This window comes from Lonchura striata, chromosome 3 (assembly GCF_050655825.1).
Source record: "Lonchura striata isolate lonStrDom1 chromosome 3, ASM5065582v1, whole genome shotgun sequence".
NCBI lineage: Eukaryota > Metazoa > Chordata > Aves > Passeriformes > Estrildidae > Lonchura > Lonchura striata.
Window position 1 is genome coordinate 47,005,592 of NC_140705.1, and position 72,089 is coordinate 47,077,680.

At 40.3% G+C, this 72,089-nt stretch overlaps 1 long non-coding RNA gene across 1 annotated transcript; it reads right to left on the reverse strand.

The window, feature by feature from the left end:
• Positions 1-18,225: 18,225 nt before the first annotated feature.
• On the reverse strand, positions 18,226-49,177 carry LOC146767884 (uncharacterized). Its single transcript, XR_014953718.1, has 3 exons — positions 49,131-49,177; positions 25,199-25,339; positions 18,226-23,352 (listed from the first exon to the last, which is right to left on the reverse strand). It is a non-coding gene; the product is annotated as an uncharacterized LOC146767884 (long non-coding RNA).
• Positions 49,178-72,089: the final 22,912 nt, after the last annotated feature.

The following is a 72,089-nucleotide window of genomic DNA, read 5'->3' on the forward strand; positions in this document are numbered from 1 at the left end:
AATACCCCACTCTTCCAGATCTTCCCACTTCACCCATTTCTCCCTCTTACTATGAGTCCAAAAATTCCCCCAGGACAGGCTCTTCTTGCAGATCCCTTCTCCCCTCCAAAGAGCATCCAGCATTGAGCTTGAAGGTCTCTGTGCAAGCTGGCAGCCACTCAGTCCCAGCAGCCACCAGCACCCCCTGCCCTTTTATTTGCAGGCTGCTGTTGCTCAGCCAGCCTGCCCACCTGCCTTCCTACTCCTGCAGTAGCAGGCAAGCTCCAGCTCCTGTGTCTGGCTGGGTCCCTGCCACCCCAGGCACATTCAATAACAATCTGTCCAAAGAAGGCTCTGACAGCAGAAACAAGAGAGCATGTCAGATGAGGGGAAAAAAAAAAAAAAAGAAAAGAAAATGAAAAGGTATTGTAATCCTATATCCTCAGCTTGCCACTCTTTATCCGGTACCAAATAAGCTTATTACAACCGGAGTATGTATCTTGTGCTCTCCTGGCAACACTGAATTAAATCCAGACAACTCAAGGGGACCATTCAGGAGGGAATTTAAAGAAGAGGATTGCATTAGCTGAGTGGAGAACTGAGTAAGGTATAAACAAGTATTTCATCAAAGACAAGGTCGGGGTGAGGGCAAATTCTGGCAAGAGTCCAGCCATAGTAATAAACCTGAGGGAGATGCTGGTGGAAGAAAAAGTTCAGGGTCAGCGATGACAATGAGATTTCTCGCCTGGGGAGAAAAGTAAAGGTCTGGAGACATGAGAAAACAGTAGCCTAATTAACAGCTCTCCTTGTGGAAAAATTGGTACCAAAATAACATAGCTTAATTATTATCACCATCATTACAGGAACCCATATATCTTTAACTTCCTATCTAGTTAGTGACACGGCTAGGTCGCAACATTTCCCTGGGATTGTCTCCTGTGGTCCAGCAATTCACATTGTGGAGCCTGGAGACTTTCTATATAGAAAAGGCAGTGGTGGGGGCAGGCCCTTGATTTTTGCCTTGGGGATGCTGTCTGGACATCACTAAGCCAAGTCATGAAATGCTGAGGTGAACAAGGGGAGCAGGTTTGTTTGTTTAAGGTCATGTCTGAAATGCTTTAAAGTAATGCATTTTAAGCTTATTTTGAGGTCTCTGCATGCTGTGACAGAGATTCATAATGTCTCTGTACTTTCTAAGTCCTTTTAGGGAGCAAAATGCAGTGAATAACACCTAGAGCTTAAAGAGCTCTCCATTTGGGAGTTAATTCAAACAAGGTCCCATTTGACTGTCTTTACCTAACAGTTAAATGGGCATTTGAAACTCAAAAGGGAAATGTGTCATGATTGCTGGATTCCAGTTAGGTTACCCACTCACTGTAAAATGTGGAAACCTGACCCAAAGAATTCTATAGTAGAGATTGGGCTACAGAAGAGTAAGCTTGAAAAGTAGAGAAATGCTGACACAACACAAAGTGAAGTGAAAAATAGTTCCCCTCATCTTTCTCCAGTCATTCTAATTTTTCACCATTTTGGCTGAATGGATAAGGATTGCCACTGTACCTTTAATTCCCATGTTCTGGAGACCAAGGAGAATGAAAACTGGAAAGCTTTGGGCAATAGCTCTTCTGGTGGAACTGAGACCTGAATTCAGCCACATAAAGCAGCCTGGTGATGTCTTATACAAACCATTAAGAATGCCCTGGGTAGTCTATAAATTACAGCTGTGAAAGTGGAACAAAATCCTTTTAATGTGCTTTCCGCAAGAACATAATTTTGTGTACATCTGTGTGTTTGCCTGAGCTCATATGTTATCACTTAACCTCTGAATATATCAGGTATATGGACAATAAAATCCACAAAAGTTAAAGCCTAATTTAGTATAGATTGGTCTGGTTTTCTTGAATTTCCTGTACTTTTTAAAGTATTAGCTTTGTTATCTGGTGTGCCTGCAATTGCGAATGTTCCTGAGTGGCTTACAGTGCTGGTAATTAAATGTGTTACATAATTTGATTATAAAAATTCTTTTCCAATTAAGAACTACTTTGGGAAAGGCATTATTTATGTTATGTATGAGACAGCTAAGTGTGCAGATCAGTGGCAATCGGGTGCACAGCACGGTATCAAGGTGATCAGCTGAGACAGGCCAGACCCCAGGCAGGGATGCTGGGCAAGGAGTGACAGAGAGAGATTGTGTATTGTCATCAATTAAACTCCCCTTCCTTTAACAAATGTGAAAAAAGGAAAGCTTTGACAAGATACAAATGGTATGTTTGATTTTGCAACTTTTTGCATGGTCTTATAAATAGAGTACCTTAAAGATCAAACATTTTACCTTTTAAACCATTGGTAACAAGTGAATATCCAGAAAACTATTGTGGCTACTACTGGAGAAGGTTATAGGAAACTGAAAAGAGAGTAGGATGGATATCAACTAAGTTGGTTTTTTTTTTATAATGAAGACATTTTATACTATTTCTGAAAAAAAAATTACTGCTGTACACTGTACTACCTGATGATTTAAGCAGACAAAATAAAGGGAGCTATATATGATGGTATAATTGCTTTAACTGTGCATATTCAAGTAGGGCAATTAGTTGTTGATTTAAATACTTTAAAAAGTTAAATGTTTACCAAAGATATTTCTCCTCATTCAAGGAGTTCCTATAGTCACTGGAATTTTTGGAGGAGAAAAACAAAATAAGAAATCTCCCTTTTTTTTTTTTGCTTTGCTTTCAAACTTTTTACTACATTACAATTTTCAATATTGCTGAGGATTCATATGAGGTCAAATTCAGAATAGAAGCAAACTTTTATATAAGGTGCTTGACACCAAAACTTCATTTAGCTGTCATGGAAGAAACATATAAGCTTCTTAGACTCACAGAAAGGAAGGACTGAAAATTTCATACACACGCAGAGGACAAATCTGACACTGGCGCATAGCCAGTGTATATAAAGATGATTTAAAGATTTATATTCTGAGAAGGCAAAGAGGAGATGTAAAAGTCTGTCTTCTTGACACATCTCAAATGCAAACCTACCTATGACTTATATAACTTGATTGTAAAACTAGGGAATTCATTTGCACTTAAAAAAAAAGATCACTTTACAGAATACTACATTACATGTTGAAGTAAGGGATTGCGGTCTCAATCATTTCCCAAAATTTTGGCTCACTAGTGCCTATCTCCAAATTGAATGTCTTACCAAAGTTTGGGAAACAGGCATGTAACAAATAACTCAGGAATTACTTGGTCAGGTGTGTAATGAATGGCAGATGTCACCACCATCATATATCCAAGAAGGGGTTTATTTCACTCTTGTAAATGAACTTTATATCCAGAACAAAATCAAGGACACTAAAACCCAGCACAAGCTCTAATAATTCTTTGTTTTTCAAGTTTTATTTTTTTAATCCACTGATTTCAACCACTGTTATTTCAACACAATTGGTTTTTAATAGATTATTTTAGGGTTTTTTTAAATTAGCTTATAACATTTTCAGAAACTTTTTTTTTCCTTGGAGTGGACTAAAAATCAGTTGTGTGGATAAATGGGAGAATTCAGAGAAAAGTTTCCATGCATTTTGTTCCTATCTAAATAAGGTTGAAATCCTACAGTGAATTGAGAAAGTGCTGCCATGATATTAAAAAAAAAAAAAATTACCTCTTAAAGAGTGATCAAATTTTAAACTACATAGATAAGTATGTAAGTACCACATTAGTTTGATTTCTTACAATTTAAAGTTATATAAAATTTCCCAGAGAAAGTTGACCTGTTATTAAAGTTTCCAGTATCCACATTTGCCACTCAAGAGCTTTAAGGATGCATTAGAGCTCATCCCTTAATTAGAGCATTCATGTCTATCATTGCTGCACTCTGTGAACAGCTTCAGAACAGACCAGCCACAAAGTCTAGAACCATTATAAAATAATTTAAACTGTTTAAAAATTGTCAGCATCTTTTCTTCCCACCGCAAGTCTGTGCCAGGAAGTGGGATCAGAATTGTTCCACTCAGGGTTTGCCCTGCACCTTCAGGAGGTATGACCTTTTCTATATAAAAGCTGTGTGAGAAATATACTGCACATCAAAAATTACCAAAGGAAACAATCTGTATAATACAAACATGTGCCTTAATATTTCAGTGTTATGTCAATACATAAAAAGAGACCCTTAAAATTAGATCTTAAAATTCTAGTCTGAAATAGTTTAAAGGTACCTCATAAAATTAACAGTCCTACCAAGTGTTTATGACATCAATCCCAGATTTAATAACACCACGGTTAAAGGAAGCTCTATACTTAAGATATTATTTACAGAAAGAAAAGACCAGTTGTATTTTTATGGGAAAGGTGTTTTTCTTGATTCGGGCAGCAATCTATTATCTTCCCACAACTTTTGGGTTGTGTCAGACACTGAAAGGGGCCTGACACTAAACTTTGTAAAGCTCTGAAATAATTTGCATTTGTTTTGTAACTGCATTTCTATGCAAATGTACAGCACTCAACTTAACACCAGCACTTTTAAATCCACTAAGTAGAGACACTTTCTGAGATTTTGTCAGAGAGCAAGGATTAGAAGATTTAAGTTTGACTGAAATGCTGGTGGAGTATAACTCATCTGAAGAAGTTTCAGGAGTTTAAAAAGTTACCGTTTAAATTTTTTTCTGGAATTTTCCATCTAGTTAAACTAAAAAAATTAAAAAACCTCCTCTCTTTTCTATACCCTGTGAGCTGCAGAAATGTTTTCCTTCTTTTTTTCCTGACTTATTTTCAGGTAATTACCTATTTTACATTAGAACAACTTTCCATTTTTCTGTACACACCTATACCCCTCTCACTTAGATTCATTTCCCAAATTTGCTTGCTTCACAACACTGTTCAAATTCATTGTTTATTCATAACTTTTATAGCTTTCAGAAAGTCCCTGGCCACTGATGGCTTGCTTAGCACAGGTCCAACCCAACACCATTTTGTGCTGTTGGGAACACGTGAGTATGGGAGAGGAGTCCAGGACAGCCAGGGTAGGTGTAGGAGGAAGAACACACACATTAATACACACTGAGTGGTCTGTGTAAGTATGGGGAGTAGGCACCATTGCTTGCTCTCCCTTTTTTCCTAGAAATATTTGAAATTAATCCAAATTGCCAAAAAAATACAGGAGGTGCAGGTCTTCCTTAGCCTGGAACAGTACTGACTCCTAGTTATGAAAACAATAAGGGACAGCAGTCATCATAGTCATAGGTGACACAGGACACAGAATGACACTTTGCAATTCTTGCAATAAGCATTTATTTGAGCTGTAGATTTTGAAACCTAAGTGATAAAGGATCCTTAAAATTACTGGGAAAATATCTGAAAATTACTGAGATTTAATAATTTTCACTACCAAAATGCGAGTTTAATTTTTAGGTTTGATAAATGTCATTTTGTACTGTAGCTTTAAATGTTCTCACCAGAGAACGGTGACATCACCTTTGTAGTTGCCCAAATACCAGTACCAAATACATTGTGACTTTTTTCCCAGCACCAAAATGCTCAGTGTAGATCCCTTTTCCAAATGTAATTTCTCAAAATCTAATTCAGTAAAAAACAGTGGAAGCAATGTACCACTTAATTAACTCAATGAATAGAATAGAATAGATTAAACATGAAGTACTAGAAAGTCCAGCTGTTCCTCAAAGGGAAGACAAATTTGAGAAACTACGATAACAGAAACCACTCTTCTGTGTCTGAAATATTTTTCTATGTTGTTGGCAGCTAACAGCTCTTGTAAGTGGTGTGAGTTGCCAGCAAAGATATTGTTGGAGTTATTTAAATTTTCTCTCAGAATTATTAGCTTTGTAGGCTTCCTGAGAGCTGCTGAGCCACAGTACAGGTTTTGCAAGTACAGTGGTATGTCTACAGAGTTATGATCAGATAGAGCGCAGTAACTGAGGATGGGTTTATCAAGCGCCTTTGGCAGTGTCATAAACAACTAAGACTGTGCACCTTAAGCATTGCAGGTCTCTATTTAATTTTGCCTTTTGTGGGAAGATGCATTGTGCTTGTAGTCTTTTGATTAAGACACACCTATGAACTGCAAAAGTGGCATTATCCCAGGATTCACTCCTCAGAGAAGAGAGGATGCAAGGCTGGTTTGTTTCCTTCCTCCAGAATTGATATCATAGTTCAAAAAAATTTTAGGAAAAGACAAAAGGTATTAGATCTTTTTGGCACTTGCACTGCCCTTTCATTTAGCCATTAGGTACATTTATTTTAAGTTGAGCACTGTTTAAGATGAAAAAGGACATTGCATTGCAGCACTGCATTGTGCTAGAAACCAGGGTACTGTAGCTAGAAACCCATAAGAAAAGGAAAAACATTCCAGATGAATTTTAGTTTGGAATTTATAACATGGATTTATTTCTCTCTCACTTGACAATTAAAAATTGCCTCATTTAGAGACGTAAAAGTTAATGTGTCAAAACGAACCTTTTTTTTTCTTTCCTCAGCTAATCCTTTTCCTCACATCCACCAGTCTGGATGTCCTCACAAGCAAAAGTGGCAGGACAAAGGATATGGCACAAACCTAAGTTTAGGGCCTTGGGAAGCCAAGAAGGAGGAAGAGATGTGAAAAATCATTCCATTTAACTACAGTCTGTAGTTGTGTCTGCTTTAAACCACAGCCTCATACACACAGGTTCTTCTCCCTGCTTGGGGTGTTACTCTGTTCAGCACCATATGCTTGCTCTGCACATTCACTTCTTGTCCTCAGGAATTTTTGGCAGCTATGAACTGCGGTTTATATTGGGTAATTACTGGAGTTGAGTTATTTAAATGTCCACAAGGAGATGAAAGTGGAGGTGGGGATTTACTCACCTAATCCAGCCCTGTGTTCTGACAGGGAGAGGAGTTTGACTCACATGTGTTACAGTCGAAACCAGTCTCCACATTTTTGTGATGACTGGAGCAGGATTTCCAGTGCAAGCACTCCATCCCCCGCAGGGGAACATCCAGCTGGCACAAGGGTTTGGTTATGAGAGGTGCTTCAAAACAGTTTGAGATCCAATTATGAAATGATGAAAACACTTAGGGGACATACAGGATGTTTGATTTAGAGAAATTATCTCCTCACAAGTAAAATGACCTGTGCTTGTTAGGAGAGTGAATAATATCATCTGTGGACTTTAATTAAATTGCTATTTCTCCATGCACTTGCATTATATTATGCAGAAGGAACATGTATTGATGGATTTCCTCACACTCCAAGGGCAGAGAATGTTCCTGGAGAGCAGGTGGCTGGCCCTCAGCTGTCCCTGGGAACCCACCCCATCAGAAAGCCCCTCCAGCAGCTCCTGTCGAAGAAATCCCTCATAGCAGCGGCTGCATCAGTGAATTGCAAGATGAACTTTGGATGACCGAAAAGCAAAACATGTTGGTCTTTTAATCCAGCTGCTAGAGTTGGACTGCTGCCTCTTGCCCAACCATACAACTTTCAGCCTCATCCCTGTTCAGCTCAGTTCCTAGTCTGAATGTATTTAAAGCATGTAAATTATTTGCTCTACGTAGCACCACTGTAAGCATGCTACTGTTAACCAGGCCTTAGCTGTGCTTTCTCCTGGCTTTGAACTTTAATGACTCATTCTGATATATATGATTTGATGAGTGCTACCTACATTTAATTATGGAAAAGATTTTTCTGATTCTCTGGTTGTAATTTTAGTTTTGGCAGTTGATAATCTTCCCAGGCTAGTCTGAATGCTTTTGGAAGTGAAAGACAAAAGAAAGTACATTCATACCTTAAACTGCTTTCTGGAAAGTGTTAGAAGAAAAACTCACATCCCAAAGTAGCTTTCCCATCAAAATTCAGACAGTAAGCATGCTGTAAGCAGTGGTACCCTTCTATGGATGGCCAAATGTCTCAGCCTTGGATAGAAGTTTTTTGAAAAAGCAGAGAGGCATGGTTTGTCTCTTTTTCACTGCAGGAGAGGAAGTGAAAATCCCAAGGGACAATAAACTGCCCTGTTTGGAAGCAATTGCAAGAAAGTGTCCTTCCTCACCACCACCTCAGACAGCAAATCTAAATCAGCCCAGAAACATTTCAAAGTGTGATATAGCTACTGCTCTCACTCTTGTTTTCTCAAGGCTTATGAACAAAATCCCTGTAGAGCCTGATTCATACTAACCTTATTTGCCATCTCTATCAGAATTCATGTCATGAGTTAGAACCACAGTCCTGATCTTTATCTGAAAGGTTATGTATTTTTTGTTCGAAATCTAATGTTAGGAGCTAAATCTGTGCTTTAAATTTGTTTCTCATCAGGTTTTCTGACATTTGTGTTTTTAGCCTGGAGAAAAGAAGACTCAGGGGAGACTTTATCACTCTCCAGAGCTACCTGAAAGGAGATTGTATCAAGGTGGGGGGCAGCCTCTTCTTCCAGGCAACTCATGAGAGGAGGAATGGCCTTAAGCTATGCCAGGAGAAGATCAAGTTGGATGTCAGGAAGAAATCTTTCAATTAAAGGAGGGTTAAGCATTGGAAATAACTGGATATGGCACTTAGTGGTATGGTTTGTTTGGCATAGTGGTGTTTGGTCAAAGGTAGTTCTCAATGATCTTGGAGGTCTTTTCCAACTATAAAGATTCTATGATTTTATGTGGTGAAAACTACAGTCCTACATCATTCAACAGCGTTGCAAATTTCCATCAATATGTTCTGTATTCATTCAGGCATGTTCTCTGCAGACAACATTTAGATATGATTGCTGAATTAATCATTTACAGATCTCCAAAGTAGGCTTTGAAGAAAGAGTTGCTTGTATCTCAAAGGTCAACATGAGACAAGGTTACAAATCCCAGGTAAAAGCTCTAAACACTGTTAATACCCCACCCAGTGTACCTAAAGCAGACTATTCTCCCAAATAATCAGGTATTGATGTAAATTAACTTTTGTTTTACTGGGTGAAGTAATTCTTAAAAAAGCAATTAGAAAATTTTGTCAGTTTAGTAGAAAAATGAGTATCTAAATACTAGGCTGTTGCATCCAAGGCCACCAGTCCACCAGAGGAAGCTAAGAGCCAGGCAAAATGATGTGCTGGAAGATGGCTCCTTAAAAACAGAAATAGAAAATCAGAACCAGGCCATTTACTGTGGAGGATGATCCATACCTTTCTGTTGTCAGAGATGAAAAGTCAGAAGGATTAGATAATGAAGAAAGACACTGTTTCTGAGTGAAATAAAACTAATCACAGCCTAGGAACACAGCAGCTCTGTGTCATGGTTATTCATCTTGGAGAATACCTGATCAGCAAATGTATTATTCAAATGAATGAGTTGCAATGAATTTTGCAAATACAGGAAATAGATTTTGCATCTGTGAGTACTGATTGATTAAGGTCTTTCAAACTAATATGGCCCATTTACTGGAGTATCACTGGGCAAAATAAGAATCTCTCAGAAACCACCAGGAAAGAGCTCTGGGTGAAGAACAAGGGGTCTGCAGCACTGCACACATCTGCAGGACCATGCAGATTGTGTGCCACCTCTTCTCTAACCCAGACGTTTGATCTTAGTTGGGTTCAGCAGAAGCCCCAAGGGTTTCAGGCTTTCCAAAATGCTTGCTCTTCTTTCTTAAAGCCATGCAGCAGTCTATATTCATCTTCGGGAAAAATACCACTGACAGAAAACAGTCCCAGTGACACTGTGTGGTCTTTTGTCACCTCCATCTGACAATGACAACTGGTATATGGCACATGCAACATAATTATAATCTGTCATTGATGTCCAGAGAGAGAAAGTGCACAGGAAGGAAGCTTGTGCTGTCCCTCAGGGGAATTTTGGCTAAAAAAGGTGACTAAATGGAAAATCCACGTAACACCTTCTGCAGCATGTTTCCTTTGTCTGTTAGTACTTGGGGAGCTGCACAACCAGCTTTCAGCAGCTACTCTTTCCGCACAGACATTTCCCAAAAAGCCTTGAAGTGTTCAACACCATATACATGGAGTTTTTAACAACATTTCAGAATTCTACTGAGTCTACAGTCATCTGTTACAATGTTTACAATGTCATCTGTTACACCCTGCTAGAAATCAGCATTGTTTGACTACGGCAAGCTGCACACATTACAAATAATTTTTCACCATCTTTGGAAATTAGTAACTTTGATAAGGTCCTTAGAAAATATTCAAATATGACCTATTTTTGGCTCATGTAACATTCTGCTCACATCTTGATTTTATCTTTATACAGCTTATGTACTGGTAACTGTAGGCCTTGAAACTATTCATTGAAGCCCATTCATTCAAGCCCGTATGAAAAGATAGCCATTATTCATCTTTTCTACTAAGCTCTGCAGCTCTTCATAACCCTTCTCATGAGCTGATTATATTTCAGCAAAGTAGCATTCTCCCTTTCTTGAAAAAAATTTCCTGTAAGAACCAGAAAACTCCATTAGATGACCTACATATTACATGTTAGAGCTACATGTAGGTGGAAGCCACCATTCAAATAAATGCAAGCCATATATTTTCACCTGCAAATGATAAGTGAATTATTATCTTGAATGAAAAGATTGATACAGATTATAGCTGGCTACCTTTCATCCTGTTTCCAGAAGGATAGTTTTAATACTCACAAGATTTTTCATTTTACTTTAAATATTCAATTATTTGTGCTGGAATTGCTATACACTGTCATTCAGGGAGTACCAAAGTGCAACAGTGCACATATTTAACTTGCTGAATCATAGCTAACCACTGTAGCTTGAAGGAAGAATAACCAACTCTTAGTTGGTTATAACCAATAACCAATCTACTGAAGATAGCAAATAATTGCAAATATGCTACATATTTATATGTATGCTACATATATGCTACATATATATATATGTACATACATATGTGTGTATATATATATGTATATATATATATACATATATATGAGGGAATCATCATGCAAAACAAAAGCAAACACAAAGAGAGGAAATATAGTAACTTCAACTCCTTAGAAATAATTACTTTTGTCTACACTTACTGTCATAGACTCCCTTGATAATCAGTTTAAGAAACCCATACACAAATGCCTATTATTATATTGCCTAGAACCCTGTTCTAGGATGAGATCACGCACTGAGAGAAATAGGTTATATCCCTGTCTTTTGGACCTTTGATTTAGCTGAGATGAATCCTACCTTTAGTTAGCACACTGTATATGAAGAGAAGGGAGACCCTTCTCACACAAAATGAAACACACAAAATCCTTCTGAATGCAGCACTTTTTTTCACTGTGGAGAGCTCAAACACTGGAACAGCCTGCCAAAGAGACATTGTGAAGTCTCTGTTCTTGGGCATATGCAAAACTTGGGCAACCTATTCTAGGGGATATTTCTTCAGCAGGGCGGGTGGACTAAGTGGTCTAAAAAGATCCCTCCTACCATCAAAAATTCTGTGTATTTCCGTACAACACATTGCAAAATTTTATTAAATAGTAGTTGCCTTTCACTTTTAAATCAGTTTTGTATTACAAGATTGACATATAGCATAATTAAGAATATGTGAGGGTAAGATTTCTGCAAGATGTATGAAGGGAAGCTCCACAAGCAATTAGTCCCAACAAGTAAATACCTTGATAAATAACATTTACTAAGACAATATGGAAAGAGGACAAAGCTGTTTCAAGACCCACAGGAAGTCAGGAAGTGGGATTGAAAGTAGATTAGAAGCAGTAGCTAACTCCTCTCACATTTGGAAATAAAGTTCTCAAAGTCTAACACAGTGGTAGAGTACAATGATTCTGCTGTCAATTTGATACATTCATCTTTCTCTTCCTTTTTCTAAAGAAGAAATAAATTATGTAACAGACAAACTGATAAAACTACAATTTCTGACATTCTTGACATTCTTGTAACATTAAGAAAGACAAAGTCTGATGAGAATGAATGCAGAACTATTTCCCTTCATTCTGCTGGCACTTTAAGCCATTTATTTTAGTAATTCTTTTTGAACTATATCTTCATATCTGAAAAGTTTTTTGTACGAAACATGACAATTTTCTTAAATTACTCTATCCAGCATGTTTTTTCTGACTACATTCCCTAATTTACTTCTTCTACCAAAAGTCAGGCCTGAGTCATGGAAGAAATATTGGAATACAATAACTCATTCTTTCAGGTATAATAACTTTGCTAACTACTGTAGGCAATCCAATCACTAATTTCAGGTACACTGCGCCTTAGCCTGTCCACTTCGACATCATCCCAAACTTTAAAATACACTCTTTTACAAGTGGACTGAATAACTGGAACCTGTGATGCCAGCATGTATTTTGTCTATAGATTATACTCATGCATAGTTTAGCTGTTCCCCTGCAAATATCTAATAGTGGATCTGGCCTAATACTGGCAAGAATACTCATAGGGCAATAATCTTATTTATCCGAGGCAGATTCCCACAGTCAAAGTGAGCAGGGTAAAATCAGCACAGAATCAATGAAGGAAAACAAACAAACAAACAACAATCTCCCTAACATAGCAACTAATGACAAAAGAGGAAAAGAGGTGGAACGAGTCAACCAGCTAAATGAGCATAGCAAATAACGCTGAAAAAAAGTAGTATCAAAGCCTCTGTTGTTGCCCACACCACAGACTGATTGTCTCAGAAACATGGGCTGTTTGGGGCCAATAGAGTTCACTGGGGGATTTCTTGAAGACTCTTTTTTCCCTCTTGTTCTGTATTTTAAACCTAAATAAAACTTAAGCAGTGATCAACATCAAACAGACCTGAAGTCCTCCTCTTTTAAGACAAGTTGTTAAACAAGAAATAGCAGGAGAGTAAGTTTGTGAGTATGGTCGTTCATATATAATCATGATGTGGCTTACAATTCCCTTCTTCTCAACTTGCAGTGCTGCAATGTACTTTAACAAGCACAAAATCTTTATTCAAGCTTTGCCCAAATTTCCATTATGAGGCTCATAAAGACAGTGTCCCTCTGAAAATAGATGTGGCTTCAGATTGATACTAAGCCTGACTCTTCTAATGATTCAAACATGAGAATTTTTCTATTTTTAATGTGCAAATCCTTTTAGAAGCCCAAGTACAACCACAATAAAAATGCCTGCTTTGTCTGCTAACTAATTGGAGATAGGAAAGTTACTGAACACAACATAGGAAAACTAGGTGTTAAGCATTATTATTTGTGTTTGTTGAGATTTACATCATCATGGAGACACTTTCCATCATATTAAGACCCATTCTTATGCTTGGTTATGTATTAAAGAATGATGGGCCCAAGTGTATTAGTGTTAAATGCTGCTCCAAACTCCTTTCTCAGAGGTTATTTGGCCATTTATTCTCAGCTTTTCACTTTTTCTAGTGATGTATTTCATCTAGCCACCTAAGTGAAGCTGGGCAATTATTTCTGAACATTTTGTAACAGTAATGCATCCTTCTTTGTTCATTATTTTTCATATTCCTGAAAAAATTAAGTATTTCATTTCAAGTGGAATAGAAGAGCCCATGCAACGCAAAGTGACATTTTTGGGTGTTTTGCTTCGTCAAATAATTTTTTTCAATTCCCTTTGATCTATTCTACTTTTATTGTTATTTATAAATTCTACTGCTAAACCAATAAAATCATGTTGGCCTAGTTTCAGCTACAAAGATTTTGTTGTCTCCTTCTAACAAAGAAGGGGTTTCCAAAGCAATGGAGCACTATCACTATTATCAGAATCTCAGAGACTATAAACTTTTAACCTTATAGTTGGCATTACTCTAAAGCTGATATGATTTTATAGTCAGCATGGTCTTATGAGGGCAGAGTTTTAGAATAACCACTTCAAAAGTAGATAGCAACATTTCTGAACATAGTTCGTAAGGCAGACTACACACTCTCCAACTATTTGAGTAGGAAAAACAGATGCTTTGTGGGTAAATGAGAACAGTTTAATTTGATACAAAAGAGAGAGGTTTTGGAGAATTCTAGTCCTATTGCAAATGGGTGAAGTTATGCTGAAGAAGCATAAAAGGCTTGAAATTACCTTTAATCTTTATGGGGTAATCCAAATCTGGTTTTAATTTATGAATTTTATATTTCTTTATTTTAAAAATTAGATATTCAAGCCTACTTATAATGGAACAAGTCTCTGCAGCTGATGGCTTATACCACCACAGCCAAGGTGTAATAAAGCCCGTATTTTGTCCAGCCATCCAAATTTACCCAGACACTGCTTAATCATAGCAGGGGATATACAATGTATTTTGCTACCCAACATCTACTTAATTGTTGCATGCTTGGGAAAAATCCCTGCAGAATCAAGGCAGGATAGAGGTATACTGACAGGCAAAAGCCTGAGGTGCAGAGAGTATTTGAGGCCCCTTTCTCTAATCTAATGGACAACAGATGTGCCTAAGTGAGGAGAGGATTAATCTTCAAACATCTCATACCTCCTTGCTATATGACACAATGGGAGTTGTTCATACAAGAAGAGTGCCCGCCCCAAGCTGAGTTTTCCAGGAATGGCATAGGATTCTTCTTCTGAGTGCAGATGAGGGTATTGTAACTGCTTTTGAAGTGATGAATGGTGCATCTAACCAGCTGGAGAAGGCCACCTGCATGCCATACCCTGGGAGATGTGGAAGTACTTGGGGAGTAGTTAATAAATCCTTGAATTGACAGGGGCAGATTTTGCAGCCTTTTGGCAAATGGTGGCTTCATAAACTAGATTTACATTTACCCTCAAACCAAGACAACAGCAACTCCAGCCTATGCATGCATGTTTGTGTGCATGTGTGCACGCTTAGATGTTGCATTTTATAAACCCTCTTGTTGACTCATTCCAGAAGTGAGGCAAGAGTTTCTTCATTGTACAGCTTTTGCCGTGTGCCAGCAGGACAGGATGAATTGAAGACAGTATTCCAAGCAGCATAATACATTCTTGCTCTTGTAGCTAGCTTTCAGTACAAAGCAGGAGAAAAACAAAGAGCTAAAGAAAGGAAAATTCAGAAAGATCTACAGTCCAGGGAACCTGAAAGGGATTAACTTGGTCTCCCAGGCATGATTCGTTATGCTGATCCGAGAATAAGACAACATGGGGCTATGGTAGCTGTCGACCTGCTAAGCCCCTTGGAAGGCTGAATTGTCAAATATCACATCCCTTCCTGAATGCTCCATCTGTGTTTGCTAGTGTCCACATTGACAGCTGCCTGCCATCTTGGCAACAAAGTCAATGCAACTTGAGAATCTGCCATGGATGTCTAGCACGCATATACACAAAAGCCCACAGCCTTTAGGCTTAACAAACCCTGCTTGCTAGCCACTCCAGTAAATAAAGCAGTCCACGTATCTCAGTATATAAACCAATTCCAAAATCATTAGGAGTGCTTGAGTCCATTAACATAGCGGTGGCTGAACGTGTATTTACTCAGACACAGTAGTGCTAAGAACTGAAGGTTTCTGTATGCATTAACTCCCAGACAGTGGATTCTGATCTGGAAGGTATGTGTTTCTCTAAAAAAAGGCAAGATGCGTTAATCTATCTCACTTGTGATCTACATACAGCTGCTATTCGGCAGGGTCAATAATTAGCTTTCATTTTAGTAACTTTATCAAAACACAGAGGATGTCTTGCTATGAATGCATATCACTGAATATATACAATGAGAGTATTTTAATAAAAAAAAAAAGAGGTAAAAAATAATTCAGTGAACTTGGAAAGAATAAAGAATTGAGAATTCCACCCACTGTTACTCATCCATTTGAATAGGAGATGAGCTGCCAGTGAGGAGTACAACAGCTAGTAACACTGCTATATTTATATAGGTCCTTCAGAAAAACAGAAAAATATTAACATAATTTATAACATGCTGCTTAATTGAATCAAACTACAAAAGACTATTTGTGATTAGTCCAGCCACTCCTTAATCAGAAGTAAGGATACCATCAGAGGTTTCATATGGAAGTTATATACTGGTAACAGGGTATTTATATATATCTTCCTTTGAGATACTTTAGCTTATCATGGGTATGAATCTGTAGATTCATACATTAGGCCTGAATTTTTTGATGGGATTTTAAAGAGGTGGAAATACCTCTTGAAATGACAAGAAATAGTTTAATTTTGCCTTCAGGTTCATGCATTGAAACCAACTAAAGCCTCAGGTTAAAGAAATTTAGGTCACGTGCAAAGCAGTTCTGCTGCCACAGTTACTAGTTATTCCTGCTTGCATAACAGATATTTTCAAGAAAGCAAAGTAATCCATTTCTTAAAGAATATTTGTTCAAGAGATTCAATCAAAAGAATTTTCAAAAATAAAAGTTGAACTCTAACAAGCAGATTGTCCCTAGAGGATGAATTACAAACCAGAAAAGATGACCAGGCAAATGCCTACAGCATTACTCACTGGCCCTGGCACCCTTAACTACTCTGGGGATGAAGCATTGACCTTGCTCTGTCCTGTGTGACTGAATGGCAAACAGGAAACTTCTTCTGGAGCAACTGAGGACCATGGAAGCAGGGGAGAGAAAGTCCATAAGCAAAATGTTTGCAACCATGCCCAGCTTCGGGGCTACAGAGGTTCAGAGAAGTTGCTAACTTCCCCCAACTCTGGACTATATGAAAAGAATGGTAAAAACAAAAGTGAGTGGAGAGCAAAGAAACAAAAACATTGTGTACAAATTGACCAAGTTCATTCACGTTACAAATACTGGCTTCAAGCCCTGATGGTTACTGAGTGAGACTCACCAACGAGTAGAGTTCACCCTCTGGCATCTTCAGAGTCCCTTCCCCAGTGCTGGAGTAGCTTTTTTTGGCACATTTGGGAAAAAAAAGTGTAGTCTGTTGGTTTGGGAAGGGTCATAGCTCAGGCTGGGAGAGTCAGTGCTGAAGTATCAGGAACACCAGTTTCTGATAGCTTTTTGTACCACTTCGTATGCCAGGAGAGTGAACTTGGCCCACTACAAATGCTGTGGGGTAGGCTAGGATAATGTAACTTCAGTAGTGCAGTTTTATGGGCCATCTATTAACAAATGATTCTGTTCCAGTGGTTTCCTAACAATTCAGCAGGAGTTCACTAACTTTGTCATTGGAGCATAAAGCTGTATTTATTTGTTTGTTTGTTTGGGGAGTTGCATAATCCACCCCACACAGCTCCTCTACTCATGAAAAACTTTCAGACCATTTACATAGTTAATTGACAAAGTGGTGGCTTAGATAGTGTCTCATCCTTGAGCATTGTTATTTAATATGTTTCCAATTCCTACAATTACCTCCCTTAGGCACAAGGCTGAGCAAATAGGCTGGCATTTCACAGTACCTTGAAGGTCAACTAATTCAGGGTCTGTCCAGTCACCTGGGAATGTGGGTGCTGAAGCCAAGGATCCTGCACCAGTATAGCCTTGCTTTCTCCCCCCAGACACTCTTTATGTCTCCATAAAAAGCCAGCTCTCAGGAGCTAGGCATAGAGAGGTTAATCCTTATTACTAGTGACACTGGAAAATGCTTATGACAGATGCACAGTGGGTCTCTTTTGGAAGACTGCATAACTGAGAGCATGGGAAGGATATTTTGCACAGAACTGCCAGGAGGCTTAGAAACTGTATTAGAAAAAGTCTGGTTCTTTCACTGCATAGCTCATTTAATGAAGCTCTTTGCCTTAGGGTAAGGGAATGTACAGTATTTGAGCAGATAATCTATGTGACGTAACAAATTAACCTCTGAAAAGAACCTCAATAGTTATGCAAAGCTTTCTTTATATCTTGCTTTCTTTTGAATAACTAAGCCCCATATCCTAAAAAAAAAAAAAAAACAAGTTCTTGCTAAAAGATAGATGGCTCGTGCTCTGCTATTACACTTGGTAGCAAAAAATAGCAATGGGAAGAAAAATCTTTCCATCTTAGGGGGACACCATTGTGTAAGCAGCATGAACAAATGGCAAAAGTGCCTCTTCAACCATCCTGATTTCAAAAGGAAATTTTTTGTGGAACAAATTCTGCTTTTAGCATAGATTAACATTATTGGTAGGGAGGGTATAAAACCACACAGTAGCACAGAATTCTAATTAGCAAGAGTCACTAAGTTGCAGGTTTGTGCTGAGATCTAACTAAAGCACTTGCAAAGATTTTTCTCTGTCCGACTGGGGTTGGACTGATGCCCTGAAGATTAAACAGGGCTGCATAATTCCCTAGTGTCTGCTTGAGCTGATGGTGGGCACTGTATCTTTCCTCAGCAGCTGCTCACAAGGAGCCTGGACAGGTTCCCTTTGAGGCTCCTTGTTCCCAAATAGTGTCCTCTTTTTCACCTGCTGCGTTTCATTGCATGGCAGGGAACAACACAGAATCCTGCTTGAAACAGAGCCACTGTGGTCATGCCATAACTTCTCTAACAAAAGCACTATAAAAAAAATTTGCCTTCGTTCTAAGTGAATTCCTGCCTTTCAAAGAGCCAAAATAATTTAAATGTCAAAACAGGGTGCTCAAATTTCATAAATAACCAGAGCTCAGGATTTCTAACAAAAGTGAATGCAAAATGAATTGGAGCTGGTTCATTACACATGAAGGCTTGCATGGAATCAGTCACATTCTTTGTTTGCTAGCTGTTAGGACTACACTAAGACTTTCTTACATCCTAGGTGAGTGGTTCCATGGGGACAGTTTTCTGAGCAGTAAGAAAAGTCTCACGACTGCTTTTGGTTCAGGGAAGCCGTGCCAAAAACAGGCAAGAAGGAAAAACAATGCTGATAACTGAGTGAAAATTTATTGTAAAGTACAGAACTGTTCTCACTCAGTCCCTTTCTGTATTATTCAGTTTCCAAAAAGAAAATTTTTAAGCTTACTGAGGAGCTCTCATTTTGGTGTAAGTGAGATTAAAGTATTCTATTAATTTCTAGAGCCCCAAGAGTCTTCAGAAATTTCTTTTTGTTTGATGTATCAAAAAACTTGAACATGTAATGGGTTTGTTTACATTCTGAAAGTATCTCTGGGATGGTTTCCTGATGAGGGTACAGAATAAAATGGTAATTTAGTACTAAGATAAATCAAATCATGCAAAAGAGTAAAATAAAGGCAAACTGCTTGCACATTGCATCTTTCCCACCATGCTATACTTGTTTGCTGCAAAATAGCAACTTCAGAACAATGTATCTTTTAGGGAACCATGCAGAACACAGTGTTTATACCGGGAATCAAAACCTCACAAACTGCAACATGCTTTAGATTTATGCTTCAGAGTATTATCTAATCCTCATTAATTCCAAAGCTAAGTAGTGGTCTGAGTTGCAGAAGGTCTAAAACATACAACAAAAATATGAAATCACTTAAAGCTAAGTCAGAAAGATAGACTTTCCAGTAATTAACCACTTAGCTTCCAGTTTTAGACATGTATCTGTCTTTAGCACGTGAGTGACCCTACAGAATGCGAGTCTTTGGAGTGCAGGTTATAAAAAGTCACACAGCAGTAGTAAATAACAGCTGTGGGGGATCTGAGGAGTGGGAGAGAACTTGGACTTTAACCTTGTCACTCCTTCAAGAATGATTGTTCTGTCCTGACCTTGACGTAGTGGGATTTTCTGAAGGGAGAAATTCCAAGTTTGTGGAGAAAAAGGAAACATTCTCTGCCAGATTATTTTGTTAATAGCAGCTGTCCGAAACTGCTCGGATACTTGGAATGTCCCAGTAAGTCCCAATAGAGAAGGTACAAAGGACAAAGGGCAGGTAAGATTGTGCCCATCTTCAAGCATTTGCTTATTTGGTCTCTCTGATCTCTAATTCGACTTGGGCCCAAAACTCCAAAAGTAAACATGCCTCTAACTGAGCTGGAGTCTATATTTGGCCAGGGGAAAATGCTGCCTCTCAGTCTTACCTCGAGCATGAACATACACATGCAAGTGCAATTGCAGAGTAGAACAAATCTCATTGGAGGGAGAACTACTTAATTTGTGCTGGAGCCTAAACAATCACTGAGAAAACACACTAAGGTCTTTTCAGCTTAGCTGGAATTAGCTTAGAGGGCAAGTAATGAATCTAACTGTTACTCTAGTTTCCATGTCAGCAAAATAACAGATGTACAGTATAGCAGAGTTGGGGAAATGGGTTTTGTTTGTAGAGCAGGTGCTACATTAACTATCGCATGGAAGTTTCTCAAATACATTTGGAGCCAGTTGGAAAGGAGCCAAGAGTACAGCTTCCATTTCATCCCCTGGACATCCAGCTGTGCAGCTGCATAAGCCCCCAGAAGCAGCTGAGGCAGTGAAAACAGTGACACCTTGTCACTTCTTCAACCATTTCTAATGCCCCACCACAAATATGAAATAAATAAAACACACAGAAACCACCCTCCCTCAGTTATGTATACCATGAGCCAGCTGTCAGATATGGCTGTCAGAGCGTGCTAGGCAGATGGGACACAGCAAGTTTTCCCTCATCTCCAGCAATTACTGCACCCAGCACATCAGGGAATGGACATAGGTCTGCACATGCGCTAAAGGGACTTTTAGGAAACATCAGTGGGTCTGTATAGACATCACAATGATAAGCTCTGTTGTAAAGAAATGATTTGACATGCTAGGCAACTGCAGAGAAACCAGTGTCTTTTTAATAGCAGTGCATAGAAAATGTAGCCAGCAATTAGGCTGAAGCTGTCATCAACAGGCAGAGAGAGGCTTAGCACTATTACAAGAGCTGAGGTGGCTATTAAGTGCAATCTGTCTTCACTGAACAATTCTTCCACGGCCAAAAGACTTGGAAACTTCTGCTGATACTTTGCACAAACCCTTCACCTGAACAGGGCTAGAGCTGTGGGCAAGGGTGAGGTCCTACAGATGGGAAGGTATCTTAACACAGATTTAAATATAAAATGACTGCAAAACAACATCCAAAGAGAGTTCCCAGAAATGTGAAAAGTTCAGGGTGGTTTTTAAGCTACAGAAGAAGCAAAGGTAAGACAGCAGCATTATCCAAGCATGAAGAAGTTAACTGATTATAAGCAGAAGCTGAAAAAAACACTAGGTGAGTGCTTTTAAGCAAATGCAAAGTAAAATAAACTCAAACATCTGTTTCCATGTAATAGGCATTCAGAAATCAAATGAAAGCAAGACAACCTGTGCAACACTGATAATAATGATAGCAGTGTACACAAATGATAAAATAATGTGCAGTTGCCCAGAGCGCTGTAAGTGATGAAAGTCAATAAATTCAATGCATTGAGAACTATAAGGAACACCTATATATTAGAGCTCTATATTGACATTGAAATATATACATCAGAGTTATGCCAGTGACTGAGCAGAATGGGAGATAACAGAGGTAGTCTTCAGATCTTATGACAGGATGTGATACAGAAATAAAATATTTGGATTCTGTAACCAAATGCTTACTGAAGTAACTAGCTGGTGAAGTCATAAAAAAAGAAAATACCCATATTTTAGTGGTGAATTGTACCCAGGCTCAGTTCTGTACAACAATTCACTCTGTTCCGACTCAGCATTTGTGCTAGAAAAAAAAAAACAAACTAAACAACCCCCCCAAAATAACCCAAAAAACCCCAAATAAACCACAAAAACTCCACTGACTTCCAACCCTGTGATTGCAGTAGGTTACTTCTGGGAAGAAAAAAAAAAAGGTTCACTAAAAATTAGGAAGCTTGTTAAATTAAAAGAAACAGTTAAAAAGATAAAAATGCTTACACAGTTGCCTTGGAGACAGTTTATGAAATAAAAATGAGATGTTCAGAAGAAATGCATACCACAATCAAAATACTTTAAAAACCTTAAGAAAAGTTAGCATAGTTAAGGAGGAGAGTACAAGAAACTATGGAAGGCATCATGACATATTCAAAAATAGAAGTCTGTGAAAGAAATAGAAAACTGAGAAGAATAAAAAGGCTGTAAATGTAAATGTGTAACACAGTGTCAAAAATTATTCTGAGAAAGAGCTTGTTCATCACATAGAAGCTGTATATTTTCTGAAAACACCAACCAGGTAACAACAGAATCATCAGCACTCAGATTTGAAGTACAAGGGCACTCTATGGAATTGGATAATAAAAATTAAATTATTGATTTGCATCGGTATTTGCCACTGAACTCTTTGCAAGGGTTCTGCTAGAGGGAAGTTTGGGGAGGTGTTTAAAATATCAACAGCTTTAGGAAAAAAAAATTTAAGAAAAAGTAATCACAGATAACATTGTCACAGCTGTCCTAAAACAATCCCAGCTGTGAATACCCTAGCTATTAACTGCAGTGAGCTTTGTCACTCAACTGGGTCCTAAAGCTTAAGAGGTTTGTTTTAAGAGATTTAGGAGTTTTGTTTCAGGATTGAATGAGATTTTAGAGAAGAAAACCTGACAAATTAGACTGATTTCCATACCAGCTAAATTGGTCATTTACAATAAGAATAGCATTTGTAGATAATTACATAATACAGTAAAAGTAATCAATCCAGCCTTTGGAAAATGAAGTTATACAGAGCAGTTTTGAGAAGTGACAAGTGGTATTGTCAGGGCAGAGCAGTGTGAGGAAGCCCATGGGGCAGGGGTCTATCCCACTACTTCAGCCAGGAGCATGGAAAATGGAGAGGCTGGGGCAGCACCAGAGCTGGGGAACCAGGCACTGCCTGGGGGGACATGGACCAGCTGGGGCCAGGCCTGGACACAGCCTTGTTTGTGGCCAGGATGGGCACGGTCCATAGCAGGGCTGTGGGTCCTGGACATCCAGCCCACTTTGGCATCAGTGGAGCAGGGGCTGAGTTCCCAACAGCTGACAAGGGGCCCTGGGTCTGCATGGAATGGACAGCCCCAGGAGCCAGGCAGGACAACAAGTCCCAGGGGTGCTCTCAGGGCCTGGGCAACTCTGCTAAAGTTTCCCTAAAGAATCCCCTTTACAGCTTCCTATATCACAGGATTAAAAAAAAAAAATCATGAGATGAAGATAACTCACTGACAAAGGGAAGAAGGGATAATAACAGGTGGGGTCTGCCAGGGATGCAGGCTGCACACAGGGACTGCACTGGAATCTGTGTTCACATATGTTCATGTAGTTCATAAACTACGTGGAAATGGCGAGAGCAGATGTGGAAAAGCTCATTAATGATAATGTTATCCATGGCATTAAAAATAAAACTGCATTTTTGTAACTGTACCTCACCGCTGCACAGCTGTGATACAGAGCTGCTGCGTGACAAGGCAGAGAGACAGCAAAGGAAATTCAGCGTTTGCAGATGCACAGTGACCGGCAGGGGACAAAAGCACACTGCCTGCCCACAGCACCCATGTCCTTGCTCACTGTCCCTGCTGGGGAAGGAGATCCAGAAGACCCCACTGAAAACTCTTCACAACATCACTCAGGTGGTGGGCAGAAGTCAGAATGGCAACTCTGGCAGACTGTTCAATGTAGGTCACGTAGGAAAACTGTCAGTGTGAAAACAGGACACAGAAGTGGCATGTGGCTTGTCTGAGGAAAAGTTACACAGGCTGGAAATCCTCAGCTTTGCCAAAAGATGATTGAGGGCAGAACTGTCAGAGCTCCATGCAGGTAAATAGCTTAGTGAAAATAAATTCAGCATGATCACTCACAATTTTTCATAACATATGAACCACAAGAAACACAGGGAAATTGGATAGCAAGTTTGAACAAGCAAAAGCCTTTTATTTTTACATATGAGAAGCTTACATAACAGAACCTGTTGCTATGGCGTGTTTAGATGCCAGTAAACTAAGACAAGCATTGAATGTTATTAAGTAAATTAATGGAAAAGCAATTTTACTTGAAGATTCAATGCTATTTACTATTCAGGAAGCCCAAAACATGGATCAGAGGAAGACAGGAGAATGTCATGAGGCATGGGATGCAATAAATAATCTATATATAATTATATATTGCTAAATTATTTCTCTGAGTTTACCTTAAAGACAATCATGAGGGTATGGAACCAAATAGAACGTTAGCATGATTTGCAATAATATTTGTATTTCCTAAGTTGATACAGTACTGTAGTCAGTGACTCTACCTATTGTACCTTCTCATTCACTACTGATGAAATGATCTTTCTTCCTCCTCAGACCCTGATGTATTTCATCTCACAGAAAGAGGATCCATCCCTATCCTGGAGGCACTCCCAGCATATTTTTTAATTAAACCGCTGCTAGTATCACTTTGCATACCTGGAATTTAATAAATGCCTAACAGTGAAAAGGAAAAAGCAATCCTCCTTACTGTGAAATTGCACATTCCTGAATCCAATAAGGTGAGAGGTGTCAATTCATAGCTCCTGAGGCTGCAGCTTCAAAAACACTTCCTTTTTTTTAAAATAGATTAATTTCTGCTGGGGTCAGTTCCTTGACCCAGATCATGGCCCAGCCACATATTCATTAGCATTGCTGCAACTATGCTTGCAGAAATGCACAGCCAAGTCTGGAAGTAGAGAAAGGGTCATCTTTTAAGCAGTAACCTCTACGTAACGGTGGTTGAAACAGTTTTAATAGAAAAGCAGGAAATATAAGCAAAGTGCTAAGAGGTAGAGAACCTGCACCTTTCTAATCATGTCATCATACAACAGTATTGAAAAGGCAGACATAAAGGCAAGGCTTCCTGCTGCAGGAACAAAGAGGGAAACAGCTGCTTTTTGAAAGGCAGAGTGTCATCTTCCTGCACAACACAATGCTACAAGATAACAGGCTGTGTCATATGTATTCTCCAAAGAACATAGCCAGATGAACTCAGACAAGAACAGCTCATCTGGTTAGACTTTATTGTCCCAGCTAGCCATAAGGCATGCTTCTCCTAATGCACATTAGCTGAAAGCACACTTGACATTTTATCACTCAAATTATTCAGACAAGCACCTTTTAACCCAGTGCTTGAAAAGTTTAAATGAACAGTAATGGAAAACTGTTAGCTAATGAAAAAGGTTACTTTGTCCCACATAGTGTTAATTAAGCATTCCTAAAGATCCAGTTCCAGCTCTTCTTATGCCCCACTGACATTTAATGCTTTGGGATACACTGAAGGAAATTCTCTTATTTCAAAGCCCTGCTGAAGTAAGGAGCCAAATGACCTTACTTCCACCTACTCTTCCAATCTGCCAAGCTGAGCTGTAAAATAATAAATATAATGTAAAAAGATGCAAGCATCTTTGATTTCAAGTAGACAAATCAATGAAATAGCTGCAAGGCAAAGCAGGTGCATAGCAGCTGTACTACCAGTTCTGAAGTCACAAAAATACTGTAATTACAGCCACTCGACACACTGACTTACCTGTCTGCCAAAGTGCTTGGCATCCATCACTGAGCAATATGCAAGTGGTGCTTGTGTGGCAGAGTGGACTTTGCCTTTCACGTGGAGCTTTGCTTCTGATAGTGTGCTGACACTGTATCACAGTGCCCTGCCAGGAGTATTCTGGAAATATATGACAGGAGTAAAGACAGGCTTTCAGTGGCCAGCAATAATCCTTTCAACATCAGTATATGGAAGTGCCTGCATTTACAGTGTACAGTCTAAGTGGGGCTATCAAAGTTGCAATAACTTCTGTCATCATGTTGGCTCTGTTTTTCGTTCTTCCTCACGGCCTTAGAGCAGGCACACGCACTCTTCTGTACCTTATCAATAAAGAATGCATGCTTACATTCCTCACACTGAGGTAGGCAGTGGGATTTACATTTATATCTGTTTCTATGCCAATCAAAGATGAAATTTTCCCCATTTCTCTTCACAACCCAGAGTAGGATTGTCTTCAGATAATAAAGAAGTTGGCAAACAGCCCCCCAGCTTTGCATAACCATCTCACAGAAAGCAGCACTTTGCTGAATCTTTCTCTCAGTCCAGACCTTGAGACAGCATGGATCTCAAAGAAAAAGTCTTAAGATGATGCAGCTGTGATCAACCTGTTCTGGTGAAAGGTGCCCCTGCCCACAGCAGGGGGCTTGGAACCAGATGATCTTTAGGGTACTTTCCAACCCAGGCCATTCCATTATTTTATTCTATGATTCTATAAACTCTTCAATTTACAAGGCACAGCATTCCCTGAACTCTCACTACACCAGAATAATGGAAGAAAGGGTAAGTGAATGCTTTTCCACCACCTAATTTATACACCTTGGTAGTTAAGTAGATAACTGGCCCAAACCAAGGGGTTTGAGTGCCTCATTTTTGTTATGTTGGCTGACCAAGAAGGACTAAACCACCTTGCTTTGAAGGAAGTAGATTGGTCACTGCAGATCACCCTACAGAGCGAGAAGGCAGGCCAGCCCTTGGGCACTGAAGGTCCAACTTGATTCAACCTAGCACTCTTCTGAGGAAAATGTCAGTTTTGTTTACGCAGTGGCTGAAATGCATAAGCCCCATGCCTATTGCCATAGCAGGACATCTTTCCAACTCCTGCACTCCAATATTCCCTCCACACTGATCAACAATCCACGTTTGGACATCTATTAGTACAGGCTGTCATACATTAAAATTCACATGCACGTCTGTCTGTGATGGTGAAGAGCTGCACGCCTCACTTGAGGAAACTTCAGGCACAATGCAGCAGCTCACTGAAGATTTGGTCTGATGAAATCTGGAGGATGCATTTGCCCTCCTATCAAAAGCATCGGGAGATAACATGATCAAAGGAAGAATGCTCTTTAAGCTATTTATCTTTGCAAAGAATGACCTGATGATGTTTAATGGGATGATTAGGCATAGCTATGGTTTAACTCACATTTAAAAGATTATTTGCGTGATTAACTGGTTGCCAGAACGAAAGTATCTAATGACAATGGAAAAGTAATTTCATCAGTACATTCAAAAAGATGGTTTGCACTCAGTCTTGATATCCAGATCTTTATTTGGGTCATCTCTTAGCAGTGTTTCAGAAGTAGAATAGTGTGTTAGTTCAAAATTGGATTTTAAAAATTATGTTGAAAGGGGTCTCCTTCAAGGTAGGCTAATAGCAGTCAAAATATTCAAATCTAGGTAATAGAGATGCTAGTGTTGTTCACATTGCTTTAAATATGTTTTTTTGGGATAGAGAGAGAAAGGAAGGATGTAGACAGCAAAAATATACTTCTGCTGAAATTAAATACAGTATATGGAGCCTTGAAATTTTAAGCCATAGTTTCAATGTTTGAATCCAGATCACTGAAATTATGAACTGCTACGGTTTATCTTATTAGAGGTCAGAGGACCCAAAGGACTAACCAACATGTGCTGGTTACTATGTAAAAGAGCACCTCCTGGTACAAAATATATGATGAGGCTTTTAAGCACATGTACAGTTAGAGGCTGGGATTGAGTTACTGATACAGGACAAGGTAGAAGCTTTTCAGGAACATGTAAATAATTCTGATTAACCAGGCACTGCACTCCTAAAATTATCTCCTTTTCTCCACACTGCTTACAACTGAAGTATTGAGGTATCTTTGATCAAGGGGAAGAAAACTGAAAGGGCCAACTTCCATCTCAGATCAAATTCACAGACTCTGCAATTATTCAACATTTACACAACATAAATGACCAGACCCATCATACAGGAAAAGCCTAGCTATGTAGCTCTAACAGAGCCACTTTATTGAGTTTCAGGAAATAGAGAACTTAAGGTGTGCAAGTCCACATCTCCCTTTAATAGTTCTCTGTCCCAGCATGCATGGCAATTGAGACAGCCACAATACACAGAACATCCTCATACAAACTCAGAAGGCTTCAATGTAAACAGAGTAACACCATACCACAGCAGAAGACTTCAGGTGTCTGCCTATGCAGAATCACATCACTTCAGAAGGCTACAAGCAGCTCCTTTTCTTGGTCTTTAGGCCAACCTTTTATAGCCCTAATGTTGATGCATTGCACCTGTGTGCCCTCCGTTCCCTTTGGTGATTGGTCAGTGCACCTCAGCACTCCCTGTCTCATTGCCTTCAATGCTGCTCACCTGCTTTTCACAGCTGTACCCATTGGGGATGAGGCTCGGCCACAGCCCCATCTCCAATTACCACAAACTGTGTGCCTACAGTTCTCAAGTTTCATTTAGCTGAAAAAGATGAATTCTCTGACATATTGGAAGGAAAGCAGGGAAATTGTCCTCTCCCAGAAAAAACACCTCCTTTGTCCCTCTGTGCAAGTTTCACACAAGACAAGGAAAATCAAGCCAGAATTTGGCTTCTGTTTTCCCATTTGAACTAAGGAACCCAAATAAATGAGTTCATAATGAATAATCTGCCAGCAGGCACTGCAAACATATTATTTACGCAGAAGCACACACCAGAATACCTACATAATCAAAAGTACACCTGCAGTTTTAATTATGTGAAAATCATGTTAACAAAGAGCAATGAAAGCATTGTGTTTCCACCTTTTTATTTTAAACCTTGTGTTTCATTTCAGTCTTTCAGAGCATTTCAGACCTAGAAGTCAGTTCTAAATCTGGCTCTAGAGGTTGGTTGGACTGATTCCAGGTTCTAGGCTGATTGAGAAAGCAAAAATTTTTTTTCCTAGCTGATGACCCCTCACACTAGGAAGAGGCAAAATGTCTGCAAGTGTTTCTGACTTTAGAATTCCCTGAGAGTTTTTGCTGATCTTTATTTCAGATGTTTAGCCCAAATATAATGTTAAGTGTCAAAAGTGATACCACCTCAAAGGATAAAGATTTTTCAAAAGTCATCTTGCTATCCAACAAAGCTAGAAGAACAGGAACAGAGTGACTATCAGTACCATTACAGAACTGCATTAAAACTGCAAATGGTTTTATGTTTAAAACTGTATTTTCTAATTGTGTTTAGCTTACAGTTTTCTTAGCCCTGATACAATTTTTGTGCTTTTTGGTGTTTAGATATAGGTTATTGAAGCTTATTCAACAGCCTCCCTAGAAAATTTATCTTCACTAGTAATTAAATTCTAATAACATGCTTTCCTACCTTCCTCTCCCTTCTTTCCAATGCTCCTTCTTCCTTCAAAGGAAGAAGAAAAATATATAAAATTTGGAGATTTTCTTTCTTTCTCTCCTTTAATCTTGTGGAAACCTTGTCTCTGGAGTCAGTGTTCTTGGCCCCTGTGCTTGGCAGAGGACACGGGTCACTATCAAAGCAGGGAAAGTGAGTGTTCTCTTACCTGCACATTTCTGTCTAAACATAGGCTGTCACAGTCAGCCTTAGATTTTGTGTCACTTCACAGAGGCACAATCTGGTGATCCCAGAGCTTCATATGGTTTATGCTTCCATGAGGCAACTCTCAAAACAGGCATACTATGGGTCTTGTCTTCCTATGGCTCTGTCATTTTGGACAAACCTACTGATTGGCCACAGAGATTTTCAGGATCACTCGTATTGGGAAGGGAATAGAATTTGGGTAGCTGAAGGTAATTTTAACATCTTCTTAATATCAACCACTTCATCAAGTTGGGGTCTATACATGATATCATCTGTGCTCATTGTTTTAGTTTACCTTTTTGCTTTGCGTGAGAGTCAAGTTCAAAAGCTGTCGACAAAGGAAGCCTTCTACCCTTCTAAAATCATATGAAACTGTTTATATGTCCTCTTCCTCAGATACAACCATGGTATCCTTGTTTGGGCAAAATTTCAGCAAGTAAAGGAGCAAAAGACCAGGACTGAGCTTCCTGCTAAGATGGTGATTTCCTCTATGAATGGTTATTGTTGTATGGCTAAAACTCTTTCAACTAGAGCTCCTGATAAACTTGTGGTGGCATTTTAAAGTTGCATAGCTGAGCTGTTCACTCCCTGAGCTGCCCACCCCACCCTGGCATTGTCAAGGACAGCATCATCTAAGCAGCTTACAAGACACCTCCTGTTTTCAGCTGGTCATATAAGGTAAACCAGCTCTGATTTCCATTTATCTTACTGTGTTGCAGAAATCACTGGGGCAATTCAAATGCTCCTTTACAAGAGATTGTGGACAATATCATCTATGAGACAGGCAAGGCACATAGCTAGAGGCTGTCTTCTGACATCTGATTTTAATTTACTGCAGTGATTTGGGCAGAGTTCTTATTTCCATGTACTTGCATTTGGGAGTACATGGAAATAAGATGGATGGATTTCCAAAAACACTAAGTGGTTCTGGAGCATAACTACTGTAAAAAATTAATCAGACTCGTAAGCCTAAGTCACTTTGGGACAGCTAAGAATTTCTCTGATCACAGTTAGAACACTTTTAATATCCTCCTCTCTTTGCCTTCTAGCATAAAGACAGTGTTTAATTTATGCTACATTTATGATGAAAATACACCCAATATTTCAAGCTCTCAAGATAGGATTTACATCTAATGGGAAACAACACAATGAAATCACTATTAAAGCAATATGTTTGACTTTTCTGGAGGGGAAAGGCAGGCTATCCCAAAAAAGTGACACAAATGTATTCAGCCTCCTCCTCATGATGAAAACTATCAGCTGGCTTTCAAAGAGAGGCAAACCCAGCCCTCATATAGCCTTAGTGAAATCAGTGACAATATTACCAGGATTGAGTATGGTTCTGTGTATCTTAATCCAAAGACTTTTAAAGATTATAACCATAGACCTACACTTTAGTCTGTGACAAATAAGGTTAGTATATTAAAAAACAAACAACAAACAAACAACACCTCAAAAAAACCCCAAACCAAAAAAAAAAACCACCAAAAAACTACATCACCCCCCCACCACTACCACAAAGAAGCTACCTGAAAACTCACCCTGTACTGACTGAAAATCCTGAAATCCATTACCCAGTCAACTAGAAAAATGAAAAGCAACTTACTTAAAGAAGGTACCTAATGAACTGATTTCTCCCACCTCTGAGCAAAGAACATTTAGAGGAAGACTACAAAATTGTCAAAACACAGACACCAGGCACCAAAGCAATAAGGAATAATTTTATTCTCTACTAATGTGCATTAGTTCTAAGCTCAAAGTCTTGCTGTGCTCCACAGCAACACAGAACTCTTCTAAATGTCCCAGCAACTGCCTTGTAATCTTGGGGCTGAGTAGAGAAGAAAAGACACACTGTACATGGACTTTAGCATTAGTGCTTGTACCCTTCCTTCTGTTTTTCCACTGCTTGCCTTGTTTCAAGTGTGTGGTCCATGACAGAAATTCACTTCATTGTTAGATCAAAGAAGACATTTTAGCTTACACCCCACAGGCATGTAGTTCACAGACAAATTATTCCCAGTTTCCACTTCTATACTTCAAATGTGTTAAGAACACAACATGAAAGCTAATAATAGTTCAGTGTGTATGCTATACAAATACAAATAATGAGGGCTCTCTTGATTAAGTCCTCTCCAAATCTCAAGCTTTTAATAGCAGCGGTAAATGTCTTGGTCTTCTCATGTAATTTATCAGCCTTGATGAGACTGAAAAGAAATTCACTCTAAATGTCTGTAAGTGATCCTTGGTAAAGTGAATCCACTGGCATTATACTCATTTCCTACTGAACTGTAGCTGACCTCTTTCTACTCCTCTGCAATGTGCAAAATTGGAAAACTTAAAAAAAAAAAACTGAAACAAACAAAAAACAAAACAAATAACAAACAAAATAAAAACACAGTTCCCCTAAGTCAAAGCAGAGATATGTGAAACAGACTGATCTAGAGAACAGATTTTAGTCTCAGGTCCTCTGATTTTATTTCAGGGAGAATGAGCATGTAGAGTGGAATTCCTCACCTTGATTGGCAAGCAGGAGAGACATCCTTCTATTCAAACACAACTCTTTTAATTCGGTTGTCATTGTGACCCTTGTATAAAACATCTGAAAGCTGCATTGACCTCCAAAAATCCTCATGATTCCCAAATTTTGAGTCACATTAGTAATCTAGAGAAGGGTTTCAGTGTTGCCATCTATATCTACGTGACTCACCTTTGGTTTCCATCACAATCAATGGTACTTCTGGTTTTGTATTTGTCTCATATTAACAGAGAGGAGTGAAATAAATCATGTGGCTCATGAATGAAAAATCTCTTCTTCTTCTTCTTCTTCTTCTTCTTCTTCTTCTTCTTCTTCTTCTTCATATGTTTTTTATCACCAAGTACCACCAATGAATGGAAACATGCCAGCTCTTAGGTGAAAAGATCACCACAGGGGGTAGGTAAGGGGATTTTGCAATTCCATTTCCAAGACCTATCCACAAAGGCTCTGTGGTGTTTGATTTCTATTACCACACCTACCAATGCCACCATTTCTCACAATCAGTCTACAGTTTAACAGTCATTATCAATCTTTTAGGGATTTCTGATGCGCTGGTTTGATGCATCATTTTTCAGATCTCTCTCAGGTAAGGATGTAGCCAGAAGGACTGAATAGATGGCCACTCAGAAATCTACATAGAGAATGCAGGGCCACATAAGCAAAGTCATAATATTTCCTTCTTCTTTTTTATCCTAAGTGTACTTTATTCAGGAAGCATTGTCCACAAAAGAGACAGGGTGTGCTCAGTCTCTTCTGTCTCTGTGAAATTTGCTTTGTATCGTATATGGTGTAGGTTGCATCCAGCTCTCAATACAGATGAAGTCCAATCCCTCTGGATTTCTTTTTGTGAACAGATCATAAAAACTGAGTTGGGTCCACCAGATTCAATAGGAATATTGCAGGAGTAGGACTAAGCAATGACAGTAAGCAAGTTTGCCCTTTGTATGCCAGCTGGATTGTTGTCCCTTGCCAATCAGTCAAGAGGGATTTATGCCTTGCTGATGAAAAGCAGCCTTAGCTAGTAAATCTGGTGTAATATGAATAAGCATCTGTTTATAGCTAGAAAGAAAAGTCAAAATGTTTCCTAATAGCAATCCCTTTAAAACCATACCCATTTCATTTTAAACCAGACAGAACCACAAATTTCTTCTTTATACCTCAAACTCTACTCCTAGATGACAATTGTCTCAAGGGTTTTTTTTAGTTGGTACTACCTAAGGATTATAGTTATATGGTTACTTGAAAGTTTGCTAAAACATTATTTAATACTTATTAGACCACAAAGCAATCTAGGTTTCAAGCCTTGCCAGCAACCTTATATGTGAAATGACAAACTGTTACTCCTAGGTGGTCACTCCTGCTTATGCCTACCTTCCACAAAATGATTATGTAAAATAAATGTACTACAAAAGTCCACATACAAGTTTATTGACAGGAATATCTGCCAGCCCTTCCCCTGATTGCAGTAACATAAAAATATTTAAATAATTGCCCTTGCATGGTGCACCTTCTTTCATGCTTTACAGATGAGAAAGCACAGCAAAGTGAAGCAAAATTATCGGCCCAAGGTCAAACAGGAAATGTGTGACAAAGCCAGGAACTGATCTGTAGATTCCTCTCTGCCAAGGTAGCACCTGTCTTCAAATCTAGTTCTGATTTCACACACTGCTAAAAATGCAATATTTAAGCCTTGATCATTTAAGTCCCTAGTGGATGAAAAGCAATACATATTATTATTTATATTTCTAAAATACAAGACTAGTAAAGTAAATCTTGTGCAGATGGTAAGTAGTTCAAATGTTTTATCATCATGCCTCTCCATCACTGAAGAAATGATGAAGCTGGAACTTGGTATGATCTGCTCTTCTGACAATGAAGGGAACAAAACACCTCCAGGAAGACAGTAATTTGATGTCCAGTGGTATGTGATGCACATCTCTCTGGCTTGTGTCACTCAGCTAGCTAACAAATATAAACAGCATTCATCTGCTAACAGTTAGCTCTGTCTAGACAGAGTGTGCTCTTCATTAGCTAATTGTTCACACCTCTCCTCATGGGCTGCAAGATGGCAACAGAAATAGAGGCAGAATGTGTGTCTGTGCAGCAAAATCAACTCAGTAAGTGAAAGACAGGCCTTTGGCACTGCACTCTTAACCTGACAGGTAACTCAGCAGTTGGGTGGCTTCTGTCAGGAGCTCTGCAAGTCATCATTTCAAAGTCTACACAACTGTCTGTGTCACGCATTTCAAATATGAGGAATATTCTGCATAGACACCTTAGCAGCCCTTTGTTGTTCAGGACTTGTCTCCATTTGTGGGTAATGGTGGGGAGGAGAGTAAGAACATTGTGAAACACTGTAGGACTCAATAGCTTAAGCTAAGTGTGATATGACATTGGTTTCACAGTTTTGTAATTATCAAAATGATGCATGTATATCACAATTCAGGATTGCTGTGCTTTTGCCTAGAAATCAAAGAAATACTGTGTAAATCCAGCTCCTCTAAAACATTACAGATTAAGGTACACAGTCTACAAAAATATTCCTCTTTATACAGGATTTTAGTTATACTGAATGGATTATGACTAGAGTTAGTCAGAAATTTCTCAGTGGAACAGTTCATTTTGTTAGAACAAAAGCATTTCATGGGAACATATATAAGTGAAACAAGGAACTTAAATTGAAATCTCCTAGAGTCTAAAAGGTACTGCTTGCTCTGGAGAAGGATTTTGTTAAAGCTGCTTGGTGCCACTAGGAGTAGCTCAGCTGGTCAGAACAAGATATTAATAATGCCAAGGCTGTGAGTTCCATCCCTGTATAGGCAATTCACTTAAGATTTGGGCTCCATGATCCATGCGGATCCATTGCAAATCAGAGTATTCCATGATTCTGGTTATTGAAAAACCTTCTGTTAAGGTAATAATTTTAAAAAACATTTTGACTTTATATAATTAAGCGTGGGGAGAACACATTGCTTACCTATTTTAAGATTGATGACCCTGACTTGCAGCCTGCTTTGGGTTTTACAGGTGAGTGTGTACATGACAATTCCTGCTGCTCATCTCACTTCTGACCATACCAGACCTCTGTCCTTCTCACAGGAGCAGTAAATACAATATATGCTGACTACTCAGCCACCCTCATTTGCAGCCACAGCTACCCACAAAAACCCTGCCAACTTCAAATTCCATCAGCCACCTTGGGAAACAGCACCAAGGCAAGGAAAGAGACGACACCCACAAGCCTGACAGCAACACGAGGTAGGCAGGTGAAGGCAGCAGTTTGTCATTAAAAACTCAGAACGGCCATAGGGGCTGAGGAAAAGAAGAGGGATGGAAAATCACTTCAAAATGTGTTTTATATATTCTGTCTGCTGTCTGCATTGCCACTATAGTTGTTGTACAATCAACTTTTAATCTCAGCATTTCATGTAGGACAATTTTTATGTCTCCAAGTTCTAGTTTTGTTTGTTCAGCATTAATACCTCCAAAACCTAAAGTAGACACACAGTTTTTCAAAATTCTCCCAAAAAAAAAAAAAAAAAAAAAAAAAAAAAAGTAAAAAGGCTGAATTACACCAAAGGACTATAATATTACCAGGGAGATAGGAAATTCCATTTTCCATTTTCATTGGTTGTGTCAAGTTTGGATAGGTACAGACCATTTTGAAAGAAAACCAAAGGCAACAACTATAACTGGAAAAATACATTAGTGAAATAGAGTAAGAGTCTTCACCAATCCATGAAAAGCCCCAGAACACTAGGACCAGATGCCTTTTGGCTGACTCACACACTGTCACAGCAACTGGCTGGCTCCTGGCACTTTTACAACCATCTGATTGAGTAGCCAGTACAGTCCTGTAGCAAACCTCTCAACAAATATGCCTCAGAAATGTTTATTTCAACACTCATGCTTTTCATGGGACTGTCATTTTAAAGCACAGTTAACTGATTCTCAGCCATGCCTGAAAACCACTTCAAAACTCTGTACAAATGTGTCATCGCTGTTTCTGCACTCACCATAAATGTGTCTTGAAACACATCCTCCACCAATAATGCAGCAAATGTATGGGGTTTTTTATAGAAATAAAATACTTCTTCTTAATATTCTAGTCAAGGCCTAAAACTTCATGAGTTTTAGGCTTTGACTAGAATAAACTATGCATGCCAAAGCTATCTTGGTACTAGCCTTCTGCTTTGCCACCTTGGTTGCCCCTTTCCTCATCTGTGGCTTCTGCACATTCTGCTTATTGTAATTAACTTTCTGTATTTGTGTATATGCATATATATACAACAGGCTGTAAGTGCATTTAATACACACTACATAAGCTGTGTGGTTTAGATAGATACAGGGAAATGTGCATTAACTCTGATCAGGAAAGCATCAGAGCAAGGCTATGATTATAATCTGCCCTAACATCACTATAATTAGTCCAAGTGATTCATTGTATGGGAACCAAGAAACTTAAATTGTACATTATTTTCAGCTCTTCAATGAAGCGTGAATTTTACAGGCTAAATATTTTAAAGGTTATGCTCATTTTATCATAATTTCCATTTCATTCATTTTTTTCTTTTAGGATGCTTTCTCCTAAAAATAAAGGGAATATTAAAAAAACCACAATTATGAAAACCAATTATTTTCAAATAGTGCAAGGCAGTGAGGCTTAAATAATACATCAGAATTCAATGAAATTAAAATTTATCTGATTTAAGCAGAACTATATTTGTTCAGTATTTGATACAATGGGAAAGTGCTTTTGGCATTCACACAAAGGCATATGAGAAACTGGACTTTTGTTATAGAGAAGGTAACTCCATTACATGCAATCTTACACAGTCAATATTAAAAAAAAATCAACTTTTTATAGATCTTGCTTTGGTCCAGCCAAACTGCATGAAGGAAATTCTTCATATGAAATTTTATTGCAGAGGTTGTGGTCACAGCTCCTCACAGTATATAGTTTGCTAAAGCCCTAAAATACCTGCTAACAGAGAGAATTATTAAAATAGTTAGATGTAATAGAACAGACCTGAATACTGTTCCAACCTGCAGAGTTCAAACCGATTTCAAGAAACCCTGTAATCATGGATGCTGGCACTATTGAAAGAGTCAGAAGGTTATTTTTTTACCTGCTATAATAATTTCTCTCTAGCTATTTGCTGAAGCAGGCATAACCTTTGTTTAAACACTGATCTTCTTTAAGAGCAGAAGTAAAATATTCCAAATACAGACTCTATGGACAATTTGTTGAACACGTCAGGGACATCACCCAATAATGGACTTTTCCTTCATTATTTGATTGCTTCTAAATCACCATCTGATTTGAAGCCAAATACTGAAGTGTGTAATCACAAGTCCATATACCTCTGTCCTGATTTGGCTTGTCTTTGAACAAGAACAGCCTCTATCCCTCATTATACTAATTCTCAATTTCAGAGGAGAAGCCAAATATCAGGATAAACATAACTTATCTTTTATTAATGGAAATCCCCCTTTTGACAGCTGGAACACTGTGTGTGATTGATTTTTAATAAATTTAACAAAGATAAGAACAAAATTAATATCATTTGTAGGGCTGGCCTAAAACTGGCTAATTCAAGTGCCTCAAGTGAAACAACAGAGTTTCACTTTAAGGGCTGACAGCCTGTAACTTATACTGAAGTCAGACCTGATCCTCATTGTTACAAGAAAATATTTCCCAGAAAGATAGGCATTGTCCCTGGGGGTTCCAGCATTGCACACCATTCTCTTAAGATGCAGTTGCAGCATCCCTCTCCCACCCTTCTCATATCTTGTACTTTTAAAAGCTGAGAAGACTCGATCATGCAAGGGAGATTTAAGACCTAAACCTCCTGTCTGGTAACTTTAAACAGAGTGACAATCGCCTGTTAGCAGACAAGTGCACCTTTTGCTTTGACAAATTCTGCCTTTTTTCAGTCCAGGAACATCTGTGCAAAATGCTTTAGGTTTCACTGAGTATTTGTCTTAATAGTGTAAATTCTTCCTGCTGTATTTACCATTCTATGGCAAATTAATACTACAAATCCTTTATAATTAAGATTTGGTTTTCAGCTTAATTGCAAAAGAATGTAGTTACTTTATCTAGAAAGATTATATTATGCAGCTTATGTTTGGCCAATAATAACAGAGGAACATACCCTGTATTCCAAAAATTGACCAAACAGGAGCCTACAGCTTATTTATCCACTGAGGGTTTAAGCAGATTTAATGACTGCACTATAGGACCTGGTTCAGTTAAATAACTGTACATTATTCAAACACACCTAGATTCTTTAAAAAAACAAAGTGGTCAGACCAGCTTATCATATGTTCATAAACTGTCATAAAATTAAAGCAGTTTACAAACAATATGTGGACTAGACTTACATAGTAGAAGGCAAAAAAAAATCTAAAATATGTTCCCTGTAAAGGTTTCAATTTCATCTGGATTAAAGCGCAGCTTCCCATTCCTAATTCATATATTACAAATTCCATGCTCAGCAAATTATGTACTCAGTTTGCCAAGTACTTCTAATCACCACGTTTTGGAATGTGCTTCTCTGTTTATTAATGGTCTTTAAAAAAACAAACTCTGGCCCCAGCACCTTTCCACTGAAGCCATTAACAAATTTGCTCTGATTTCAGTAACATATCTACCTTCTTATTTTTATGCTGTATGTGTATTTTCTAGAATTGCTGTATTAGAAAATGTCTGGCGTGGAATATTATATCTAAGTTCAATAAATTAGCTCCATATTACTCTAAGCTGCCTTTATGCATTGTCATTTTTATTGCATCTATCATTTTATACCACTTTAGTAACCATTTTGCCATGTGAGAGCAAGTCCTGGGAAATACCTGACTCAGAAATAAGACAGAACTTGTACCAGAACTCAGAGTAGGTATGTCACAAAACCTCAACACTCCAAAAATGTTATGTTAAAAAAGTACAAGCTTCTTTGCAGTAGCTCTTGGAAACAAGACTTTTCTTTACATTGACAAGCAATTTTAAGCAGCAAGATATTTGTGGGAGCTTGTCAGTTAAGGGTTGGGAAAAAAGGGTTACGTATGACAAATTCCTCATTTCAAATCATGCAAATAATTGGCTCCATGGGGTGCTTATTCTAGACAGAATTTTCACAACCTTCAACAGGGCACTTATAGATTTAAATTGTGAGGCAAAACAGTGAGAAGGGATGAGGAAGTAAGCCCTATAGAAAATTGAAGAAATGTTAGGCCTGTGCATTTTGGAGTGGAAACTATTGAAATTGCAATCAAATGGAAGAAAACATTCAGAGAGTTTTTTTCTCATGAGTTCTGTAATACATGATGCTCCCATAGGCAAAAATCTTTTTAAAGCTGCCATACTGCAAACCTCCCCAGATTATTGCTGTCTCACTGAGGTGGCTCATAAAATCAAGTTAGCTGAGCAATTATAAAATAAATCTATGATCTCACAAGGAATGTACTGGGACATATTCACTTGCTACTTTGTGTTGCTGGAATAATGCTGAGCAGTCCAATGAGCAGCTGAATGTAGCTGAATCTGAGCTTCTAACCCGAATTAAGGACCATTTCATTGACGGTTTAATCCATCCATTATAGCTATTTATGCCAAAGTTTGGTTGCATTAAAAATGTACTGTATTGGGGTTCAGTCATATCTTGAGAATACCATTCCCTATGGAGAAAGACTCCATATTTTGTTGAGTTTCTAGAAGTGAGCACACGATCACTTGGCATTATACCAGGGTCTGAAAGCACAGAAAAATCCTGCCCGTCTCTAAGATGCAAATCTTTGGTTCTCTGGTCATTATTGATGAGAAGCAAGAAGGAGAGCAGTTGCAGGACAGGGAGAGTAAAATCTAGTTTTTCCACCTGAACATAAAAAATATGATCTTTAAAAAAGGAGCATGTGGAGAGCTGAGATTCCTGTGTTTGGAAAGAGGTATGGGAATAACAAAGTGCTGCAGTGTATCCTCAGATATTGCAAAGAGGAGACCCTGCATTGGAAGGGGATTGCACTCTTCCTCCTTAGGCCAGCTCTCCTTTCAAGAAGAGCTGAACAGAAGTTCCCTGAGTGTTGCTGGACTTGTGCAGTAGTGTAAGCATTTATCCTTTCCATTTTATCCTTCAAAAAGAAACCAGGACATAAGTGTGTATTGATTCTTTTGGGGAACTGACGTCCCCAGAAGAAAAACAATGACAGAGGGCATCCTGGAGTGAAGGCACAGACAGCTGATCTACCTTCTTGCCATGGTCTTCAATTTTAATTTAGTTAAACATCAATATTTTGCCAAACCCCCAAAATCCTTCAAGAAGAGATTTTACTAAAAGAAAGATGGCCTCCTAATTGTGTTCTGAGGACCAAAGATTCTAATATAGATTGAAACCTTAGGTCATCTTGTCTGATTTACAGCCTGGCTTATTTTCATACAAATCAGGCAAATTCCTACCTAATATACAAAAAAAATTTAATATAGACAAAACATAAAAATTCATAACTGATAAAGTCAAAACTTTATTTCATTCCATATTAAGATTGATCTGATTTTGTTTTTCTTTCAGGGTTTGGTTTTTTTTTTTTGCTCTAGGACTGTGAACATATATGAGTTCAAAAACATTATCTTTTTTCTTCTCCTAGCACAGACATGGCACTAGGAGAAATATGACGTTCCCTAGAGAAAGTGCTTGAGTAGTGTGATCATATCTCTGTCCCATTTGTAATACTACCTTCCTAAACTGACCATGTTCTAGCAATCTGTGGTCAGAGGGGCTTAATTGATCTACAAGGGTCACTAATTGATTTGCCCCATTTGTAAGAATACTTCACCATGTGTTTTTTCAAGTCAATTGGAAATCAACAATAGTCTGTGTAGCTCAGACACTGCTCCCCACACTGCTCAATGTGTATCTTTAAACTACAACTATACCATGGGGTAACAAAATATTGTAAACTCTGGGAAGATAAAGTGAGGTAAGGTCAAGAAAACACCAAGATAAAGCTGAGACAAAGGATTGTCCTCTCAGATTCACTCACAGATTTCTTATTTAGCCACTCCTTGTATTTCACACTCAAGGATGTAAGAGATGTGATGATGATAATTCATCACCTGATCCAGTGATTGAGAATTCCTCTGCTGCTGCAGGGAGGAATGGATTAAATGACCTTTTAAGGTCCCTTCCAACTCAAATCATTCTATGATTCTGTGATCTTACGTTTAGCTAAAAAAGGCATTATGCTCACCCAGTCCGTATCACATCCCAGGGCCCCTTAATGGACTAATGAACTGGACTGATCAAACACCTTAGGTAACCCATAGTAATTGTTTGTCCTTTTGACTAGGTTACCTTCCAGGGAAACTGCCCAGTAATCCATGCAGAATTCCTGTTTTATTTGCCCAATGTGCATTCTTATAATTTTCCTACCACATGGGTTCTTTAAGAGTATGGCATACTTTAGTGCCCAAATTATTTTCACTTTGTTAGAGAGTTTTGACATATAGAAGAGAAAACCAAAGGCCAATACAACTTATCTTTCTAATACAAGTAAATCTAGAAAAGCCAAAAAGTTACTTACCTTACCTAAGATGAATCTGCAAATGCATGTTCTGAATGATGCTAATAATTTACCACTACTGCAACTTCACAAAATGAGCAGATCAAGCCTGCTGAATGTCAGCATCTTTAAGATTAATATAAATGTTCACATCAATCAATGGTATTTATCTTCTCCTTCCACAAAGAAAGAAAAGATGAAAGGGAGAAAATGAATATACTGTGAAGACTAGATTTAAAATGAAGGAGAGCTAAAGAACTGATCTTTAAAGTAACCCAAAAATTCTTAGAGAACATTCCACTCTGTGTGTAGAGGAATTTCAAAGCAAAACAAAATAATTTTTTTATCATTTTCAGAATTATAAAATGTAGTGTCTGACCACATTCACAAGAATTCCATTCTTTTATATTTTATGTTCCCATTATTGTGCATTATTCCTATAAGAATCAATTTTAGCAGTACTGATGGTTTAAATTCAGCATAAAAGTAAAATTCAGCAAATATCATGGCAGCATACCAACCATTTAATGTCAGGTTCCCTTATGTTCAGCACATTGTCAAAGCTCCCCATCCATCAATTAGACAATTTTGGAATATATTCTTTGTAATTAAAAATAAATCTCTTGTGATAGGTATTAATCTGTTGGAAGGATTGCCCCTTCGTATACCAACCTCAATATGAGTACTTGTATGTGCATTTTTTCAGTTTTCTGGTATTACTCACTATCTTCATAATTAAGCAGTTTCTTGCTATGAAGGATTTGCACTTAATGCACAGTTATGCACGTGGGCCCATGCAGAGGGACAATCTATTTCCCAGCAAGGCTACAGAACTCTCTAGAGTCAGCCCGCAAAGACTCTAATCACAGGAGCGAAACCTTAAATAAGTGTGAGGAGGCCACACCAATTAAGATAGGAAACAGAGTGTTTAACATTACCCAGGGGCTCAGAAGGAAAAGAGGGGTGACATGAAAAACAGAAGGAATAGGAATGCATGGGTGGAATGAGCTGAAGAAGACATTGCTGCCATTGCAGACAGTGAGAAAACAAAGAAAATACCTGGGGCCCCTGGTGATTTTTAATTCTTGCCTGCACTGAAACCTCTCACCACCCTGATGACAATCAGTCAGCGTTTTTCAAGTTACTCTCAGGACAGACCTCCTGAAATCAGTAGGGCTGTGATTTTGAACTGTACTCACAAAATCTATGAAAACCTAGCATCATACAGGCACATAAATGCATAAATGCTGCTGTATAGCTGCAAATATCTATAAAAGGTAACACACATTTACCTTCAGCTCACTATAATTAAATATACAGTATCTATATACTTACAGCTGGCATCCAGGGCAAATCATTACACTCTGCTCTCATTAGAGTAGCCCTTGCCAAAATAAGCTGGAGAGCATTATCTTCAGAAAAATACTTGCTCTTGAAAATCACACTTTTAGCTGTTGTATTCCTTGGAATTTGTTTGATGTCATGACAATTTAATTTGAATAGTAATTCATTCATGGCAAAATAGCAGCAAAAAACCTTTAAGTCATTTAGACCTAAAAAACATACAGCCACAATAATTTGTTTCAATATCTATTTGTTTGTTTTAAGGCTCTAAGACAAAAGTTTTCCATAAAGTCTGATTGCTTCATCAAAGCAGCACAATTTTGAGCTATCTACCATCCTACACATTCTTGAAATTACAGAATAATGAATGGTATTACCACAGACTAAGGCAAGTATAATCTACAAAACATTTTTTGGGTGAAATATATTTATGACTCGTTAATGTTTACTGCCATATACTGTATACTTCAAAGCACAGAGCTGGTCCTGGAAAGTTTTACAGCATGAGGTGTGAAATCTGAAATACCACAGGGACAAACAGGTCAGCCCAGACTTGTCTGAATCCACACAGCTCACTGTAAACAGAAAGGATTTTCCATATGAAAATAAGTAATAGCAAAAATATTGTCATGCTCTATTGCTTATGTTTAAACTGTTATGTGGTGAGTGCAATCTTTAATAATGTAGTAAGCAGACAGCCCTCTGATTTTGTAATTTAATTCCATCTTGCTTTAGTTGGGGTATCCTGCTCTGTGTATACACAAATGCAAGTTTTTTTTCTGGAATCATAAGGCAAGGGGGGATTAAACAAGGGCTAGGAAGCTGGCTAGGAAGCAGCGCTGTTCAGCTTTTCCTGTGTGCATCAAGACTGTCAGTCATTGCATCAGTGGGACATGGGTGATATGAAATCATATCATCACTGGATCAGGGTCACTACACTCCTAATTTGTAGAATGACATTTGCAGCAGGTATCATTTTGGACTCCTCAAGTAATTTATATATAGTGACAGCTTCTGCTTGCACACTGACTTTTCATTATCTCCTTGCTTTAAAACTGTATAACAGTTTCACTGGACTTCCTAAGTGCTTGAGCTATAAAATTTAGGTGAGGATTTATCTTCTCCAGCTTCAGCATTTTTCACTAATAACATTGATGCCTGGCAATCTCTTCCAGCAAGTGCAATGAAAACTGTCTGGATGTACAACATACAAAGTATTCTTGTACAGAAACATCCTCTCAGTGCTCATCAGGCCAAAAGCTATTTCCTTTCTGTTTACTCACATCCATGGAAATGAATGAACACTTCAGTGAAAGAAAAGTCTTCGTCTTAAAGGGAAGCCTGTAATGAAATCTTGTTTTATGCTCTTTTTTTTTTCTCACAATCTTCTATCCTAACTCTAAAATATAATTCTCAAAGTATACAACATTTCAGGAATACCTGCAGGTATGCTCTAAAGAAATGCCATTGTCTAAAGCGTCTTGGTAGTGTTGTTATATGTGTGAACTGAAAAGTAAACCAAATGCAAAATAGCCTATGCTGCTCATACTGCTAATAAGAAAATGTGAATATATACACAATACTCAGTATTCATAGTGTCTGAGACTGAAAATGTGAAATAATTAGGCCAAAACAATTTGTTTTAAAAAGAGGCTCCAATTTCCTGTTGTTCCAAACAGAGTATGTTTTCCTAAAATAAAAAGTTACTGCAATGTTCTGCTTCTGCCATGTTTTTCCTTTTTAAGGTCAATTGTTGAAATGAAAACAGCATCCTGATTTCTTCTATATGTGAAAAATATATGAAAAAGTGGTACCCATAGTGGAATTTCTCAGCTTCTCTAGTTAAAGTCAGATGCTTAAGGCTATTTAATACAATTAGAGCCAGATGCTCTCAATCACGTACAAAATTCCTTTGATATCCATGACAACTAAAAAAGATCTTGTATTCTATTTATAAAGAGTTTCAGAAAGTCTGCTTTTTAAGGCTAACTTCTAACTTTCTAAGGGGTCTCACAAGGAAAAATACATTTTCCTTCAGGGTTCATTAACATTTAGCACTTCTCCCTTTTTTTTTTTTGACGGGGGGAAACAATGTAGAGCACAAAATTAACAAGGACAAGTAAATATTTTTAACTTCTTTATGCAGTAACAGGGAAAACACTAATAGGTCAATATCTTGTGACACCCTCATGGAAAGTGTAGTTTCAGACAGAAAAGGTCACTGATGTAGGCAGGATGCTACTTAACAGGATGCTGCTGTTTTAGTTGTTATAAAGAGAATTTGTCTTAGGAAAATATAATCTCCAATTAAAACTGCTAGGATAAAAATAGAAGTGGAAGCCACACGGTTGCCAGGCTCTTTGCTTTAACTTTCATGGGTCCATAATAATATGAATTCAGTAGAATAACATCAGTGCAACTCTATGTAAGAGAAGGCTCAGATTTAATATGCCTGCTGGCAAATAAGGGAGAAATAACTACTAGAAAAATAATTAACAGAAAATAAAAATTCATAAAGTATAAAGCACCATCAGGTAACTAAGGGGTCAGCTCTGGAAAACATACAGATTTTAATGAGTTATAATCTCTCTAGAAGTTTACTTTGCTCCAGTGTCCAAGACCACTTCCCCCAGACAGCAAAACCAGACCATGTAGCTGTGTCATGGCCATTTCGTTGAAAGTCTGGCCTACTTTGATGGATAGTGAGGGCAGCTTTATCTAACCTGTCAGACTGGCAGTGCAGTGTCTGGAGTTCCCAGCTGCTGGCTCCTTGCTGGGGAAAGAGGATCCAGCACAGGGGTCAACCAAAGAGCTTGGGGCAAAAAGTGTCCAAAACTGCCATAGGGAGACCAGGCGAGTTCATCTGCCAAAGTTCTGTAAAGCAGAGATGCACATGAACATGCAAAGCCCTCTGTCAATGGTGGTATGCTTAGAGATGCTTCGAGCTGCTGGGCTCACACCCTGCCCAGCTTTGGGGCCTGGTGTATTTAACTCCAGAGAGAATTCCTCTGTAGATGCTAGTTAGAATCATTTCTCATACTCAGTACTAAGGCAGCAATCACACTATAGCAGATGTTATAAAACTATTTTAGAATCACAATAGATTTAATTAAGAGCATTGATTATGCTTAATTAAGTTCATGATGGTCTTGGAAGGTTTTTTCATGGAGTAGATTCTGAAATATGTCTAAGGTGATTATCTCCAAATAACTGCATCTCTTGCTCCCCCATACTGAAAACTACAGCAATATTTATTCACTAAATCCAGAAGCCATTAATGTGGTAGGGCAATTATAGTATTTATTCATTTTAACCTGTAGCTCAGGGATTGAGGAATTTGGAGGCTTATGGAACATTTTAAATGCCACATTTTCTTTTGAGATAGACAGTTTATAAAACACTTGGAATAAAGTGATTCCAAACTCCTAGGAAGGGTAAAGCATCAGACAAAAATATTTGTGTCTATCAGCTCCAAACATATCATTGTAGAAGAATTACAACTATGTCTTCAATGAGATTTTACAACTAGAGTTGATTAAGTTCCACAGTCTGCTTATATGAGTTGGAACTTTCTAAGGGCAGGAAAATGTGTTTGAGGGAAAATAAGCTCAGAATTTTAAAGAAATTTCACTTAAAAGAGGAATGTGTTATGGGCTTGTTCTGAGCTTTCGGCTTCATTTTCATTTTAGAATTCCATCCTGAATTTTCCTGTTTTATTTCTAGATGTTCTGTGGGAAATCTAAAACCAGCCCTGTCACATGGCATCCCTGCTAAGGTCCTGCCCTGGATTCACATCCACTGCATGAAGTCCCATTGCTTCAGACTGATTTACAGAAACCACAATATGACCTGCTGCAGGATCACTGTTTATTTGACTCAAGGCTTCTCACAGATACCTTCATTCTTTGACAGAAGGATAAACATAGCACGCTGGACATGTGTTCCCAGCACAACACACATAGCCAGGTGCGCTGCCCTTTCTGGGTAAAGTCATAATCTCAGAAAAATATCTCTATCCCTTCTAACAAAATTAAGAAATACTTCAGTGGGGCAGTAATTTAAAAAATAAAATGTTTTTATATTACTGCTGGGAGAGGAGAGAGAAAATCTTATACTCTGTCTTGTACAGCCACACACCATGCGAAAGAGAAGGAACAAATGATACTGTGAAATTGCCTAAAAAACTGTAGTTTCCCATGAAACAAGTAAAAGTTGGTTAACTTCTAATTTTTTCTCTGTAAAGAAATAAGAAAAATGGTTACTAGTTGCTCAGCAGAGAAACAAAAATGAACATTTCCACCTTTTTCTTTTCAATCTTTTGTGCTCAGCTGAGAAATGGGAAATTCCATGGTTAAAACATGTAGCATGTACAGAGAAAGGAAGGAAGGTCTCACAAGAAGCTAGAGTGAACTCAACCCACTTCAACAACTGGAGAGAGTATTTGCTCACAAGTTTCAGGAGGTGCCATTTGCATGTCTACAAGTAATAATTCACAGGAAAGCACAACTTATCATTAAGGTGACTGCTCCCAGAAAAAAAGGTGACAGGTCCCAGAAAGATAAAATGTTGCCCATTACTTTTGCACATCTTTACTACTGCCACCTTGAAAAGGAGCAGTTGGTCAGTTGCCTTACATACCAAAGTGCCAAAAGTGATTTTGGGCAGGGAATCCATTTTCACAGAGATACCTATATTAGCACTGAGTTAAACTTCTGAGGGACAGACCTTCAGAGGCAGAGCTGTCTCAAACATTTCCTCCATACATTATCCTATCTTTTGCAAATCCTCCTTACAAACCACAGGCTCTCCCACATTCAAAGCACAGGGAATCCATCAGCACAAACCCCATCTTTGGAGCCAGACATCCAACTTTTAAGCTTAATCATCATTATTTTGCTCAAGTCCCATTCTGGATCTGGCCCATTACACTTATATGCAAAAGTATTTTGTAATTTTTTAATCAGAATAGTGAAAAAAATAATGAAATTTTTCCTTCAAAATGTAAGCAACAGAATATTTTTAGTATTTCAAGAATGAGAACAACACACATAACTGTGGGAAATAAATTGAATCATGTTTTTGACATAACCCTCTGAGCAACCTAAGGCACTCCCTATGTCTGATTTGGAGTCAGGATGAGTGCTTTATGCCAAACTTTATCTTACGCTTGAATGCGTGTTATTTCACCAGCATTCTCTTCTATACTCCTTTTTTCTCTCTTTGCCAGAAGTGACTATATAGTGTGGAGGCAGTGAAGAATCAAAGGCTGCTATCCTGCAGAAGGGTTTGTAGTAAGAGAGACTAAAATGCATAGAAAAGTCCAGGGGAGTTAAAGGATTTCTTGACACAAGGACCCAACAATACACTTTAATTCAAACCTTTTAGAGGAGGAGGCTGACCCTTTCCTGATAATGGCATTGAAAAAATTCACACCTTGAGACCTTTTAAGACACTTAAGAATTGCATATATCAAAGTTCACCTTCCTTGTGGGACCACCTATCAGAGACCTTGCGCACAACCACCTCTGCTTCAAAAGCAAAATGCCCGTCAGCTCAGAGGTACCAGACCACAAGGTTGAACTTATGTCAGCATAAATCCTATTGAGTTGAGGGGACTACACATCCTTACACACCCACAGCTCTTGGGGAACTAGTCTCAAGTATTTTAATCAGATGACCATGAAATTTCAGCCATAAACCCTAACTACATGTATTTCTGATTAGGTCTCTGGTACTCTTGTAGGTTATATGATGTGATTTCATTTGTATAGAAATTATGATCTTCAAAATAACTGACAAAAACTGGTAAAAACAGTTTTAGGATGCTGGAGATGTAGCTCTGGAAATGTGTTGTGCTTGCAGCTTACTTGCTTCTGCCTCTATTAAATGTTAAGCTCTCTTTAAATCCTCTTACTTCATCGCTCCATGCAATTCTCACAGACTGCATGTCTCTGAGGCTGAATCAACACACTCAGAGAACTTTCCTGTAAAAATTTGACACAGATGAGAGTGAAACAATTACATCTTGTGGTTTATGTAGAAACTCTTAAATTCGCCAGGCACTGTAGTCAGCAGTGGGCAAGGGTAAGAGCCCACACTTTCTAAACTTGGAGGAAATGTATGATTATTCAACAGTCAAATTCACACCTGAGCTCTACTTAACATGTCTCAGGTAGACATATAAAGACTATTTTCTTGTTGCTTGGGGTTTTTTTTTGGTTGGATTTTTTTGGCTTTTTTTTTGGGGGGGGGGGGGCTATTTTTGGGGTTTTTTTGAAAGAGTGAAAACATTGCAGTGTAGACTACAAACAGCACTATGAATATTTACATCTCCAATGACCCTACAGTCTTTCAGGTTCCTCCTGGCCTTTTGGCTAAATCAGGATTTAAGAGAAGACATACCCAAAATACATTTGGTTCAGTGTACCTTGCAGAATAAAACTCAGCTTGTTGTGTGTAATTTAAATAACATAGGCCCAGATTTCACTCTGGAATTTGTGCTGGAGATCACTGACTGTTCTGACAAAATTCCTAGAAACAGTCACTAAGGTTATAGGAGTTAAGAGATATTTATGAGGTTTTTGCTTCTACATCACCTAAAAATACAGAGCTGAGTAACACAAACACTGACCTTAATAGGTTAAGAAGGGACCATCTGATCCAGCCCATCTTCCCAGCAATCACTTCTGCCAGTACCTGTAAAGTCACAAGGAGAGATTAAATTTGTAATACTGCTGAAGTCTTGTTAACTATCTCTCAGGTACATAAATCTGCATCAGAAGCTGTGAGTTCATCATAACAGCAGCAAAGATTCTGAATAACAGCATGTTTAAAGGAGTTTTTTTTTGTTATATATTTTGAATTGGAACTCTTAAACCTGTTCTCCTGAGTTGCAAAATATTAGAGATGTAGGATGACCTTATGAGTCACACTAAAAGTGACTCAGCTAAGGGAAGCACTGTTACTATGAGAGTGACAGGTATCCTGGAATGCAATTATGAGATTCCCTGACTTAATGACCATATTCCTATTGCCATAAGAGAAGCACTCTCAGATGGGAAGTGCACCCATGCTCACCACCACAGCTGAAGTCTTATGATACAAAATACCAACACTCAGTAATGCTGCTGGAGCAGATTTACTCTCCGTAGTGATATCTCTGTGGCAATTAATTTGTTTAAATATTGAAAACCAGTATAAAAATCACTGGGCTTTTCTTACTTTCAAAGGGACTTTTTGTTGCTATGGCTAACAGAACTGGAATAGCAGATAATACAAATAAATGCTACATAGGAATATTCACAGTAGATTTTGGCCCTGGAAAAGGCAACAGAAAATCATAAAAAAATCTATCCTTAACTGAGAGGGCTCTGCTCTGTTTCTTGTGGAAACTATTTTGCAGCTGCTGACCATTTCTCTGAATTAACAACAGACCTTTATTTCTTCTTGGTCTGACAGATTGTGTATGCTGGATTGCTCCATAGGATTTTTTCCTATGCATCGTGGCAGTGCATGTGTGCATTAAATTTCTGGAGTGGGAGGGGCAAAGCCAGTCAGATATCATTTTCTGAATATTGTATTCAAGGAGTTTTGAAGATTTCCAGCATTGCACAACAATTATAAACCAGCTCAACTGACTGCAAATTTTATTTTGCATTTAACTGCTCTGTGAACATACCAAAGAAATAACTGGCAGCCTGTAGAGTGTCAGATTAAATGACTGGTATTTAAGCTTTAAAAATGGTCATTAGACTTTCCCATTAGCCTTTTCTATTAGTTCACTGCACCAGGACTAGCAGCAAAGGGAATCCTGGGGCAGGCATGTTGCCATAGTATCATATTTAGCAAGATAACAATTAAATCTGCTGAAGTAAGCTATTCTACTCATCAGCGCAGTACCGAGAGTGAATGAGCAGAGCTCCCAATATTGATAACTGTGAGTCCGAAGAAATGGATATTTTTATGTGTATGTGGAACAGATAAAGAATTTGTCGTACCACCACCCTGACTCATCCCCAGGACATATCAGTGGCAGGCTCCTTATCTGTACTGGTCAGAACAAAAAACTGTATTCAGTATTGAATTTATGTGCTGGAGTTAAACAAGCAGTCCATTTCACACGTCTCACAATGACACAGATACTACAGTGCACAAATGCTTCTACCAAAGCTCTAACTTCTGTAAAATAGCACAAAACACTACTCACAGCCTTTGCTCGGATCTACATTGCAGTGTTCACTTGCAGAGAATCCTTGTATCCTTGGTCTTCCTATCCTTTCCATTCTTTTGCATGGATTCATTGTCAGGGCTGTTAGAAAATGTTGTTAGCAAAGAGACTTGTACCCTGTATGTTTTACTGTGCTTTTTTTAATAGCCCAGCCTGGGTCCCAGTCTGTGTTCTACTCCATTTTGTTCAGCACACAAAAAATTGCAAGGCAATGGAGTCTCGGCTTTAGACTCCTGACACTAAATGAGGAATTGGACATTAAACCATCCCTCAAGACAAAATACTTAGTTAACTTCTGTTGTCAGAGGATGAATTCTGCTTATGCTTGTTCAGAGCTGGAAAAAATGCATCTACTTTTCCTCCAAATCCTTTTGTCTAGGTTGAAAAATAACAACCTTTAGTGGGGCCTCACCTAGCCAGAGGATGAGGAACGTGGAACAAGTTTACACCTACATGCAACAGACCTCATGGCTACAGCCTCACCTCTGATTTATGTTTGCTGTCTTCATTTTTCCCATTTTTTTGTTCATTCCCTGCTCTTTTATGCCGGTCTCTAGATTAATTTTCTTATGCTCTACTTTCCCACTTCACTATACTATTTTCCGATTCCAAGATACCAGAAGTCTTATTAGTGACAATTTATTGAGTACCTTAAAATATTGTCTTGTGATTTTTGGAATTATACTAAATGACCCTGTAAAACATCTAAGGGTTCTCACTCCCATGTGGCAGGGGATTAAAGTCAGATGGCTGAAAGATGCACGATGGTCCATCATCAGTCTCACCCTTTCTTAGAGGAGTGGGGGCCGCTGCCCTCACAGGGAAAACTGGGCAACTCTTAGAGCAGACCTGGAGATTCTGTAATCTTTATAGCAAATTTATTAAAGCAAATTAATTTCAAGGCCTGCCTCATGAGTACTTTGGAGAACTCTACAAAGGGGACCAACATACACGCTGGACAGATGAAGTTGTTGCTTTGTCCATCCCATTTAGAATGCTTTACTGTGTGTAAGCTAAAATCCCCAGTTAAGTACTTTGGAAAAGATGTACCCCAGCACCAGTCACCCATGTAGGTTAAAAGCAGAAGAATAACCCCTCTCTGTCTGCTTTATGACATTGCACAGGTAGTACCAACAGTGACATGAGGAGCACGTACACATTGCAAAATGAGGGGATGATGGTATTTCCAGATCATAAATCATGTCTTACATAAAAGCATGCAAGAACTCTGTGTTGGTGAGGAAGACTTAATTATACAAACAAACAGCTAGGAGGAGACGGAACATAGAGAGCCACATCCTGCCCATATGGGAAAACATGCTGGAACCCAGAAGAGAGGTGTGGTTGCCTCATGCCAGCTCCATGAACCATTCTGCTGGGGCAGCAAAATGTTTCAAAGCAGGAAATTCAGACCCAGTCTCAGAGGTCTCAGCAGGCAACTGTAAAGCATGCTCCATAGAGCCAATTCCCTCAGCTTCTTTGATGAAAAGTCAGCAGCTTGTGCCCCTGGCTGAGACATATTTCTGGCAGGAGCATATGCATTTGATAAAAACGGCTTTACCGTTCAAGCAGGGAGAAAGGGTTTTTTTTTTCCACACCAGGAAAACCAGCACAATGTTTATTTCTCTCCCTTTTGGGATGAATGCAGTAGTTTTTTAGATCTTTAAGGGAAGAAAGAAAAAATCTTCTCATCTCTGAAACAGGCAAAAGTTTATAGTTAGGACACTCATCTGGAATTCTACCTTAGTTGTCATGGCTCCCAGTACATACAGCACTTAAATCCTAGATGAGTCATCTTATTAATCAGTCAATTAATATCTATAAGGAAAGCAGGTATACTATGGGGCTTGCTGCATTATGTACACCCCATGAGAGACACATCAAAAGATATAACTTGTTGATCAAAGCACAGTGTGGAGGATTTGAGAAAAGCAAAATTTTTTGCAAAAAGGTCCCAAAAAGAGACATATGAAAAAAGATTAAAAGCATGGCAGAATGGCTCTTTCTAGTTCCTTTCCATTATGTTTTTTCTCCTTCCCTCAGGACAGTCTGGCACAGTGACTCTGAACGCCTGACAGTGTGTTCTGCAGGAATACAGCTAATTGCTGAGACATGAGTAGCCTCATTTTTGAGTCTGAGCAGGGAACACTTCTGAGTCCATATGTATTAAACTGCTGCACGTATTTCTGCAAGACAGGAAGCCAAGGTGGCTGAGCTCGTCACATTCCTGAGCACCAAAAAATTCTGAGCAAAATCCCAATGGGCCTGCCAGGTTATCTCCTTTCAGACTAAAAAAGATGTCAAAGCAAACCAGTCCCGGTGTCACCAGTGACTCCAACAATCCCTCATAAACTGAATGACAAAACCAAGACATGATTTTAAGGCTGCAAACACTGTTTCAGAAGCCTGTGCCAGGAGCCAGATGTTGCAGAGAAAACATCTGGAATTTCTGATTTCCTTTAAGAATGAGTAGGAGTAGAATTGTAATGTGGTATAAAAAACAGCCTGCTGCATAGCTCTTGGATTAATGACAAAATTATCTCCTTTAAAATACTGAAAAATGTAAGAATTTTAACTCATATATGATGGCTTAGTAGTAAAAAAAAATATACATGGTACAGAAATATGGAAAATTCTGAAAATTTTCCAAATATGACATACCTCAAATACAGAACCTGAAAGACTTTACAAAAGGGTATTTAGAAAAGAAAACTTTCCCTTCTATGCTGTGGAGTTGCGTTATGTATATGTTTTATTATCCCTGTATTATGTATTGGTTTATTCCTTTGTACCCCCGTGTGCAACTTGGTTTATCCCCAGTTTTCCCGCCTTGTCCTCCCTTCCCGCCTTCCCAGTATCTATCCATCACCCTGAAAGAGGCATTTTACCCCCCCCGGGTGCCTTGTCTATCACTCGGTGCCCCTTCCCATCCATCCAGAAGCTTCTACTCAGGGCACCGGGTGATTGGGCGAGGACCTGGGGCTCCCCCCATATCCTTCCCCCATTGGACCCCACCATATCCCCCCATCCCGGAGCCACCCCCTATCCCTATCCCCATTGGTCGTTAGATACCCCTCCCTTACAGTTTATAAGCCAGTGCAAGCACCTTGTGCTTGTTCCTGTTGGCTGGCACCGTTCTAGGATATTTGGCCCCGTTAGGCTACAATAAACTCGGACTTAGCCCCCAGCAGGATCCGCTCTTCATTTACCACCGCGAGGCTTGCTAGCGCTGCCCGGAACCCACAAAGGCACTCTCCAAACCCCAGCTGGGAGCGGCGGAGGGTGCCTCCATCGCCCGCCCTCGCCCCAGGACGAGAGCTAGCCGGGGCTGAGACAAAGGGAACCGGGGCGGGAGCGCGGCAGCTGGCGCCCAACGAGCGGCCCCGTTTTCGCGGCGTTGGACCCTCGTTTGAGGATTTTAGGGTCGCGCAGACCTGAAGAATCGTCCTCCTGGCCGTCAGCTACCCCGGCGAGAGCAGACCCACGTTTTAGTGGGTGGCACTCTTGGGGACAGGATCGGCAGCTCTGGAAAGCACCTCCGGAGTCGATTCTCTCGCGGAGAAGCCCTGCGATTGGTTTTTCTTTTCCACCCTTCCCTCTCGGACCCCTGTGGTTTGTGAGTATAGGGGCCCCTGGGGCTTTCCCGGTCCTTTTTTTGGTTGGTTCCTTTCCCCTAGGTTTTAGGGGAAGGATCCCTTTTTGGCGGGTTTCTTTTTCCCCGGGGTTCGGGGAAAAAATTCCTGTTTTTGGTGCTTCCCTTTCCGGGCGGGAAGCTAAAGGACCGCGACAAAGCCGGAAGTGTGGTCTTTTGTTTTTCGTTCGTGTTTTCCCAATCGTAGGCGCTGCAGCACGATTTAACATCTAACAGCCATGGGTGCAAGGCTGTCCGTGCCGCAGAAGAGCATTTATTCCCAAGTTGTGGGTATCCTTTTAGTGGGGGGAATTAAGGTTAAAAAATCTGAAGTAAAACGGTTCGTTCAGTGGTTGTCGCAAACTTTCCCTGACATTCCGCCAGCTAAATTATACCAAGCTCCTTTTTGGGAACAGGTAGCGGGGAAGATCCTGCGACAGTCAGATCTCTCTCTCTCCATATTCACCCATTTGGCTCTCCAAATTCGCGATATAATTAAATATCGCTACGAAAGTCTGCCACTGCCAGCCGCAAACAAACCGATCCCCAGTTCAGCGGGTAGTTCATATAACCCTACTCCGCTTCCCTGTCCCTCAGCCCGGTCGCTGCAGTACGATGCGGCAGCCGCCGCTGCGGCAGAGCGCGGGGCGGCTGCTGTCGCTGCTCCCGAGGCTGCGGCTGCGGCAGGGCACGGGACGGCTGCTGTCGCTGCTCCCGCGGCTGCGGCTGCGGCAGGGCGCAGGGCAGCTGCTGTCGCTGCTCCCGCGGCTGCGGCTGCGGCGGGCGCTGCGGGAAAACTGCGGCAAAACTCTCCCTCTCTCCCGAAGTCGGGTATTATCAGACAGGCATCCCGGCATTGCCCGCAGGCAGATTCTGGCCCCTCTGAGAATACCCTAGACACCCCGCAGAGCGGTGCAGGCACTGTCTCTGCTTCTACCCGTTCCCCTTCTTCCCCGCGCTGTACAGCCCCGTCCCGTAGAGACTCCGTTCGTTTTCAGTTATCCCAGACCCCCGAAGATCCCTCATCCCCCATCCTCCATCCCCAAACCCCACGAAATGGCTCCCCTTCTTCCCCCTTCCCCAGGACACAAGATGGAGGTGACCGCGTGGGTTTTCCCGCCACTCGTGCTCCTTCTTCCCATGATCCCTGTCCTCCCCCCTCCCATAATCCCTTCCGGCAGACCAACCCCTTCTGCTCCCCAGATTTCTCCGCCCACCTCCCTCCTCCACCCCCCGTCAACTCCCCCTCCCTTGAATTATTCAACACCCCACCCCTCAGCTCCACCCCCGGGGAGGGGAGTCCCCACCATACCACTCCCCCTGCTCCAGACCACGCCTCGTCCCCTGGTTCCCACAACCCCACTTCCAGTTCCCACGCTTTCGGTTCCGGGGGGGGGGAGCGTGGGAACCCCGATCCACCCCAGTCCCTACCTGCCTTCTCGGCCGCACCTGTCACCTGTACCCCGCGGCAAGGGGGTAGGCCCCTTGCACAGTGGTCCCCCATCCCCCAGCAGACCATCAAAGAGCTCTGCAAGGCCAAGAAGGGGTTCGGGATGGAAAGCGAATACTTCCGAGGCTTATTAAAAGCAACCCTCTCCTCCAAAGAATATGTCCCAGCAGACATGCGAACTCTCTTCTCCTGTTTAATTACCCATGGAGAATTCCTCATCTGGGAGTCCGAGTGGAAGCGAGAGATCAGAGAGGTGTTACCTGACCTCTGGGCCAATGCAGATAGCTCTAGGGATGAGGATGGGGCTGTAATATCGCTAGACCACTTGTGCGGGGAGGGGGATTGGAAAATGGGGACCAAGCAGGCGGAAAAAATCCCCAGAGAGGCGCTGCAAGTCAGCACTAGGGCAGCAGAAAAGGCGTTTTTTAAGTTAAGACCCAGCGGTACGGCTATTAACTTCTTGTCCCTAAAGCAGGAATCCCTAGAACCTTTTGTCGCGTTCGTGGATCGCTTGCATCACGCGATGGAGGCTCAGGTCCCGGACGAGAGGCTGCGAGAGGGGATGCTTGCCACAGTTGCGAGGCAGAACGCTAACGACGCGTGCCGGCAAGCAATCCTCAGTCTGCCCCTGGACCCTGAGCCTACCCTTCAAAGCATGCTACAAGTCTGTGCGAAAAAAGTGACAGTTCCTACTAAAGACATTCCAGAGACTCCTAAACCACCAACAAAGAGAGTAGCCTTCGTTGAAGCCGTGACACCGCCAGCCACCCCTTCTCCAGATCGCCGCCCTACAGGAGCACCCCTGAGGAGACAACAGCACCATCAGGCCTGCAATCTATGTAGGCAGAAGGGACATTGGGCTTCCCAATGCCCGCTGAGGGACGAGTGTTTTAGGTTTAAACAACAGCGACAAGAAAAGAGTGCCCCCAACTCGGGGGGAAAACAAAAAAACTAAGTCATCAGCGCAGTCCCTCCCTGCGCGAGGACATAAATATGGTGGGTTCTATAACATCAGAGGAGGGGAGGGACGACTACCTGCAATGCCCACCTGAGGACATTTCACTGGACTTGACACACCAGATTATGGCTGACAAACCAGCCTATATGAGAGAAGATGTGGATTTCATTCCCACTGCTTGGCTGGGTCGAGGCCCGAACCAGCCCAAGCCGATACTTAACATCGTATCTGGTTTCTCCCCATATAGGTTGGCCCTGACTGAAGCTCTGCACCTAAGGGACAGCGACTGGCACTCCATCGCTGTCGACACAGAGGACCCAGGAACCTGGAGGAACCTCCACAGTAAGTACATCGTTCTTGGGGACACAAAATTCACGCCTCTCGAAGTCACTATTGCACCATCCCTGACATCCAGGAACACCGAGCGATTAGTGGTGTGGCTGCACTGCCCCCATCCTCCAGTCTTCCTTCCCAAGGGCCAAATCATCGCCCAAGCCATTCCAGCATCTGGGCCTCCGGCACACCCTGAGGATCTATGGAAGAAGTCAGCGAAGAAGAGCTACCAGGTGTGCCAGGCCCAGGTCATAGGGAAGGAAAGACCAAAGCTCTCCTGCTATATGCGGAAGGATGGGGAGTACAAACACCTAAGCGGTCTCCTAGATACAGGAGCAGACGTGACAGTCATTCCCGCACGGGATTGGCCGTCACGCTGGGAATTGCAAAACGTGGCGGGGAAAATTCAAGGTGTAAGGGGTTCTCAATTGGCAAAGCAATCAAAAAACATCGTAAAATTTGAGGGGCCGAACGGACAATCAGCCTATTTACGCCCGTTCGTATTAGATTACACAGAACCCTTATGGGGGAGAGACCTGATGGCCCAGTGGGGGGTCACAATTAACATCCCGACCCCCCAGGTTTTTCGGGCAACAGTCACTGAAGAGCGTCCTACCCGAAAACTTAATTGGCTCACAGATACACCAGTGTGGGTAGAGCAGTGGCCGCTCAATAAACAGAAATTAAAAGCGCTTCGGGAGCTCGTGAAGGAGCAACTCGCCAAAGGGAATATCCAGAAAACAACATCCCCCTGGAATTCCCCCGTCTTTGTCCTGAAAAAACCTGGCAAAGATGAGTGGCGCCTCCTTCATGACCTTCGCGCCATCAACAATGTAATAGAAGACATGGGTCCTCTCCAGCCAGGGATGCCGTCCCCCACGATGTTACCAGAAAATTGGGAATTAGCTGTCATTGACATCAAAAATTGTTTTTTCCAAATTCCCCTACACCCTGATGACGCACCACGGTTCGCCTTCTCGGTTCCTTCCATCAACCGAGAAGCCCCAATGGAGAGATACCACTGGAAAGTTCTTCCCCAAGGCATGAAAGTCAGCCCAAGCATTTGCCAGTGGTACGTCTCTTCATTGCTGTCCCCTGTGCGTGCAGCCACCGAGGGCGTGATCATCCAGCACTATATGGATGATATTCTTATTTGTGCCCCCAACAGCGATCTACTTACACACGCGCTTGAACTGACAACCAGTGCGTTGGTTGCTGTAGGGTTCGAGCTGCGAGAGGATAAGATTCAAAAAATGCCACCTTGGAAGTACCTAGGTTTAGAAATAAACAAGCGGACCATTGTTCCGCAGAAATTGGCCATAAAAAATTCAATTCGGACTCTAGCCGACGTGCAGCAGCTGTGTGGATCTTTAAACTGGGTGAGACCCTGGTTAGGTATTAACAACGAAGACCTAGCCCCTCTTTTCAATTTATTGAAAGGGGGGGAAGAGCCTAGTTCTCCCAGGGAACTCACTCCAGAGGCCAAAGCTGCTTTGCAGAAGGTTCAGGAGGCAATGTCTGCCAGGCAGGCCCACAGGTACGATCCGGGCCTGCCCTTCAGATTCATCATATTGGGCAGACTGCCACACCTCCACGGTGTCATTTTCCAATGGGCAGACACCCTAGGAAAGGGCAAGGATCAGGACAAAAGGGACCCACTCTCCATCATAGAGTGGGTATTCCTGAGTCATTCACGATCCAAAAGGTTGACACGGCCACAAGAGCTGGTGGCAGAGCTAATCCGCAAAGCGAGAACGCGGATACGGGAGCTGGCGGGGTGTGACTTTGATCACATCCACATTCCTTTGAAATTAGAATCGGGCCAATTCACAAAGGCAATGTTAGAACACCTGCTGCAAGAGAATGAATCATTGCAGTTTGCACTAGACAGCTACACCGGAAAAATTTCTGTTTTGAGACCGGCCCACAAAATTTTCAATTCCGAAATCCAATTCACTCTGTCAACAAAACAAATTCAGAGCAAAAAACCCTTAAAGGCTCTAACAGTTTTTACGGACGCGTCCGGAGGGTCCCACAAGTCAGTAGTGACTTGGAAAGATCCTCAAACTCAGCAGTGGGAAGCAGATGTTGTTGAAGTAGAAGGATCCCCTCAAGTAGCTGAGTTGGCCGCAGTCGTTAGAGCTTTTGAGCGGTTCTCTGAACCTTTTAATTTGGTAACTGATTCGGCCTATGTAGCAGGTGTAGTGTCTAGAGCACAGGATGCAATCCTGCAAGGTGTCTCCAACGATGCCCTTAACAAGTTGCTCTCTAAGCTGATAAAGCTAGTCTCCCACCGAGAGCAACCGTTTTATGTGATGCATATCAGGTCACACACCGACCTGCCGGGGTTCTTGGCCGAGGGCAATCGCCGTGCCGATTCCCTCGCTGCCGCCCCCGCACAGCTGGCGCCGCTCCCGGACAAGTTCCAGCAAGCCAAAATAAGCCACCAGCTTTACCATCAAAATGCGCCTGGTCTGGTCCGGCAGTTCCATCTAACCCGGGACCAGGCCAAGGCCATTGTGGCCACATGCCCGTCCTGTAAGTCGCTCCCACTACCATCAGTGAGCGCAGGGGCTAACCCTAGGGGTCTAAAGTCCTGTGAGGTGTGGCAGATGGACGTTACTCATATCCCCTCCTTCGGGAGGATGAAGTACGTCCATGTCTCCGTGGACACCTTCTCTGGAGCAGTTTTCGCCTCTGCCCACACAGGGGAGAAGGCCAAGGAAGTAGAGAAACACCTGATACAAGCCTTCTCCATGCTAGGCGTCCCAAAACAGATAAAAACAGACAATGCCCCCGGGTACACATCCAAGGAATTCGCAGGCTTCCTGCAGCAATGGGGAATAGAACATAAAACTGGCATCGCCTATTCCCCGACAGGTCAAGCCGTGGTAGAGAGGACTCATCAAAGCATCAAAAGGATGCTTAAACAACAACAGTCGTCAGCTAAAAATGAGTCCCCCCAGGTTCAGTTAGCGCGGGCCCTTTTTACCATCAATTTCTTAAACTGTTCCTTCGAGTGCCTCAACCCCCCCATCGCGAGGCACTTTAATTCCTACGAGCAGAGCAAGGTCAGGGAAAAGCCGCCAGTTCTCATTAAAAACCCTGAGACCTGGCGGCAGGAGGGACCCTATGACTTGGTCACCTGGGGACGGGGGTACGCTTGCGTATCCACGCCCTCAGGCCTGAGATGGGTCCCTTCCAGATTCGTCAGACCATATGTCCCTAAGACCCAGAAGAAAAAACCGGACAGTCCTCAAGTTGGGTACGCCGCCCTCCGACGGCGGAAAAGGTCCCCCTCACCTGGTCCCCCCTCTTCCCTCCCTGGCTCCTGGGATTCTCTGTTCCCCTTTGAGTTAGACCTCCCCTACCTCGACTATTAATTTCAGTTGCTTTCTAAAGAAACAGGACTTTTGCTGCTGCTGGGACTCATCGTGTTTATTACAGGCTTTAGCGTAGTGATGAACTGAAACCCTTGAACAAAGAAGGGTTTCAAGAAGAAGAATTTCCAGAAAAAGGAAACATCTAGTTTCAAAATGAGCCCAGTGACTGTGAAGCCCCCGTTTAAAGACTTACTTTATCCTCTTCACCTTTCTTTCTTTTTAAACAAAAAAAGGAGGAGATGTGGAGTTGCGTTATGTATATGTTTTATTATCCCTGTATTATGTATTGGTTTATTCCTTTGTACCCCCGTGTGCAACTTGGTTTATCCCCAGTTTTCCCGCCTTGTCCTCCCTTCCCGCCTTCCCAGTATCTATCCATCACCCTGAAAGAGGCATTTTACCCCCCCCGGGTGCCTTGTCTATCACTCGGTGCCCCTTCCCATCCATCCAGAAGCTTCTACTCAGGGCACCGGGTGATTGGGCGAGGACCTGGGGCTCCCCCCATATCCTTCCCCCATTGGACCCCACCATATCCCCCCATCCCGGAGCCACCCCCTATCCCTATCCCCATTGGTCGTTAGATACCCCTCCCTTACAGTTTATAAGCCAGTGCAAGCACCTTGTGCTTGTTCCTGTTGGCTGGCACCGTTCTAGGATATTTGGCCCCGTTAGGCTACAATAAACTCGGACTTAGCCCCCAGCAGGATCCGCTCTTCATTTACCACCGCGAGGCTTGCTAGCGCTGCCCGGAACCCACAAAGGCACTCTCCAAACCCCAGCTGGGAGCGGCGGAGGGTGCCTCCATCGCCCGCCCTCGCCCCAGGACGAGAGCTAGCCGGGGCTGAGACAAAGGGAACCGGGGCGGGAGCGCGGCACTATGCATAAGCAAAGAACACGCTTTCATAGGGAGGAATTGAGAAAGAGAAGAAGGGAAAATGGGGACAATTCTAATGAAGCAGCCCACTGCAGTTAGAAACAAACTTTAATACATACATTGGGTCTCCTCTTGTTACTAGTATTGAAGATGTAAATCAGGACTAGGCCTGGCCAGGGAGCATTTTACTGCTCTTAAGACATTTTTTTTAGATCTACAAAACACCAGGACAAAACAGAGATCTCTGAAGAGAAAGGCAGTAAACATTTCCTCTCTACCCTTGCATAAAGCTGGTGCTAATGAAAGCATGTGTACTGTGAGGAAAGGCAGCAAAAAGCCAACCTCAGAGTTTCCTGTGGTCCTCCCACCACCCTGGGCTCTTCTGAGGGAAGAGGTTTGCCCCACTGACAGCTGGAAGTCCGACTGTCCAAAACAAGTACTAAGGATCAGATTTCAAAAAAAATGCCATGACTTGTGAATTATTTTAGTGGGAGCTGAACTTTGAACATAGAAAGTTTTATAAAATAGTGTCAAAAACCAGTTCCTTCATAATTCCATTTGATCAGTGGATACTTTCAGTTTAATTTTTCTGTGCTTTAGCAAAAGCAAACCATCCAGATCCACAAGCTTGTGCTGAAAAAACAGTATCACAGAGCAGTGAGGGAAGCCCAGATGGAAACAAGTAATTCTGCCTTTAAAGGAGGGTTATAAGGCAGGCAGCCACACACAGAACAGCCAGCCGAAAACAAGCCACGGGCTCCCTGCCTGCGCCCTGAGTGCTGCCCATCCTGCTCCAGGAGTGCCGAAGAAGCCCTTTAGAAAAACAGAGCCTTTAAGCCATTAATTACTCTTCAATAATGTTTGTATGTAAGGGAACTGGCACGAGTGACAAAGCAGTCACAGAGGTAGCACAACCTGACGTTTGAATTTTAATAATATTCTTTCCCCATGGCCTGTTATATCATCCACATGTTCTGTGTGCTAACTCAAAGTATTACGTGGAATAAAAAATAGTAGCTTCAAGTAACCTTTTCAACTGTGAGAAAAACGCCTTCCTTCAAGATACTAACTATAGCACATTTTATGTTTCTAAACACTTTCTACTTCTTCCACCTACTTGATGCAGTCAATTTTCAGTGAAGCATGTCTTACCCACCACACTGAAACCCAAACCATCTTCAGCAATGAATATATACTGCATTTTTCAAGTATTCTGGGAGGAGCTCTCCTCATTGTGGCCAAATTCCTTTTTTGTCTAAAAACTTTTTTTCTCAGAAATTTAGCTAATTCTCTCATTTAATTGTGGTGTCCAGTTTTTGGTTATCTATATCTGCCCCAGGTACTGTCCCATCTAGTATTCGTCTGGGAAGAACTTGTTCTCTTTCAAGATTTTGAAACACATCTGTCTCTAAATATGCAGACAAGATTCCAGACAGATTTGATGTGTACTACATCCTAAGAAAGATGGTGGTGATTAAATTTTTTAGTAACACAAAGTCAGGGACAAGCATAAAACAGAAGAGAATGAGCTAATAATTTTGTAGTTTTGAGAACTACGCTAATAAAATGTATAAACATCACTAGATTCAAGGCCATGGATTGAAAAGCAAGTAACAGAAACACACTGTAAATTGAAAGATTATCTTCTGAAAATACTAAAAAAGGTGGAGAACGCAAGGATATTCACTAAACAAAAGGTTTCTCAAGAGCTGCCATTGTCCAGGCTGTGACCAAGAAAATTATGAATCTTATTACAGTCAGAAAAATGTTCAAGTCTTTATCTATGGTCCCCTGGCCTGTTATACACAGCTCAGCTAAGATTTGTACTTGGGAAGAGTATGGTGGTGAGAACTGGCTGCATGGACAGACAGAAGATCAGAAAGCACATATGCCAAGTGGCACTGAAAGGCTTGGCTTGCTTAGTGAAGAAAGGCTGAGAGTGATAGCGGCTGATGTCTAGAAATATAACAAATGGAAGAGACAATTGCTATGCAATTTAAAAACAGTGTTGTCATAAAAGCGAATAGATAAGCAGCATTGATAACAAATTCAAGCAAAAATATATGTTTTCAACCACAGGCAGCCTCAGCTTCCTAAATAGTCTCCCCAGAAGGGTATCAGATGCAAAATATCCTAACAATTTTGAAATCTATTTTGAATAGTTTATGGAAAGATTCACATGATGCCATTCATGACTTTTTGCAACTGCAGAAGAACAATTCACTACATGGACCTTTGGAGCTCCTTTCATGCTATATTTCAGTAACTGAAAAATGAATATGATCCAGATTCTTACTTGCTGTTAGTGTAATTCTTTTAGTTCCACTAACTCTAAGCCTTTCTGCAACCATTGAGATTTTAACCTTTTCTGTCGATTGTCTCCATCTGGATTTTAGCAACAAACATAGTTGTAAAAGAAACAATTGTTCTTAGTTAAAATCCTTCTGTAAATCCTGCCTGTTACATTATAGTTTGGATAAAATTGTTTTAGTAGCTTAAAGCAGAGCAAGATTTAGCAGACAATTTCAAATACTGTTTTATGACATGAAGAAAGACTGATATGTAAACACAAAGCAGCCACATCCTACCTGAAGAAAAGAAAAAAAATCTTGTGCTACATTTAGTTGCTTGCACAGTGCAGACAGGACCTTGCTGTCTCCTCAGATAGTGTCTGTGCTCACAGAGTAGAAATCTAGACGACAAACTCCTAGTGAATAAAATTCAATGTCAAAAAAAAATGTATTCTCAAAGCAGCTCCTGACCTGCCCTCGCTGGAACACAGACACTGGCAGCACAACACCTTCCCAGCAGACCTGGTGCAGCCTTGTGTGCTTCTGCCTGTTGCTAATCACCTGTCCAGCTTGCAACAGTGAGGGGTGAGAGCTTCTCCTGAGCTCATTCGTGTTTACTTGTGGCAGCACAGATGTGGCAACAAACCCAAAGCAAACCCTCCTCTCCACCACGGGTACAGCCCAAGCAGCTGCTAGATAAGAATTACTCCTCCCCTTACACCTAATGTGAAGGAGGAGTGTGTTTGTATTTTCACATACAGTTACATTATATAGGGTGAGCAAACACCGTCATCTAACAGCTGAAAAAGGGAGGGGATGTCCCAACCTCACAGCCAGGCACAAACTCCTGTCCCTTTCCTTGTGCTGGCTTTGCCACCCACTGGTCTTTACTATCAGATGACCTAATTATGCTGAGAATCTAACCTATCAAAAATATACTGTTTGATATGGCAGGGACTTGAGAGACAGAAAGAAAAAGAATTAAGCAGAGAGGAAGAATAACAAGCATGTTCAACATGAATAACAACATGATTAATGTTTCAGCAGGAGTGAGCAAAATGCTACAGACCTCAGCAGAAGGTAGAAATGTCCTTCAAGAGATTGCCTGCACCTTGAGTTATGAGCAGGTGCCAAAGGTCCTGGTGAGTTTTGTTATTCTGATAACTGTTCCTCAGGAAAGTCCCAAAAGATCTTGCCACTTGGTAATAACAAGCTTAGTGACCAGTCTGTTGCAGCAACTTAGATCCAAAACACACCTGTAAAATAAATGTTCTGACTAGATTCATGTCACCATTTCCACAGGCTTTGATGCTACTGCTGCTCCTTTAATCCAAGGGTCCATATATTTGTAGGTATTTCCAGCTGGGAAGATAAACTTGTTAAACTGTTGTTTTCTTTGATGCAACCTTGTTTAGAAGAAATTCACAATGTTCCATTTCTGTCAGTATGGAAAATCTGCCATATCATAACATGATGGTACTGTATCCTCATGCTTTTAACCAGAGCCTTACCCTAACTGTTCATATTTGTCCCATTCCCTGTCACCTTATCTGTCTCTCATACCTTACTGCCTTTTTCTTCTCCATGCAAGCTGTTATTCCCACAGACCCACCCCAGCAAAGACTCCCCAGAGCCTCCCCTACTCATTTAAATGCCTAGGCATCTTTTCATTTCTTTTCATTTGGAACAGAAATTATGGGCTTAATGTCTCTCGGAGATCCTTTAAGCAATGATTAGGTCTCCTGACACTTCAGGATATATTTCTGAAAACAGTGTGATCCCAGATAAAAATGTTCTTTTGCCATTTGCATGCAGACAAAGTGATGACTGATTTTTAATTTTCTGTGAAAGTGAGGGCAAGCCTGCTGACATCCTGAGACTTCCTGGTTCACGTTCAGTAGCATAACTGCAGCGAAGTGCTCCCGTAACACTTTGGACACCTGGGTGCTCATTAAAGGGAAAGCCTCTAAGCAACTCTAAAGGTTGTTGTGCTCTCAGAAAACAGAATGAAAGTAAATCTGTTATTTATTAATGTTTATGCCAGTAATGACATGAGTACTGAAGGTTTTAACATTTCCAGTTTAAATTCCTTACTATTTTCCCACATCATTATTTCTCTTAACACTAAACACCTGGAAAACTCTCCTTAAACAAACCCGAGAATTTAATTCCATTTTCAGCTGAATAATAACTCTTCTGCCAATCCTGTTTACCTATAAACTCACCTCAAGTTTTATTATATTTTCTATCCTGCCTTCTCCTGCCCAAAGCTTGTATTCCTCTATACATTTAATAACTCCATCTCTCTGATTTGGAATCCTGGTCTATCAAATCATGCTGATGTCAAGAAATTCTCTAAAATAGTCATAATAGGAGATCTTCTGCAGCAGTTATTTTTGCAAAAAGCTTCAGCCAGCAAGAAAAGTCCAGTGAGAACTTTTGGGAGGATGTAGGACATAAGGCCATAGAAAAGCCCTTGCACCTTCTCTCTGCATTTAGGATGTAAAGTATCCTAAGCAGTAAGATGTTAGCAGGAAAAAAAGATAATTTTTTAACCAATAAGGGTTTTATAGTTTCTTGAAAAGCCACATAATCAGTGATTGCTGCCCTGTTTAAACTCAAGCCAGGTATAACAGCAATGAGATCATCTCACATCAGTCCTGAGGGCTGCTTCCCCAAGGGATGGCACACATTGACCCTTATCAGAGAGATGCCCATGTGTCAGTTCCTAGGACAATTAGGCTCTGAATACAGGAATAATAAAGTTAGTTTAGGAGAAAATCAACCGCCTGATAAAAAGATTCAGGTTCACTGGTTATCATAGCAAGAAACTTCCAAATCTACTCAGCAGAAACTTACACATGGGATGAATTTGTCCCAAATCCCACCTGAGTGTTTTATAGATTCTTAGCCTTGAGCATCATCCAGGGCACATGAAAGACTGGAATTAATAACCCTGCACTCTCCTCTTTTAAATATGATGTGCTTTAAAATGGGCCATACCGCCTATCACAGCCTAGGGGACATAGGAGTGAAGAAGAAACTTATGTCTCTTTTTACAGCAGCTCCCTAAACACAGGGCTGAGCAGAGGAGATGTGGAAATGTTTCTAACTCCTGTTAAAACTGTAGCCATAAAAAGGGAGGGGAGGGGAGGACAAAGGAGAGGAGAGGAGAACTGAGCTTCTGTGCAAGTGATTAGGACACTTACCTAAGGAATGTGGCATCAGATAATTTCTACCCCAAAAAGCATTAAACAGTGGGTGTATAAAATGCATAAGTAGCTCACTGACCCCACAATATGCTTAAAACCCTTTGCTGTGTAGAAACCCGTGAGCAAAACTCTGAATGTGCCTGTTCACTGTCGAGCAATCAGCTTTCCTTTCCTACAGGCAAGATGCACAGCCACGTGGATCCACTAGTGTCTCATTATCCCTCACAGTAGCATCTTCATGGGACTTTGTCTTCAGGCCCTCACAATTTTGAAAACAGCTCTCCTGATCGCACATGCAAAAATCAGTCTTTATGCAGGGCCAAATTCTGACCATAGCCAAAGCAGTAATTCACAGACTTAGGTTCACAAGTACTCTTTATACACATGGTATCCAGCCCATAAAAACAGTGTTAGTACTTAAGCACTGAAATGCAGTCACTGCAACAGCCTTACACAGTTTTATCGAAAGGAAATAGAAAGTGAATATTGCTTACAGCAAAGGGGAGAATGTGTTTGCAACAGTTATACTTGTGCACTGTCAATATGAGAAGTCTGAACAGCACATTTGATGAAGAAATCTATTTAAGAAACAGAGTATTCCATCTTACTAATCGGTGTGAGAGTGAAATTGTGGGAACAAAAATATTATGCTAATGTGAAACCACTTCAAGAAAGAAATCAGAAAATATGCGTAGTTAATCTTCCACCCAGGAAAATGAAAGCATGAGAACAAGCACTAACTTTTCGCAGACAGCTGATGTTGGTGTAAATCACTCACACATTAGTAAGTTTTTTTCATTTAGAGTTATGTACTGAGCTGCTTTTGTAGCCTACAATTCCTGCTCAAATCTATTTAACAGTAATAGCCATGAGCTTTCAGAAATACAGTACAATGGAATTATTCTAGTGCTGCAAAATGGCTCATTCTTACTGCACAAATGACTTCTACGTGCACTAAATCATGCTGCATTAAAAAGAGCTGATGAAAAGAGCAACATCTCTTCCTCTTCTCTGTTTCTGCCCTGAAAGGAAGAGAAGGAGAGGGGAAGGGAAGGAGAGAAGATGTGAAGTAAAGCTGTGGTTTTCAAGACTTACGCTTGCCTTTCAGGATTTATATTCTACCCATCTGATCTTAGTCAGAAGTAATTATACCTGTTTGAGTGTAAAAAGTCAGAAAATTTTAACGGGGATTTACATGCTAAGTGGAAGGGTTTATTCCATTCTTTTGGCTGACTCCAATAAAGCAATAAAGTTCCAAGGGAGCCAGGAAGAATGTTTTGTACTAGCAAAAAAAAAAAAAAAAAATTAGTCTTGAAGTTTGTACAATTTTGTTGAGATAGCAAATTGTACCCAGATTTATAGCAGTGATACCTACATCAATCTGGGTCAAAATGTTTGCTACAAAAAAAGGCATTTTACACTTTTACATGACTTTTTAAGTTGTTAAATTTAACAAGGTACTGCAAATATCAGAGAGAGGAAATGTAAAGTGGCGGTGGGAAAAGTTAATTTTAATTTTTTTAATAGTCTTCATCTAGTTTATTGATCTTCATGGAAATAATTTCCAGGTGTATGCATTACCTCTGAAAAAAAAAAAGGGGGGGGGATGGGATGTATTTACAACTCACATCATATTGTCTTATCCCTTGGAGACAGAAGTCCCCACAGTGCTGGGGAGCAGGGAAGAGACCAGGCAGAGAGAGGGGCTGGCCTTATTACAGGCTTCTATTCCCCCTCCAGCATATGGATGAAACCAAACTGTGCTCTCCCTTCCAGCTGTGCCTGGTGCATGGTATCATGAAGAGGAAAGGAGATTCCATGACTCAAGAGACAATTAAATCTTCAGCCCATGGTGGCAGCCCTTCCTTCCATGTGCCCTGGGCATAGTGGCCTCCCTGACTGTGTCTCAGCCTGTCACTGTCACTCAGACCAGAGGCAGCTACTTCAGAGCTGGAAAAGGAAGTGCTGATGGATGGTTTAAGCATAGATACATCGATCTCCGCTTCTTTGGCTACTTCTGGGAAAAAAATACAAGACAAGTGTTGTTCTCTTTGTTGGTGCTATGATGCACAAAGCAGAGTTAAGCAGAATGGTTCGATGATGATCAGAGTATTCAGCTGCTGGGCACAGCAGCCTGACAGCTTCCAGCTTGTGGAGGCTAGCACAAAGCAGAACAGAGTTTTCCCAAAGTTGTAAAATGGGCCAAGCTAGATGCATGGGGAAGCATCTGAGCTATGAATTAGCTAATTCTGTGATGTAATCCATGTAATTTATCTTAAATATGTATCACAGGATGGGAAAATTGTACTCAAAATCAGCTTATTTTTCTCAGTTGATAAGTAATACCACAAAAAGATCATTCAACATTAAGCCCAGCCACAAAATGTCATTGTAAATAACTTTCTGGAGCTGGGAAATGCAAGTAAATAAGACAAAATTTTCAAAGCCTCAGAAGCAGTTTTTTAACCCCATGTCATGTCCACTTTCTTTGGAAAAATGATCCTTTTGGTCAGTTTGGAAATACCATGCCTCAGCAATACCATTTGTCTCCTTGAGGAGATGCTCTGAAATAAATGAGCTGTTGAGGGCATGCACCAACCTGGAGGAAACGCTGAGTGACCATGGCCAGGGAGAGCAGAAACCAGAATACTCCTCCATGCTGGGGAACCCCAGGAGGCCAGACATGGGTCCACAGGATTCCCCAGAAAAGGAGGAACAAAGCAGATGGCTTGCCATAGAGGAGTGATCCCCAAGGGCCGTGTTGAGGAATATTGTTCCACAACTGATCATCAGAAGACCAAACATCCCCTCTTACAGAAGTACACCACAAAGACCTTTCAACAAAATAGGCAGTGAGGAATTTCTTCAAGGATCATGTTCAAAGGAGGGAAAAATATTGCAACATTTCCACCTTCAGGCTTCATGACCAAAAAAAGAAAAACCCATATATGTGTATGTATGTTTCTGTATACTTATGCGTATATATTAAAGCAGGCAAAGTAATGTCAGGTATTTACGATGTGGAAATTTATCAGGAGCAACAAAAGTAGATAAGAAAGGCCCTTGAACAAATAAGACAAATGAATCTGTTTAGGCACTTTGTACTTAGACTCATAGAATGGTTTTGGTTGGAAGGGATCTTTAAGGTCATCTGACTCCAGCCCAGTGGGTGCTTTCCACTAGACCAGGCTGCTCAAAGCCCCATCTGGTCTTAAACAGTTCCAGGGATGGGTCATCCACAGCTTCTCTGGGCAACATTTTCCAGTGCCTCACCACTCTCACAGTAAACAATTTCTTCCTAATATGTAAACCAAGATTAAATACACCCCCTCCCATAAAGAACTCATGTTTTCCTACCCCCACTTACCATCTTGGGGAAATATCAGTCAGAACATTTGCTACTCTGTAATCTGGCCTTTTCCAAGGAAATTTGCTGGGTACTTTGAGAAGAAAGTGCCAGTTTATTACTAAAACAGATTCTACCACCTGCTTGAAATTTTAGCATAATTAAGGTATAATTTTCTAGCATATGAATAATTTTCTCTTGCACAATAAATCTACCCTGAAAAAAAAAGTTTTACAGACTTGACTGACTACTTTTGAACTTATTTCTGATCCTTTACATAACATATTGTTACACATTATTTTTTCTCAAGTAGAAAAACTGTTTCCTACTTTCCTTCGGTTCTCATTTTCCTGCTGAATTAATTTCTATCCCCATAAAATGTTTTACTGTCCCTTCTTCTGTATATTCCAGGGTTGCACTGACAGAATATCCTCTGAAATAGTCTGAATTATTTTATTTTTTTAAGTATCCAGAGAGGATGCTTAAAAGAGTTTTTTTGTTGCTGTGGTTGTTCTGTTCTGTCCTTACGTTAATTAAATTGTTTCATTAAGAGAGTTCCACTTTCTCCTGTCCTTCAACAAAGCAGTTGCTTGTTTGCTTCTGTATTAATGGGATCTTTTCGCTTATGTGTTTTATTGCACAGCCCTATAAACAGAACCATAACGGCAAGAAACTGAGAATGACCAGCTAATAGGCAGCTAGGACTGGGGAGTTCTTATAACTCATATTTCTCATATTAGCTCTATTGCCTGAGTGAATGTTTCATGGAAAAACTCCCTCACTTTTTACATATTCTTGGCTGTTGAGATGATCATAAAAGTAAACTTCGGCTCTGAATGTGTCTGAACTTTGTGAAAAGTTGAACTGAAATCTTTATTTCCAGCAAGTTTAACTGGAATGGTGCTTCAAATTCTAGTTCTGTTACTAGTTTCTAGATATGTCCTTGGCATCTGAACTGTTTATATCACTGAAGGCTGAATTTTCAAAACCAAAGTGCACTTAAGACTGAAATTCCATAAACAAATTGGAACAAGTGGTTGCAGTCACCAAAACTCGATTTTCACAGCTTGGCTGAGCTGATCCAAATGCTGGGGTTGAGCAGTGGTCACGCACATGGGACTCCTCTGCTGCCTGGCCTGGAGACCTGGTCCTGCTCCTTCACGTGCACTGGCTCTGCTGGACACCTAACCCTGCACAAGCCATAAGCCACCACTTTAGGGACTGGAGCAGAGAGTAACCTCTTTGCTCTCCCACAGAGGTCAACAGCCTTCAAATTTAGGTTTCTAAACTATTTCCTGAATGAGTGAATATTTTTTTCCAGAAAAACTGCAAAGTTTGACATCACCAAGCAGAAAGCTATCTTCCCTCTGACTGTGTCTTCTGGTGGTTAATGGCCCTACCTGAAGAATTGTTTCATATTTGCAACTTCCCCTCTCCAGCCTGCCTCATGGCCTTTGATTACACTGTGATAATATCAGAAAACACTCTGAATAAAGCTATCCCACTTTTTATCAAAAGAAGTACTGTGACTAAGACTAAGAAGACAATTTTTACCTCTGTGTTCAGTATCCAAGAGAATCAAAATTTATTCAAGCTTCATAGGTATTGTTAATATCAGAGAAGATACTGATAATAATAACAAAATATATTTGAGGGCTGGAGAAACTGGAAAACAATGTTTTTCCTTGAGAAACTTCAGAAATCCAATGTATTTAATTCAACAAAGATAGAGGTACAATGAGTACGCTCCTTCATAATACTAAAAAGATATTTAATCTTCTGGAGAGGAATGTACCAAGAATCAGTGGCTGAAAGTCAAAGTCAAACAATGCAACCAGTAAAGAAAAATACCTTTTTTTTTTAATCACTATGAAAGTAATTAATT